This window comes from Nicotiana sylvestris, chromosome 5 (genome assembly GCF_000393655.2).
Source record: "Nicotiana sylvestris chromosome 5, ASM39365v2, whole genome shotgun sequence".
NCBI classification, from domain to species: Eukaryota; Viridiplantae; Streptophyta; class Magnoliopsida; order Solanales; family Solanaceae; genus Nicotiana; species Nicotiana sylvestris.
In genome coordinates, this window is record NC_091061.1 from 31,244,515 (window position 1) to 31,316,603 (window position 72,089).

A 72,089-nucleotide genomic window follows, 5' to 3' on the forward strand; every position below is an offset into this window, starting at 1 on the left:
TACCATCAGTACATTCTCCTCCTCTGGTTCATCAAAGAAAATGTCCAGCTGACACCTCCTCAACTCTGCAAAGATACTTGGGCATTCCACTTGCAAGGCTTGCCGATCAATGTGTACTTCAGGTAATAATTTCTTGGATCCCTTAGCGTTAAACCTGTCCTGAGCTACTTTGGAAACAAACCTAGTATGGTCAAACTGTTCCGCACTAGCTTGGCCCCGAGATCTAGAAGAACTGCCAGGTCCACTAGCGGAGGAACCTGTGGTACGTCGCTTCCTAGACTGATGTATTGTACCTGATAAAACAGAGGCTACTATTAGTAAGGGTTTGAGTTGAGTGAACCAAGGGTGGTTACTCAGACTTCACCACCACCATGGTCACATTAGCCATTACAACTCCATTGGGGCAATTTCACAAACACCTTGTGAGTATGGTCTCTAATCTAACACACCTAGCCCCATGGAAGCATCAACTCTTCCCCCAAATCAGCCATTCTCACTTCACCATTCCACCCCACAACAATTAACTTTATACAACAATACTACACTCTTCTCGACAACATGTTTCACATAACCTACTAAAAAGCAGAAAAGAAAACCAAAAAAATCTAATTATAAATACTACACAATTCAAACATGAAAATTGCAAAATAGAGAATCACAAGAAGGGAGAGGAGAAGCTTGACATACCTAGGCTTGTAGAAATTGAGATTGATGAAAGACGGGGTCTTGTAGAAGTGTGTGTGTGTGTGATAAGAATGGGTTAGGGCTTGGAGAGAAGAAGAAGAAGAAAGAGAGAGATGTTAGTTTTGGGCTTGTAGAGAGAGAGAATAATGGGGAAAGTGAGGGCGGGGCGGGTGGGTTTTAGTGTTTAAGAGGAGATGAAAAGAAAATAAATAAAAAAAATCTTTTTAAAATGTGACTTACCTGGGCAACAGACTTGTCACGAATCACCGTGGTGAGTGTGGGGGGTGGGGTGAAACAGAATGTTTGCATTTCACTGCAGTCACGGTGGATCGAGAAATCCTAAAATAGAATACTCGTTAATTACCACGGTCGCGGTCATGAACTTTTTTGTTTTATTTTTTATAAGGATGTTAGTTTACTACACATCTGATACAACATCAAACAAAAGAAAAGAAAACAACATAAATCATGGATTGCCTCCCACGCAGCACCTGATTTAATGTCGCGGCATGACTCAGATGAGCGCATTTAAGGCTAGCTCGACCTCTAAGGTTCAGTCAGATGGATCACTGACACTTACTTGGATTCATCCATGCCCACATATAGTTTCAATCTTTTCCCATTGACTCTAAATGTATGAGAGTATTTATCTAAGGCAATCTCTACGGCACCTGAAGGGAACACTTCGACCACTCGAAATGGTCTAGACCATCGTGACTTGAGTTACCCGGAAATAGCCTTAATCTTGAGTTATAAAGCAACACCATGTCTCTGGGATTGAAATTTCTCTCAACAATGTTCTTGTCGTGCAACCTCTTCATTCTTTCCTTGTACAACCTCGTGCTCTCAAAAGCAAGAAATCGGAACTCGTCTAGCTCATGCAATTGTGTGACTCTATTTGTTCCCGCAACTTCCATGTCCAGATTTAGTTGTTTCATTGCCCACCAAGCTCTATGTTCTAGTTCCACTGGCAAGTGATAGGCCTTCCCGAATACCAACTTATATGGTGACATGCCAATTGGTGTTTTGAAAGCAGTTCTGTAGGACCAGAGTGCATCATCTAGCTTTTTCACCCAATCAGTTCTTATGGCATTCACAGTCTTGGTCAGCACACTCTTTATCTCTCTATTCGACACTTCAACCTATCCACTGCTCTGAGGATGATATGGGGTGGCCACCTTGTGGCGTACATCGTACTTTGCTAGAACTTTCTCGAAGGCTCGATTGTAGAAGTGAGTGCCTCCGTCACTGATAATAGCTCTCGGGGTCTCAAAACGGGTGAATATATTCTTCTTCAAAAATCCCACCACCACCCTTGCATCATTGGTGGGAAGTTTTGCAGCTTCCACCCATTTGGACACGTAACTACAGCAACAAGTATGTACTTATTGCCAAAGGAGCTGATGAAGGGCCCCATGAAGTCTATCCCCCATACATCGAACACTCCAACCTCTTGAATTGGGTTCATGGGCATCTCATGGTGACGGGAAATGTTCCCAGTTCACTGACATTCATCACAACCCTTTACCCATTGATATGCATCCTTAAACATTGTTGGCCAGTAGAACCCGACTTCTAGCACTTTTGCTGCCATCCTAACTCCTCCAAAATGTCCGCCATATGCCGATGCATGATATGCCTGCAAAATAGACGATTGTTCTATCTCGGGGACACACCTCCGGATCATATCGTCAACATATATTCTAAATAGATAAGGTTCATCCTAGTAATACATGCAGCAGTTATGATAAAACTTTTTCTTTTGCATAGAGTAGAGGTCATAGGGAACTATACTGCTTACCAGGTAATTTGCAAAGTCAGCATACCATGGCACTTCCTCAAGGCTTTTGGCGAGTAGCTGCTCGTCTGGAAAGGTTTCCAGAATATCCTCTACCTCAACTAAGTTTTCAAATCCTTCAAGTCACGATAGATGATCAGCGACTTGGTTTTCTGTGCCCTTACGGTCACGAATCTCCAGGTCAAAATCTTGCAATAACAGCACCCAGTGAATCAAGCATGGTTTGGACTCCTTATTCTCAATCAAGTACCTGAGAGCAGTATGATTAGTATATACAATTACCTTAGAGCCAATCAGGTATGATCTGAACTTTTTGAATGCGAACACCACAGCCAGCATCTCTTTTTCAGTCACAATGTAGTTCAGCTGGGCTCCACTCAACGTTCTACTGGCATAGTAAATTGGATGCATTATCTTGTCTTTCCGCTTTTCTAGCACTGCCCCCACTACATGGTCACTGGCGTCACACATGAGTTCAAATGGTTGCTCCCAGTCGGGGGCAACAATGATGGGTGTTGTGACTAGCCTCTTTTTCAACTCCTCGAATGCTACCCTGCAATCATCAGAAAACATGAAAGGGTGATCTTTTTCTAACAACTTACAAAGAGGGTTGGCAATTTTTGATAAGCCTTTTATGAATCACCGGTAGAAACCGGCATGCCCGAGAAAGCTCCTAATTGCCTTAACTGATGTGGGGGGTGGCAGCTTTGCTATCACATCAACTTTAGCACGATCCACTTTGATTCCCTTGCTTGATACCCGGTGTCCCAAGACTATGCCCTCTTCTACGATGAAATAGCACTTTTCCCAATTAAGTACTAGGTTAGTCTCAATACATCTTTTAACACTCGGGTCAGATTTGTAAGGCACTCATCGAATGAGTTTTCCACCACCGAGAAATCATCCATGAACATCTCCATTATGTCTTCGACCATGTCAGTGAGTATGGCCATCATTCACCTTTGGAATGTGGTAGGCGCATTGTATAAGCCAAAGGGCATCCTCCGAAAAGCGTAAATTCCATATGGACATGTGAAGGAGGTCTTTTCTCTGTCCTCTGGTGCAATGGAGATTTTCTTGTACCCTGAGTACCCATCCAGAAAACAGAAGTGGGCCTCCCTGCCAGTCTGTCAAGCATCTGATCAATGAAGGGAAGTGGGAAGTGGTCTTTTCGGGTGGCCAGATTTAATTTCCTATAGTCCATACAAATTCTCCAGTCTGTGACGGTTCTTGTAGAGATCAACTCATTGTTATCATTTTTTACCACCATCATACCACCCTTCTTAGGGACACATTGCACCGGGCTAACCCAGTTGCTATCAGAGATGGGGAAAATGATTCCCGCATCCAACCACTTAATCACCTCCTTCTTCACCACTTCCTTCTATTTGGGGTTCAGCCTTCTTTGGTGCTCCCTGGAAGGTTTGTGCCCCACTTCCAGCAGAATTTTATGCATACAATATGCCGGGTTGATCCCCTTAATGTCTGCCATGATCCACCTAATGGCAGTTTTGCATTCCTTGATTACCAGCAAAAGCTTTTGTGTCTGCACATCTAACAAACTAGATGAGATAATAACAGGTAACGTGGAGTTAGGTCCTAGGAATGCATACCTGAGATGGGCGGGCAGTGGCTTCAACTCTAGCTTTGGTGGTTCTTCTATGGATGGCCTAGCTAGAGGAGTTTCTCTATTTTCTAAGTGCAAGGGCTCGAATTCAAGTGTTCTATCCCAAAACCCTCTGCCCTCTAGAGCCAGCACCCATTCTACTAATTCTTCCCTATTCACCTTATCTAAATTAACAAGACATGCAGCAAGAGGATCTTCAATAGTCAATGTCTCACCATCCTCTTCCACGATTACATCCACGACATCAATAAGAGAACAATTGGCGAATTCACTTGGTCTCCTCATAGATTTCTGCACATTAAATGTTATCTCCTCATCGTTCAACCTCATCTTGAGCTCCCCAATTTCACAATCAATGAGAGCTCTCCCTGTGGACAAGAATGGCCTTCCCAAAATTATGGGAATTTCTTCATCCACCTTACAATCCAGAATCACAAAATCTGCAGGGAACACAAATTTCTCTACCTGTATCAATATGTCATCCAAAATACCAAAGGATTTTTTCACGGTTCTGTCAATCAATTGCAACAACATAGACGTGGGTCTAGCTCTTCCAATCCCAACCTATTATAGATCGCCAGGGGCATAAGATTTATGCTAGCCCCCAAATCACAAAGTGCCTTGGAAAAGGCAAAGTTACCAATGGTGCAGGGAATTATGAAACTCCTTGGATCACACAACTTCTCAGCAACTAGTCTAGTCACCACAACACTACAGGTATGAGTTAGAGTCATTGTGGCCACTTGGAAGTCGAATTTTCGGGACATCAAGTCCTTTATCATTGTAGCATAACCAGGCATCTCCTTCAAAGCATCAATCAATGGACTATTTACCTGGATTTGTTTCAGCATCTCCAAAAATTTCTTGTATTGTTTCTATTTCGGGTATTTGGTTAGCCTCTATGGGAATGGTTCTAGAGGTCTCTTCTTCCCAGTGATTTGGGTTTTCTCTTTGTTAGACACCACCTCAACTACCGGTTCCTAGGATGTCTCAGCTTTTTTCTCAGCCTCAATCTGTGTGTTGGTTTCTTCCTGGGTAGGTTGTACTGTCACCTCTGTCAGTTTTGTTGAATCATATAGCTCAATAGGCACTGGTATAAGTGTCTCAGCCTGTCTGTTTTCTCGATCCCTCTCATTCTCCAAGTCTAAGTCTCTGCCATTACGTAAACTCTCTTCAATCAGCTACTTCGGGCCTTGATCTTTTGGATTTACCTGAGTGTCTGTAGGCAATGTCCCATGAGGAAGATTATTCAAAGACATTGAAATCTGGCCCATTTTCACTTCAATATGCTTTATAGCTGACTGATAGGTTTTACATATTTTTGCCTTATGTTTTGATGATCTAACAAACTTGCTGTTAAGAACTAGATTGGGAACCTAACCTACTCAGACTATACTGCAAGCTTAACAAATTCCAGCTAAAGGTGAACTGCTACAGCTTCAGGAGCTAGGAACCCAAACAAGGATCTGATACCTTTGTGGTTCCCTCATCACAGTACAAGTCAATTAGTCACAACTGGAAATAAAGTGACTGACTACACTATTTCTGTCGTACTGTACTCTCTCCAGCGCCCACTCATTCTATGACCAACAAAAGTGCTCACATCATTTCAAGTGATATGATCAAGATGTACCTACAATGAGTTTATACAAAACATTACTTGAAGGTTTTAGTTTCTTATTCAAGCTTCTTGCCAAAACCAGACAAAGCTATCCTCACAAGCTTGAAGAACAAAGTTGAACACAACTACGGACAAGTTCCTAAAAGGTAGCTTGTTGTTGTCCTAGGGGAGTTGTAACTTTGTGATTGTACTTATTGTATCTCCTAAACTGCTTAGCTAGAAGCGTTTGATTAGGAATCCTCTTGTAAATCCGTAAACTTCTTGAGTTTATATTGTGACTAGGTTTAGTCATAAGCAAAAGTCTTTGTAATCATAGAGTTACAAAGTGGCTTGTGGTGAGAGCATCACATGTTAGTAAAAGTCTTTGTAACTAGGAAGTCACAAAGTGGCTTGTGGTAAGAGTACCACAACTTAGTTGAGTAAATTCTTTATAATGGAGTCATTGCAAAGTGGCTTGTAATAAGTTTTTACAAGTTAGTGAAGTTGAAAGCCTACAGGTGTAGGTCATGGTTTTTTGATCCCCTTGTGTGGGATTTTTCCACATAAAATTCTCTGTCTTATTTACGTACTGTTTTATTAGCATTCTCAGCAGAATCTTGTAGAGGACCAGGTACTCTACTGTTTGGTGGACTCATACAAACTAACAATTGGTATAAGAGCGGGTTCCTCCTATCAGGATATCACCTAGGAAGGATCCTCATGGCTGCTCCATCAAATTTTGAAGAAGGTCAATCTACATACCGACCACCCAAGTTCAATGGACAATACTATGGGTCGTGGAAAACAAGAATGCACGATTTTGTCATGGCCGAGGATTGTGAGCTATGGGATATCATATACGATGGTCCTTATGTTCCAACCAAGGTACTAGAGGAACTTCCATTTTCAATGGCAAAAACCAACAAAGGGTACACTGAAGTAGACAAGAAAGCTGTGGAGAAGAATTTTCATGCCAAGAAAATTCTAGTATGTGGAATAGGACTTGAAGAGTACAATAGAATCTGCTTCTGCGACACTGCCAAGGAGATATGGAAAGCTTTTCAAATAGCTCATGAGGGAACTACACAAGTAAAACAGTCTAAGATTGATATGCTCACTACCAAGTATGAACTTTTCAAATTGAGGGACGAGAGTCCATTCAAGATATGCACACAAGATTCACTTCCATCATAAATGAGTTACACTCACTTGGTGAAACTATTCCCAGAAATAAGCTAGTAAGGAAAATCCTCAGCTTTCTGCCTAGCTCTTGGGAAAGCAAAGTGAATGCTATTACTAAATTAAAGGATTTACAGGAGCTGACCATAGAAGAGTTGATCGAAAACTTGAAGACCTATGAGTTGAAAAGAAAGACAGACAGTGAAAGAAGAGAACCAAAGAAGGAAAAGAACCTGGTACTTAAAGCTGATAACAATGATTCAAGTGACGAAGATAGTGACATGGCTTACTTAACCAAAAGATTTCAGAAGATGGTCAGAAGAAATGGAGAAATGCTAAAAAGGGGCAGCTCTAACAGACCAAAAAACTGTGATCTTTTTTACAAGTGTGGAAAGTCTGGACACTTCATGAAAGACTATGCTCTCTTGAAGCAAGAATTCTCCAAGAACTACCATGAGAAAACAACTAAGATGAACCCGGTTCCTTTCAAGGACTTCAAGAGAAAAGATGCGCTGACAATATGATAAGACAGGCTCTTGCAGCATGGGGGATTCCTCTAGTGAGTCTGAAGATGAACCTGATACTGCTGATAGTTCCATGATGGCAGTTGAAGGCAAGGAGACTAGATATGACTCAACTTTTGCTTTGATGGCTCAATCAAATGATGATGAAGACAATGGCAACAAAGAGGTAAATTTTAGGGATGTTCAGAGAAATCTGAAATCCTATTCTCCAATAAAACTCATGTCTTTAGCTGATGTATTAATCACTGCTTTTCATAGTCTTGTGGAGGATAGAGATTCTTTGACCTTAGAATAAGGAGAATCTGAACAAACTAGAGACGACTTAGTGGTTGTAGTTACGGACCATAAAAAAACCATTGAAATCCTCAAAAAAGAAAAGAATGATCTGTTGGCAGAAATTACAGACCTAAGGGAAACAATAGTGAAACCATGGACTAAGTCAAAACCTGAAAATTCTGGAAAGGGAAAGGAGATAGCCAGTGAGGAACACATTAGGCTTGAAAATGAGGTAAAAACTATGAGATCTAGGATGTGTGCTGAAATTGAGAAAAACGAGCAACTCCAAACTAATCTAGAAAGAGTAAAGAATGATCTTGAAAAGTCCCTAAAGTGGACCTGGTCCTCAGAAGCTACTACTGCCTTGCATACTAATGATTGTGAAAACAGGCAGGGTATAGGGTTCTAAAGGGATAAAACTCCTCACAACCCTCACAGTAAGTACGTCAATGTCTCTAATAACTGGCCTTGTACCCGATGTGGGAACACTGGGTGCTTCAAGGAAGATTTCCAGGCTAAGAATCAATCGGTTCAGAAAAACAAAGTGTTTGCTGAAAAAGTGACTACAAAAGAGGGACCAGGTTCCACTCACAAAAAAATGCACATTACCTGCATGGACTAAGAGAACTCTTATTCATCCTCTTGCCCACTACAAGGAACCCAAACTTGCTTGGGTTCCTAAAACTAACTCTTAATCTTTTGTGCAAGGAATAGTGAAAGAAAGCGGTCAACAATGGTTTATGGATAGTGGGTGTTCAAAGAACATGACTGGGAACACCACCGACTTTCTTTCACTAAAAGCCCTGTAAAGAGGGAGTGTATCGTTTGGCAATGGTAAAAAGGGGTACATTCTCAGAGTTGGAAAAGTCGGGAAGTCACTCACTCATTCTAATGAAAATGTTTACTATGTAAATGGCCTTAAGTACAGTCTCTTAAGTGTTTCTCAAATCTGTGATAAAGGAAACAAGGTGGAATTCTTGTCCAAAATATGTACAGTCATTGATCTTGTGACCGGTGAAATAGTACCTATGGCCAAAAGATACAAGAACATCTATGTCGTTGATTTCGAGTCCTTACAGAGTGGTGATCTGAGTTGTCTGAAAGTTGTTGGTGATGATGCTGAACTATGATACAGAAGACTGGTCCATACAAGTTTTTTTCTTCTGAATAAACTAGTTCAGAAGCACCTGGTCCATGGTCTGCCTATGTCACATTTCAAGATGCAAAAAGTCTGTGATGCTTGTGCTAGAGGAAAACATGTAAAGTCATCTTTTAAGTCTAAAAGAGATGTGAGCACCTCAAAGCCACTAGAGCTTCTGTATGTGGATTTATGAGAGTGCAAAGCGAAGGAGGAAAAAGATACATTTTTGTGATAGTAGATGACTACTCTAGATTCACATGGACTCTGTTTCTCAGAACCAAAGATGAAACTATTGAGGTGTTTGTGGCCTTTGTGAAGAAAATCCAGGTGAAGATGGAGTCTAGAGTCACATGCATTAGATCAGATCATAGGAGAGAATTTGACAATGTCAAATTTGATGAATTCTGCAATGAAAGCGGAATCACTCACAACTTCTCAGCTCCCAGAACTCCCCAGCAAAATGGAGTAGTAGAAAGAAAGAATAGAACTCTGGAAGAAATAGCAAGAACAATGCTGATCGATAGTGGAATTGCAAAGAACTTCTGGGTTGAAGCTGTTAATACTGTCTGCTACTTGGTGAATAGGTGTATGATCATATCACTTTTGAACAAAACCCTGTATGAATTGTTGAATGGAAAGAAACCCAAGCTAACTCACTTAAGAACATTTGCGTGCAAATGCTATGTTCTCAACAATGGAAAGGATCATCTTGGTATATTCAATGCCAAGAGTGATGAAGGAAAATTTCTGGGCTACTCTTCTCAAAACAAGTCTTACAAGATATATAATAAACGGACTCAATGTGTTGAGGAAAGTGTCCATGTTATTTTTGATGAATCTTATCCATCATGTGAGAATAGTGCTGAGGAAGATCAAGATGGAGAACCCTTACTAGTCCCTGGTGAAGTCATTAACATGACAAACGGAAAAGCAGATATGATAAGTCAAGTAAAGGAGCTAAATGAAATAACGTTTCCTCATCTTCAATAGAACCAAACACCTCAATTACAACCACTGAAGCTGAAGAAAGAGTGGTTGATGCAGTTCAGGGAACTCTACTAGCACCTGAGAGAATGACAGAGGAAAATCAACCAAACATACCCTCTTCCTCTCAGAATGAACCTCAGGCGTCTAACTGGAGACACCAAAGCTCTCATCCAATAGACAACATTATTACTCCTCTAGATTTCGGAGTACAAACCAGGCCAAGAGCCAGAAATTCACTTGCCTTCTTAGCCTTTCTCTCCCAAATAGAACCCAAAAATATCAAAGAAGCCTTGAAAGATGCAGATTGGATTACAGCCATGCAAGACGAACTACATCAGTTTGAGAGAAACAATGTGTGGCACCTGGCACCTAGACCCCCAGATCGAATCATTATAGGAACCAGGTGGGTATTCAGAAACAAGCTCGATGAACATGTAATTACCACAAGAAACAAGGCTAGGCTAGTGGTCCAAGGCTACAATCAGGAGGAAGGGATTGACTATGATGAAACAATTGCTCCAGTGGCTCGCATGGAAGTTGTTAGAATTCTCATCACTTTTGCATCTCATATGGAATTCGCCTTGTTCCAAATGGATGTCAAGAGTGCATTTTTGAATGGACTCCTTAAGGAAAAAGTCTATGTAAAGCAACCCCCAGGGTTTGAATGTCATGAGCACCATGAATATGTGTTTAAATTGGACAAATCTCTGTACGGGCTAAAGCAGGCTCCTCGAGCTTGGTATGAAAGGTTGTCAAAGTTTCTCTTGGAAAATGGCTTTAAAAGAGGAAAAATTGGCAACACTCTTTTCTTAAAGAAACAAGGAAAGAACATGCTCATTGTTCAGGTCTATGTTAATGATATCATTTTTGGAGCAACAGCTGATTCTCTGTGTGAAGAATTTGCAAAACTCATGGGAAGTGAATTTGAAATGAGCATGATGGGGGAACTGAACTTCTTCTTGGGTCTTCAAGTAAAATAGTCCCCAAAGGGTATATCTATTTGTCAGCAAAAATACATCAGAGAGCTCTTGAAGAGGTTTGACATGGAAGCATCAAAGGTGATAGACACTCCCATTTCTACTGCCACTCGACTGGACATGGATGAATCTAGATCTCCTATGAATAAAACCATATATAGAGGCATTATTGGGTTTCTCCTCTATATCACTACCAACAGACCTGATATTGTTTTTAGTGTGGGGTTGTGTGTAAGGTTTCAATCAAATCCCAAGGAATCTCACTTGAAGGATGCCAAAAGAATACTGAGATATCTCAAAGGAACACAGGACTTGGTGCTGTATTATCCGTCAGGTGACAGTTTTAATCTGATTAGGTATACTGATGCATATTATGTAGGTTATCTTGTGGATAGGAAAATCACTTCTAGAATGGCTCACTTCTTAGGTTCATGTCTTATCTCTTAGGGCACAATGAAGCAAAATTCAGTGGCTCTTTCAACAGCTGAAGCTGAATATGTAGCAGCAGTATCCTGTTGTGCTCAGCTTTTATGGATCAAGCAGCAACTGGAGGACTTTGGGGTACTCACTAAGAGTGTGCCCCTTCTATGTGACAACACCAGTGCACTCAACATGGCCAAGAATCTAGTTCAACACAAAAGGACAAAGCATATTGATATGAGGCATCATTTTCTAAGGGACAATATGGAGAAAGGGCTGATATGTATGAAGTTCTGCAACACAGAAGATCAAATTGCAGACATTTTCCCCAGGGCGCTAAGTAGGGAACAGTTTGAAAGAAACAGAGTGAAGCTGGGGCTTTTAAAGCCCAATTGAGATCCTGATTCCTCTTTATCTGGCCTTCACCTTCAATGAAATAACTGGTTAAAAGTGTTTTCTGGCCATGTCTAACTCACTTCAATACCGTTGTAGGTAAACACGCATGATGAGTATAGAAGCTATAGATGCAGTGCATGAATAATAGAAAAGGATTGATTATTTGAAATAAAAAGGTTAAGAACCTGGTTCTTGTACCAAAGGTTAGTAGTTCTGTGCATCCTTTAATACACGTCTTAAAAAGGGTACAAAACACAACTTCCATGTCATCAAATTTTCAGATCATGCTGTCATGTCTCTTCATTTCAATCGTTCTATCTCCCTCTGAAACATTGCAATTCTCCATGCCCAGTTGTCGTTTCAGAACCGGTGCCTATTCCTTTCTCTTCATAATTATCCTCTCCTCTTAAAAACCCTCTTTTCTGCTCTTCCAACCATAAGTCTTACATTAAATTTCTCAAAAGCATCGTCACACCATTTCTTTCAATGGCTGAGACAACTTTCGATCTCCTTGCCTCAGTCATAACTACTATTGATCAATCTATAGAGCCTTCTTCTCCCACTGAGCCTTCTTCACCCACTATTACTCCTGCTATTACAGTCATACCTCACCCAATTTCCCAGTATCTTCCTAATTCAGAAACCCTTAAAATTGCTGCTCCGTTCTCCCCATCGTTTGAGACTCCCACCAGTCAAAAACCAAGTGGAGAACAAGGTTAAAACCTTGAGGTCACAAAGAGTTCTGCCATCATTGCTACCGATTCCATGGTGGTGGTAGCACCATTTGAGGAAGAGAAAAATATTGTAACCGTGTTTGTGGTGTCTACTAATAGTGTACTATCTGAGATCACCTCTTAGAAAAATGAGGCACAAAGTGTGGGGGGAGAAGGGGCCATTGTAACTGTTGAAGGGGATGCACTAGCAGATACTACTTGGGCATCACATGAGGAATTTGATCCCTCTCCGGAGGACCCAGGTCAGGCCTCTCATTCCCATGACAGTGTTGTTCCTGCATTCGATGATGTGCCCTTGGAAATTCAAGCACCATAAATGAGATCTAGTAATGAAGAAGACCTAGATAATGTGGCTATTTATGCATTCATAAGTAAGCGGAGGGTTGTGTCCACCCCTAAGTCTGAAACCAAATGACCTACTACTAGGCTTCAAGTTAAGGTGGCCTACCCTTCAAAAGAGCAAGAAGAGTAGTAGGAAGAAAAGGATAAAGTTGGTGAAAGACGGTGTACCCGTAAGTGATGAGGCTATCCCTATAGTCGAGGTGGAAGAGGAAACCCCAGATGAACCTGGTTCACTTGTTAGACGGTCTCTAAAAAAGATGAAGCCTGCTTCAATAGAAAAGGGGTCAACATCTAGGTCCAAGATGAAGGAGGTGGTGAGTGAGTTTTCGATGTCTGGTAAGGATGTATTAGTCAAATCCAAGGGAAAAAGAAAATTTAGTGGAGAGAAATCTAGCAAATGCAAGTCTAAACCTTTTGAAGAACCTGGTTCTGTGAAGAGAATGAGAAGTGAAGTCAGACTTGGCTCTGAACGCCTGAGGCATCAAAAAGTTCTGTTGGCTTGTACATTTGACCCAGCAATCTCTAAGATGGCTGGAATGCGCTAAATTCTGGAAATGGTCGAGTTTCAATGCTTGGCGCATCTATTTCAAATTGATGCGCCTAAGGTATATGAGGATGAGGTATAAAGCTTCTTTGCTAGCCTCTTTCCAGTTGAGACTGACCACGTTCGTGTCTTGGTCAATGAGGTGGACATCGTGTTCGATGTAAAGTTGCTTGGAGAGATTCTAAAAGTTCCTACAGTTGGTGTGTCCAGTGTAAAAGATGTGTGTCAGTTTAACTTCAGAAATGACGTGGTAAAAGACAATGCAAACAAGAAGGGTGACCATATCCATAAGAAAGCGCTACTCCCTGTCTATCAGTTGTTGTTCGAATTGGTTAACAAAGTTCTATTGCCTCGAGCTGAGAGGAGGTCAGTGAATTCTAAGTCTGACCTATTCTTGATGGAGAAACTGGACAGTTAATCATGGCCTTCCCTATGGGTTCCTGCTTACACAAGTGTTCAAATTCTTTGAAGTCCCTCTGGGGACAGGCAAGGTGGGGACTAGGAAGCAGACTTTCTCACAAACAACTTTGGAAGAGTGCGAGTGCGTGGAAAAGAATGGGGGAGGGGGGTAGGTAGTAAATCAACCGTCTCACAGGTTATTAATGCTCAGAACAGTGCAACTGAGGAAATTCGTCGGTTGAAGGCCAGAAATGCTATCCTAGAAGGTCAGTAAGTCCAAGGGGTTTCGGTGTCAAATGATGAAGTGGCTCGTTTGACAAAGGAGAATGTTAATCTCAGGGCGTAAGTACAGAACCTAAAAGCAGAACTGCTCAATGAGTAAAAGTCGGCAAATGCCTGAATAAACCTCATTCTTCAAACGCTTGTTGTAGCTTCCAAGCCCTTTAATCCTAGTGCCCCCTAAGTACCCCTTCAATGACTAGTTTCTGGAATGTTTGTTAAGTTTTCTTTGATGTTTTGGCGGATATTTTTGTTTTGTTTTCTTTTTTATATGGTTGGGATGAAACACTACTGCTCCCATTTTAACAAGTCCAATGTTGCCTTTCGCTTTTTCAAAGCAAAGGCATATTAAAGTTTTATTAATATCAATCCTTGTTTTATTATGTCAATACTCTCCTTTTGTGTTTCTATTCTCTATCATGATTGTGTGCATATATGTGGCATGAGTTAGCTTAGTTGGACTTCTTTGTGCTGTTATTCTGTCTGTTTTTTAATGATGCCAAAAGGGGGGAAATATGGCCATTAACTTAGGGGGAACACATGTGTTATGAAAGGCATAGAGTCAGGGGGAACCAGTCTGTGTTCTCCTGTTACTTAATCTGGTTCTTACTGCTCTAAATCCACTCTATAAATGTTAAGTTTGTCATCATCAAAAAGGGGGAAATTGATAGGTTTTAAATGTTCTTGCCTTATATTTTGATGATCTAACAAACTTATTGTTAAGAACCAGACTAGGAACCTAACCTACTCGGACTATACTACAAGCTTAACGAGTACCAGATAAAGATGAACTGCTACAACTTCAGGAGCTAGGAACCCAAACAAGGATCTGATACCCTTGTGATTCCCTCATCACAGTACAAGTCAATTGGTCACAACTGGAAATGAAATGACTGACTACATTGTTTCTGCCTCACTGCACTGTCTCTAGTGCCCACTGATTCTCTGACCAACTAAAGTGCTCACATCATTTCAAGTGATATGATTAAGATGTACCTAATATGAGTTTATACAAAACATTAATTGAAGGTTTCAGTTTCTTATTCAAACCTCTTGCCAAAAACAAGGAAATCTATCCTCACAAGTTTGAAGAACAAAGTTGAACGCAACTACGGACCAGTTCCTAAAAGATAGCTTGTTGTTTTCCTAGTTGAGTTGTAACTTTGTGATTGTTTGTATCTCCTAAACTGCTTAGCTAAAAGCGTTTGATTAGGAATCCTCTTGTAAATCCGTAATCTGCTTGAGTTTATGTTGTGACTAGGTTTAGTCATAAGCAAAGGTCTTTGTAATCGTAGAGTTACAAAGTGGCTTGTGGTGAGAGCATCATAAGTTAGTAAAAGTCTTTGTAACTAGGAAGTCACAAAGTGGCTTGTGGTAAGAGTACCACAAGTTAGTTTAGTAAATTCTTTGTAATGGAGTCATTGCAAAGTAGCTTGTAATAGGTTTCTACAAGTTAGTGAAGTTGAAAGCCTACAAGTGTAGGTCGTGGTTTTTTGATCCCCTTGTGTGGAATTTTCCACGTAAAAATCCTCTGCCTTATTGACGTACTGTTTTATTAGCATTCTCAGCAGAAACTTGTAGAGGACGAGGTACTCTAATGTTTGGTGGACTCATACAAACTAACACTGACTCATGTGCATCTACTCTTTCACTCATTTTTGCATTCGACCCAATAACCTGCTGTATCATTGCCTCGAGTCTAGCAAACCCATCTTCCTGTCTCCCACCATGTTGCTGCTGAGGAGGATGATAACCCTGCTGCTGATTTTGATTGATGTATCCTTGTGGCCTTTGGTAGGGCACCACATTATTGTGAGGTTGCATGCCTCCCATATTTCCATTGTTGTGTTGTGGCTGGACTGGCTTGTATGGCTGATTCTGTTGGCCCTAATTCTGACCACCCTGTCTCTGGCCCCCATAATTAGACACATAATTCATGTTCTCAGGGTAATGATGATGATCACTTTCTGCATTCCACTGGCTACCAATTGGCTGACTAATGCAAGATGTGCATAATCCCCCATTGGTTGTATCTGCGATGTGCACATGCTGCTTCTGCCCTAACTCTTCCACCTTTTTGGTGAGTATGCTCATCTGTGTCATTAAGGTGGCCATATTTTCAGCAAGAGTGTTAGATGTATCTAAGGGTACCGAGTGAACTACTAGAGTGATAGGTGCATTCCTGGTTGTCCACCCTGAATTCTGTGCCATCTTGTCATGCAGGCTCTGACTTTCTCTCCATGTTTTGCTTAAGAATTCTCCACCAGCTAAATCATCAACATTAGCCTTCACTCTATCTGTCAGACCCATGTAAAACCACTGCCCCAACATCTGATCTGGAATATCGTGGTACGAATATATAACCAACATCCCTTTGAATCGTTCCCATGTTTCTTGTAGCGTTTCCATTGGTTTCTGTCTGAAGCTCAAAATTTCATTAATTTGCTGAGCAGTTTTGTTGGGTGGATGAAACTTATTCATAAACTGCTTGACTAACTCCTTCGAAGTCATGATGGAATTAATGGGGAGTGAATTTAGCCAAGTCTGGGCAGCTCCTGTCACTGAAAATGGAAACAACAACAGCTTTATTGCTTCCTGAGTTACGTTAGGCTGCCTTTGAGTTTTGAAGATTGACAAGAAATTCTTCAAGTGCTGTTGAGGATCTTCAATGTACGACCCCGAAAATAGTCCCTTATTTTGCAACAAGTGTAGTATGTTGTTTGTGATTTGAAAAGATTCGGCATGTATCTGCGGGACTAATATCATTGTGGCCAAATTCTCTATTGTGGGTTGCGCCTAGTCATATAGAGGAGCCTCCGGCACTAGAGGTGCCACTACCTGCGCAGCTGGGTCTACCACGTTATCCTCATTGTTGTCTCTGTTTTTACCTCGTCTGCCATGTCTGGTTCAGGTTGTTCAGTTGATTGTTGTTGTTTGTTTTTCGGGTTGGCCCGATTCAAGGCCTTGAAAACATTCTCGGGGTCTGACAATGCTTCAAACACTTCACCAGTTCTCGATGAGTTTCTAGGAATGCATCTATACAACCAAGTCAACAAACATTAAAATTTCAATGTATGGATTGAAAATAGAGAAAACTGACTACACTAAGAACTTTTTGTATTTCTTTCAACTGTAAGTGATCACACCGTTAATTCCCCGGCAAAGACACTAAAATTTAATCATGCCCAACTATGCCTTATAAAAAGGACACGCGGTCGTTGCAAATATAATCCGAGTATTTAGCCCTGAGTCGAATCCACAGGGAATTAACCTACCAATTACTTTTGTCGGACTCACTGAATTCTTCATAATCAACTTCCCAGATATTTTGAATAACAATTGGTGATATTTTTACTAACTATAACTGAATGAATTTAAGTAACTAAAAGCTAACTATGACTGAGTTATAAACAAATAAGAGAAGGATCTAAGGTTGCGATTTCCCCTATTAATGGAATCCCTTCCTGTTATGTTTCGCATAGACTTGCCTAATATTACTTATCAATCATGAGCACTCTTACTACTATAAATCTCTCCCAAGTAATTACGACAACTTACTAGACGCACTCTCCCGAGTTACGCTAGCTGACTTTTCTTACAGCTCACTTAGATCGCACCCAAGGTTTCGTTATCCCTAATCCCACCTTTAAACCCTAGGTTATTGATTCCTCATATACTTTGGCAGTGGTGTTGTTCAACAACTACCTAAATATGCACTCTCTCTCGAGTAATACATATTAAAAAGGCATAGCTAATTGAGGATCCTGTCAATTAACTACAACAAGAACATAGTTAAATATATGGAGATTAAACTGGGCAAACTATATTAACACAACAAGAAGTTCATCCCTCAACAGGTTCCATCAAACCCTAGACTAATTAATTAGCTACTCATAGCAAAGCAAGATAAAACCTAGAAGTATTCATAATTCACAACTAATGATAACAAGAAGATGATTGAAAAACTCTAATAGTGGCTTGATCTTCTCACACTTGTTCTTGCCTCTAATTCAGTCTAAAAACAAGCTTAACCTTTGCTTGGGCTAGTTTGTTGAGTTTATAAAGGGTTAGGATAAGTTTCCCCTGATTTACACTTTAGTCCCCAAATTTCTGGGCGATTACACAGTCGACCGCAACCGCGGCAGAACGCGGTGTGATCGCGGTGAAATGCATCCATTCTGACTCACTCATTTGGCCTACCGCGTTCCAGCCGCGGTCACGGTGGCCCCTTATCCAGTCATCCTTTGCCTCTTTCTTGCTTATTTTCATTTGGGTTCTTCTTGATTGGCCTTATATCCACATTATTGACTCCAAAACACTCCATAGTCTCTTCCTAACTTGGATTAGTTCCTGTAAAGCAAAAGAACACCAATTAGAGTATCATTTTGCATTTAAAACAACAATAAAGTATGGTTCATTTATAGTGTAAATAGCATCTATATAGCCTACTATCACCTGTCAACCAAATCACCTCAGAAACTACTACTATCATGCTTCTATACTCAGCCTCTACTAAGCTTCTACTCACAGTATGTTATTTATTTGATTTCCAAGAAACAAGTAAATCTCCTTATTTCATAACATACCTAGTGACAGATCTCCTAGTGTTTGGATAGGATGCCCAATCACTATCACAAAATGCAGTCAATTGTGTACATGAGGTGCTTCCTGGTAGAATTCCTTATCCTGGTGAGCCTTTGAGATACCTTACCAATCTAAGGGCAGCCTCCTAGTGTGAAGTCTTGGGTTTCTGCATATATTGGCTAAGAACCTACACAACAAAGCTGATATCTGGCCTGGTGATAGTGAGATAAAGCAGCTTCCTAATCTGTTTTTGATAAGGAGTGATATCTATAAGCAAAGGATCATTAACACCTCCCACATGTTCATCATAGTCGACAATATTGAGCTTTGTATTCACCTCTAGTGGTATGTTAACTGGTTTAGCACTACTTAAGCCAACATCTGAGATCAATTCAAGTGTGTACTTCCTTTTATTGAGAATTATACCATCATTTGATCTCAACACCTCAATTCCCAGGAAATACCTTAGCTCACCTAGGTCCTTCACTTTAAAATTTTTATGCATTGTACCCTTGGCTTGCTCAATCAGTCTTCCATTGTTACCACTGATGAGAAGATCATCTACATATACTAAGACAATGACAATTTCATCATTTTCTTTTCTGGTGAATAGATAATGATCATAGGGACTCTGAAGATAACCTGCTTGTTGGAGAGCATCTGTGATCTTTATATTCCATTACCTTGAAGCTTGCTTCAAACCATACAATGATTTGAGTAGTTTGCAGACTTTATACTTCCCCTGACTTTGAAAACCCTAAGGCAGATCCATATAAACATCCTCTTTTAGGTCTCCTTGTAGGAAACATTATTGACATCCATATAAAATAGAGTCCAATTCTTGGAATCTCTAACACCGATTATTATCCTCATAGTCACCATCTTAGCAACAGGTAAGAAGGTTTCATGGTAATCTAATCCTTCCTGTTAAGTGTAGCCTTTTGCAACTAGCCTAGCTTTTTATTTGTCCACTTTTCCATTTGGCTTATACTTGACTTTATATACCCACTTTGAGACTACAACCTGCTTCCCTTTAGGCAAGTCAATAAGCTCCCAAATGTGGTTTTGCTCTAAAGCATCAACTTCCTGTTGCATTGCTTCAATCCATTTCTGATTTTGAGATGCCTCTTTGAAGTTTCTAGGCTTTGTGGGTGTTGAAAATAGGCTCAAATACTTCTAATAGTCAGTAGATAAATGATCACATCCCACATAATTTGCAATGGAATATGAGACCCCCCTTTTGTAGTGACATAGTCCTTTAACCAAATTGGTGGCTAGGTAAATCTTTTGCCTTTATCATTCTCTGATATTTCTTCAGCTAGATTCTATACTTCTACTGGTTCCTCACTAGTCATCTCTAAATTAGACTCTGCTGGTTGACAATCATGTGATATTTTTATTGGAGAATTAGATGCAATGTGTTGTGTATCTAATTGATGATCAGCAATGTCATATGTGTGTAGTTTCTGTAAAATCATTTCCATCTTGGTGTGTTGGGCCAGGGAACTGCTGTAGTATAGGTTAAACATGATAATTCTCTTCATTGTGTGTGTGTGTCCCTCCTAAATTGGTCATTGGCATGAGTAATACATCATCTTCATTTTCAATAGGCATAGATCTGAAAGGGAAAGTTCTTTCCCTAAAGTTGACATCCCTACTGATAAAAAATATTTTAGTGTCTAAGTCGAATAGCCTGTACCCTTTTTGAGTTTTAGAATAGCCCATTAACGCTGCCTTTCTTATTCTAGGAGCTAGTTTATCAGGCCTAGGTAAGCTACATGCATAGCATAAACAACCAAAACTCTAAAATGATCCATCATTGGTTCCTTCCCACAGAGCATCTCATATGGTTTTTTTCCCTTCTAGTACTGGTGTAGGCAATTTATTTATTAGATAAAGTGATGTTTTAACACATTCACCCCAAAACTTGACTGGGATGACACCTTGAATTTTCAATGTTCTTGCCACTTCTAAAATATGTCTATATTTTCTTTCTATTGTTCTATTTTATTGTGGTGTGTAAGCACAACTGCTTTGAAGAATGATCCCAAGAGAAGTGATGAGTTCATTACATTGAGAATTGAAGAATTCTATGCCATTATCTAACCTTAATACTTTCACACATACACCAAATTGATTTCTTATCATAGTCAAGAAATCCTTAAGCACAACTGACACTTCACATTTAGATTGAAGTAAACAGACCCAAGTGTACCTACTATAGTCATCCACCACGGTAACAAAGAATTATTTTCCATTAAAAGTTGGCTTTCTATAAGGTCCCCACACGTCTACATGCATCAGCTGGAAAATACCCCTAGTGTTACTTTTACTAATAAGAAACTGTAACCTGACTTGTTTTGCTATTGGGCATACTGAACACTGCTCATGCACTGTGTTATTTAGTTTGTTCTTCAGTCTTGGTATGGGATGCATTGCTATAGCTGAGGGATGTCCTTGCCTTAAGTGACATAATTCTGCTTCATCTTCACCTTCATTACAGATGCTCCTACTGTAGGCTTTATTTCTCTTTGCAGTCTATAGAGGCCATTATTTTCTCTACCAATCCCCATTACCTTGCCATTATGGAGACCCTGAAACATATAAAAATTAGGATACAAGGTGACTGAACATAGCAATTCGTTAGTTAGCTTTACATTGAAAGCAAATTAAATTTGAAGTCTGCCACGTGCAACACATTCATGATCTTATTACTTCCTAACACCACTGTACTTCCTGCACTAGATATAGATGATATATTTTTAGTTGGTACTTGTACTCTACTATTGTGACTTTTTTCTATGCTTCTTATGTCTTCTAGCAACTCCTTGCAGGGTATAATATGGTGTGATGCCCTTGAGTCTATTATCCATTCACACAGACATAAGTCTCAGAGAGCAATGTAACAGTACTTGCAATCATGTTTGAGTTGCAATCACTTGGTGGAGGTTTGTTAAGTGATCACGCCCAACTCTAGTCCTAAAAAGGATAAGCAGTCGCTGCAAATATAATCCGATCTAAAAGTCCGGAGTCGAATCCCACAGAGAACTAAGGCTTAGCTATAGCTGTTTAATATCACTAAGAAGACAAGTTTGTACAATTATCTAAATTATAAAGATTGAGATTTATATTTCTAACTAATTAACTAGCAAATACTAGAAAGCGGTAAAATTATCAACTAACGAGACAAAGGGTTGGAGACTAAGTTAAGGAGGTCTAGAGTAATGATTTTCCTAATTGTCGGAATCCTTCCAGCTGTGTTCCCTACAATTTTGCCAATGTATTCTCTACTGATCGTGAGCACTTTAGGTGCCGTAATTTTCTCTCGAGCAACTACAATAATTTAATAGACATATTCTCTCGAACTACGCTAGTTGTCTTCACTAACCGCTCATTATGACCACATCAAGGCTTTGTTATTTCTATACCTACCTTTAAACCCACTATATTAATTTCTCACATACGTTAGGAGTGACGTTGTTCAACAGCCACCTAAATATATATCCTTTCTCAAGCAACACATAATAAATATGCACAGTCAATTGATGGACATTCAATCAAGTGAAATAAACATGTAGTTGAACAAATAGATAAATTCAAAGGCTAAATTATATTAAAACATAACAAGAATTCATCCTACAGAAGGTTCTATCAAAACTCAAGATAACAAATTAGCTATACATAATAGTATGCATAACTACAATACTAGAATTCATAACCAATAATGGAAATAGGAAGAAGAAAGTGAAAAACTCATGGAAGAATTCTCCGCCTTGCTCCTAGTGTGTTCTTGCCTCCTTAGGTCCAAAGTGTGTCAAAAGTCCTCAAAATACCATTTTTTCCATATATATATACACCAAGTAGGGTCAGGCCCAAACAATTACACCTTCTCCTATGTAAAAAAGGACACTTTTCCCGAACAGGACATGCACGGCCGTGCACCTGGAAAGGAGCCCGCGCACTTGGCCGCACACATTTCACACTTTCTACCCCATTTGTGCGGTTAGTGTGTGGCCGCGCACTTGCCGTGCACTTTTCACCCTGTTCTGTTGGGAATTTTGAAAAACAAAAAAACATGAAATTTGTAGACCTTTGAATTATCTTTGCAACCATATATTGTGAGCGCAAATGGAGTTCTGAGCGAAAAGTTATATCCATTTTACTAGACAGTGTGTAATATGCCTACTCGATTCTTCGTTCGTTCTAACTATCATCCGCTGATCCCCGAACACGATCACGGCTTAATTCCTTGGGCTTTTTCGCAGATTTCAAAGCTCCAAATCACTTGAATTCATTCCATAACATCTACATAGCTCAGAATCACTCCTACAAGGCATAAAACACACAATTAGTGCTAAACACTAGCGATTAAAGCTCAAACTCAATTAAAGTGCAGTAAATTAGAGTGTAATAAGCGACTAAAATACGTAATTATAGCCTTCCTCAACACCCTACACTTTATATAGAGACACATTTTTAAACAATTCTCCTAACTTATCATACCAAAAATATTTAAAATAGACTAAGCACAAAAGTGTAACATCTTCACCTCAATATTTGACTCATAAGTACCACGGATTATTCACAACTCGCCCACTTACTCTAACATAGAGATCACTGACATTATCTTTCCTTCATGAATCAAGTTCCCTCACACAACAAAAGAGAGTAGTTCCACACAATAAAATTTAAGAGCACTTAGGAATTCAAGATAGAAAGAATTCACTCACTCTCAAAAATAACATTCATATGCCATAAAAGATGCACCATAGGCTTGCCCGTAGTGTACTACTCTACTAATCGAGCTCATTCAGTCTAGGATCAAGTAGGACTTTATTTGGTTGTAATGTAGGTTGTGGGACAGGTAGGATACATTTAGATATAATAGTGACTACACCTCCCTAAGCATTTTAATACATATACTTTAACATTCAAACCTCATACTTATGTCAAACCAGACTCCACGTTCACATTAATGTATATTACTCCATACTTCTTTAAGCACAATTACATCAAGAGTCACCACTTATCAAGGAATTTTTTTTTCACAGCAATACAACTATTTTTTTTCTTTTTTTAATTCAAGCAGCTCTTACTTTTTCAAAATAGTGCACCTTTCTCCTTATTTCATTAGTTCCACTCAAAAGCCAAATCAACTACCCCACACTTTAACTTTTACAAAGTTCATAACAATTCAAGTGCTCGTGAGGTTAAAAGGTTCAAATAGATGGTTAATTCAAACAAATGGTAAGGCTTGTAATGTGGTTGCCAAAGAAATATGATTATAGGCTCAAAGGGGTTAACTATGATACATAACAATTAGGCAGATAAAATATACATTTTTGTTTCAACAAAGAAATGCCTATATCATTTTCAAGACTGAACAAAATTACTATTTCGCTTTGTAAACACACGGGGCAAGTTCTAGGCATCAAATACAATGCATAGAATAACACTCAAACCTCACACACACATGGCACATAACTCACTAGTCAAAGCAGTTAAGCAAATTTAAAATCATACAATTTAAGGTACTTATACAAGAGAAAAAAATTGAGCCTAAGCGTGACAACCAAAGTACTCACTATTCTCAAGGCATAACAAAGTCAAGAGATATTGATTCAATTCAAAAAACAGCACAATGGCTCCTATTCCTAAAAAAAATTAACTAGACCCGGTTCAAATAAAACCCTTGGAAAAGAATCGCGGCACAAAGAAAAACCAAGTGGGTTGCTACATTACCTATAAAGAAAATCTTTTTGTACTTTTTCTTTAGACTTAAATCCCTCGAGAAAATTGTCTAATAGATCCATCGTCGGGAAAAATCCAATCTTTTAAAAATGTATTATTCAATTAAACTAACACAGCTAAAGTAGCATAGAAAGTCACCCAGACAATTTCCTCACCCCACACTTAAAATTGTGCATTGTCCCCAATGCACATCATAACTATAAGAGGGTAAAAGAAACTCCCTGGTAAGACAAAGGCTGAAGCACTAGCAGCTCATGGGGTACTCTGACTTCTCCCAGGCATACTTAGTTCCAACCATCTGGCTTGTTGTTGCATCCTTCCAATAGCTTTGCTTTCCATGCTCCTGAAAAATCAAAATCGACACTACAAACATAATACAATTAAAGAAATAAAAAATAAAAGAAAGCAATAAAGCTGGGTTGCCTCCCAACAAGCGCTTGATCCAAGTCGCGGCACGACGCAAATCACTTTTTGCCCTCACCTCGAGCTTATGAATTGAACTCCCAATTTGGATCCAAGTTTTCGGCTATGCTCCAGGGGTGGAGGAACAAATCTAATTGGTCCAAGCAACCATTATACTATTCTACACTTCTTGTCTTTTAGATGAGGTATGTAGTCCTGTCTTTTCGGCAAGAAAAATTCCAGAATGTAGACACCTTGTTCCTCATTCCTTGACTTATCAATCGGCTCGGATGACTCTATTTCCATATCGTCATCCAAGAACAATGTAGAAAAATATTTGGAGTGAGGACCAATGCGCTCACACACATAAACTTCAGGACTTTCAGCATCCTCAACATCAATGATACTAGAGTCAACAAAATTTATATCCCCAATGTCCTTGGCTGACTCTAGTCTCACTTCTACAACATCGACAACCTCAAATTGTTGTTGGCTAGGTTGTTGATGTTCTACTCTGACCTCCTCAATTAGCACCTCAAATTCACGCTCTTCTTGCCTCTTATCCCCAAAATTGGCTTGTTGCGCATTAAAAGCTTCAACCACTTGACTCACTTGAGCCTCCAAGTTGCGAATAGTTGCCTCTTGCCTTTCTATCTGCAATTGTTTCTCATTATTTTGTTTCAGAAGGCACTTTAATATGTCCTTCATCTCCTTCAGGTCTGCATCCCCAGGTTTTTTGTTCCTGTTAACTTCACAAAAAAAGGTAGAACCATCATAATAAGGGGTTGGGCGAAGATAAGAAATATAAGCACAACCATGAAAGTGACCATTTTTACCATCACACACATTCCACAAATAAGATTGATTTGGTGCACATAACTTGCTCTCAAAAATATTTTAATAATTTTGACACTGGTGGTTTCTTTCACAATATGTATGAGGGTCAATAGTAGAATTATCTACACCTAAATTCCCATAATTTCAGGATGTCATGTTTCTCAAATCAACAGTTATAATATAAAAAAATATGGAAAATAAAATAAAATAAAAGTTCAAACTTGAAACCTAGCAATATATACAACTACACCGTTAGTTCCCCAGCAATGGCGCCAAAATTTGATCACGCCCAACTCTAGTCCTAAAAAGGATAAGCGGTCGTTGCAAATATAATCCGGTCCAAAAGTCCAGAGTGGAATCTCATAGATAACTAAGGCTTAGCTACAACAGTTTAATATCACTAAGAAGACAAGTTTGAGCAATTTTCTAAATTTTAAAGATTGAGATTTATATTTCTAACTAATTAACTAGCAAATACTAGAAAGCGATAAAATTATCAACTAACGAGACAAAGGGTTGGAGACTAAGTTAAGGAGGTCTAGAGTTATGATTTTCCCAATTGTCAGAATCATTCCAGCTATGTTCCATACAATTTCGCCAATGTATTCTCAACTAATCGTGAGCACTTTAGGTATCGTAATTCTCTCTTGAGAAACTAAAAAAAATTACTAGACATATTCGCTCGAACTATGCTAGTTGGCTTCATCTAACCGCTCACTATGACCACGTCAAGGCTTTGTTATTTCTAAACCTACCTTTAAACCCACTGTATTAATTTCTCACATACGTTAGGAGTGACGTTATTCAACACGCACCTAAATATGTATCCTTTCTCAAGCAACACATAATAAATAAGTGCCTTTCAATCAACAGAACTAAACACGTAGTTGAATAAATAGATAAATTCAAAGGCTAAATTATATTAAAACATAACAAGAATTTATCCTACAAAAGTTTCTATCAAAATTCTAGATAACAAATTAGTTATTCATAATAGTATGCATAACTACAATACTAGAATTCATAACCAATAATGGAAATAGGAAGAAGGAAGTGAAAAACTCGTGGAAGAATTCTCCGCCTTGTTCCTAGTGTGTTCTTGCCTCCTTAGATCCAAAGTGTGTCAAAAGTCCTCAAAATACCGTTTTTTCATGTATATATACCAAGTAGTCAGGCCCAAATAATTACACCTTCTCCTATGCGAAAAAGGACACTTTTCTCGGACAGTACATGCGTGGCCGCGCAACTGGAAGGGCGCCCGCACACTTGGCCGCACATATTTCACAATTCTGCCCCATTTGCGCGGCCGCACACTTGTCGTACACTTTTCACCCTGTTCTGTTGAGAATTTGGAAACACTTAAAACATAAAATTTGTATACTTTTGAATGATATTTCCAACCATATATTGTCCAGTCCAAATGGAGTTTTTAGAGAAAAGTTATGTGCATTTTACTAGACAGTGCGCAATATACCTACTTGATTCTTCGTTCGTTCTTAACTATCATCCATTGATCTCCGAATACGATCCCGACTTAATTCTTTGGGATTTTACTCAGACTTCAAAGCTCCAAATCACTTGAATTCATTCTATAACATCTACATAGCTCGAAATCACTCCTACAAGGCATAAAACACACAATTAGTGCAAAACACTAGCGATTAAAGCTCAAACTCAATTAAAGTAAACTAAATTAGAATGTAATAAGCAACTAAGATATGTAATTATAGCCTATTATTATTAATCAAGCTCATGAGTTGTGAATACTCTTCGTCAGTAAAAAAAAATGCCCCTGCATCTAATTCTCACCTGCTACATTGTTGATGCAAGCCTTATAACCTCCTCCTGTCTGTGTTCTGCTACTAGACTGCCCAAGAGTTCCACCAAATTGACCATTTTTCTTCTTACTTTTGAAGTTTGGGGGTGACCTACAATCTTATAGCATTTTTTCTTCAAATGACCTTTATAACTACAGTATTCACATATCATGCCTGGTCTTCTTGGTTTGAACCCTTGTGTTTTTCTTGGTTTGAACCCTTGTGGTGTCCACAACACCAAGCTACCTCTCGCACTTTTCCTGTGTGACAATTGCATAAGCTTCATTTACTGTCACCACTGGCTTCCTTCAAGTATGTTGCTTCTTACGTTGTTGTAACTTTCATTCAATCCTATAAGGAATTATAGAAAACGTTGCGACTTCAAGAGTTCAATAGATGGCCTCGCTTCCTCACAATCACAGTATGATAAAGGAGCCAACACATCCAAATCACCCCACAGATCCTTCATCTTAGTGTAGTAACTTGTTACTGTGTTCGTTCCTTGCCTCATTATTGCTATTTCAGCCCAGAGGTGATAAATTCTCGTCAAGTTTGAGCGATAAAATCTCTCTTGGAAATCGTTGCATACTTTCCTCGCATCTGACGCATAGACAATACTTGGCATTGATTCATTTGAAACTGTACTTCCTATCCATGACAACACTATTGCATTGCATTTTTTCCATTGCTCAACCAATTCCCCTATGTACCTAGCCTTTACACACGATCCATCCACAAAAAACCTAGTTTGCCCGCTGCTCGCGAGGCCAATTTCATTGCTCAGCTCCACAGGGCATAATTTTCTGGCCCTATGAGCTTAATTGGAATTAAAACTAGCCCCAAAGTATCTCTAGCTTGAAGGTATAGTGGATGATTGTGATCAAGTGAGGCCACTTCATTTTCTGTCATGTCTGCCTCCCGAGCTTGAATTTGTTCTTATTCGGTAGGAGCTTTACACCGGAGTTCACACCTCACGGTCGCCTCTCTGATACCATATTAAATTGAGGTTGAACTTTGTGAATCTCAGCTCAATTGACAGAAATGGAAGAGCTAGGGTTCATCTACGAAGAGGAATATTCTGGAATCTAGAGGAGAAACTGAGAGGAAGAATATCTAATTTTCATTACACAAAATGCACAAGACAGAGACTTTTATACAGCTACATTTGGCCGGATCAGATGCAGAGGCGGATGTAGTGTACTGTCTACGGGTTCAATTGAACCCATAACTTTTGACACAGAGTAAAAATTTATATGCAAAAATTGCAAAAATAATAGATATGAAACCATAACTTTAAAAATATAATGGTTTCAATGTTAAAAACATTAAAATTGAACCCATAGAATTTAATCCTAGATCCGCCTCTGATCACGTCCACTTCATGTGCCACTCACTAACCGACTATCAACAGTGTTAATTAACGGATATAACTTACTACTTAATCTTCTCACTATTTTAATATATACTTAACCATATGATGTCTTTTAAGAAATTGTGCGAGTTTAATTCAAATATGATAATACCACACCATATTGTGAAGAATATCTTTTGTCTAACTTAACGTATCATCGAAAGTCCACTTTTTTTTTTTTTTTTGGTTAATTCCCGGTAGATATCGTTAGAGAATAAAATCGATACTTTGATTCGAAGAGAAATGAAAGCACGTCCAAGTTGATCACTTTTGGAAAACAACTTTAGGTGTCTCCTTTTTGTGTTTTGATATTTCTGTGTCTATAGGCAATGCATAAAAGCATAACTTCTTTACTTGGATAAAATACACGTAGACTTGCCACTCATTTATCGGCTACCCCTACCTAAATCCTTATCATAAATACCCCATTCCAAGTCATACACATGCATTTAACATGCATCTTCTTGATTAAAAAGAAAAAAAAGCATATATTTCATTATAAGAAAAGCAAAAAAGAAAAAGAGAGAGTACACATTGCAATTTGCAAGAGTATATGCATGAAAAAATTTATAATATTAAAATTAAGGGGTTGATGAGGCAATTTTACCCGATAACGAAAGCAGGATTTTCACGAAAGAGATTCAAAAAATAAAAAAGGTGAACACGCAAAGAAACTAAGGGAATTCAACATCTGCTATATATATATATATATATATATATATAAAGATTTAACCTTATATACACAATGTAAGTTTCGACAAAGTGGATTCAATCCTCTTCCGTTCACCGAGCTCCACCCCTCATTGTACCTACACAAGAGTTTAACGTAGGAAGTTAATGGAAGAGTTAAGGAAGAGCTTTGAGTTTAAATATATTGTATGCACTAACAATACATACAAAGTATTTTTACCTTATTAGGTTAAGTTGATCTACAATTTAATAGGTATATAATTTTTTTTATAACAAACTCAATATGATAATCTAGAAAAATGATAAATAGCCTGCAATTATAACATGTTAAATTACATGCACAAACATTGTGAATATTTATCTCAAGATGAAAGATTTTTGTTGTAGTGTGTATGGGTTCATCTCGGAATATATATAAATCCAATATGTTAGCACTTCAACTTTGTGATTTTCATTTTCCGTTTTAAATGAAAAAATTGATATAAAAGAGTTTTCTTATGCAATTTAGCGAGGTAGTAAATTAACAGCCCTACATGTTTGTCTTGAAACAGAAAATTTCTATATTTGCTGACAAGGATCCCATATATCCTACCTGGCTTTCTTCTTTTGACTTCAAAAACTACTAAAAAGTTGTTTTTAAAACCAAGCGATAAAAGGGGCTCCCAAAAAAGCACAAGTAACATGTGAAGATAGAATATATAGCTTTGTAATTATTGATAATAAAATAATAATAATAATACTTTAATACATATATTACTTCTATGATGATTTATAATTTATATTCGGTGACAAAATAATAAATTTCTTATAATATGAGAACGTATTTAAATATGGTGAAGAAGCTTACTTACATTATTTCCAGGTTACTTATTTAATTTATTATGATCAGCAGTTATATGTAATAACCTTGTAAATGATATGTATGTTAAAATAAACTTTACAGTATCATTAAATAAAAGTTAACTTTTTGCGGGGAAAAAAACATGCACGAAAAATGAAGAAAATTGTATATCATGTCAGCAAAACATTAAAAGAAAAGAAAAGAAGAAGAAAAAGAGCCAAAAAGTCAAGCCACCGTCGAGCATAAGAATAAGAAGCTAAAAAGGTAATCCACTCGGTCACTGATGTTGATTGTGGAGTTTGACAGCATTGTATATTAGTAATTTAGTATTAGCAAATAGTTGTTTTTTTTAAAATGTACTATTAGATTTTTTTTTATAAAAAAAATAGCAAATAGTGCGTTTTCTTTTCTGTTCTTGCCCAGTTGTTTTATGCATTAGCTTCTACTCGTAGTAGTTGTCGAGAAGTTCCTCTTAAAAAGATTAAAAGAGGCAGGGCTATAAATTAACATATTGATGAAACAACAAAAAATAGGTCACTTACAAACATAAGTTGTTTGAATTATACTTTAACCTTTCTACTCCTACTTAAAATTCTTAACAATACAAAGACAAAATTAAGTTGAAATACTTGAAACTGTTGTCCACCATAATCGAGAAGATGTGGAGTTCGAGTTCAACTTCGCAGTGGAATACCAAAATTTTTTGTAAGCGGTATATATCTAAAAGAGTGAAAAAATGAATTCTCATTGAATTATCGGCTAATGTGTCTCCATACTGTTAAATTTGCAATTATATGATTTGCTTATTATTGACACATGTGTGTATATTTATTAGTTGTACAAGTGAGTTGGTAGTTATGTACAGTTGTAGGTGTATGTAGTAGGTGTACATAGTATAAATACTGTACTGTATTCATTTTTCTCCTGTATCATTTTACATTTTGAGCCAAGCTCATTCTTTAGTGAAATAGAAAATAAGCTGCCAGAAGTCCCTTGTCTATGGCATCTCTCGATCGCCATTAGAGCTCACTCGAGGTGAGCTCATCCTCTTCATTTCCTCTACTGCTTTGTCATGGTATCAGAGCGAGACTCTCGATCTTAAACTCAGTTGGTCAATTTTCCTTCCTGTTGGAAGCGTATCCCTACGGAGTGTTTATGTACGAATATAAAAAAAATTCCAACTTTTCCTTTCAAATCGATCCTTGATAATTATGGCTCTTGATGAAAACACAATGGATTCGACAAATCCGGCCTTGGATTCGACAAATCCGCTCTACATGCATCCATCTGAAAGCGTTGGTTCTATGCTTGTACCGGGACTTTTCGACGGATCAGGATATAGATCGTGGAGAAGAGGAGTTCTAAGAGCTCTCTCAGTGAAGAATAAAGTAGGATTCATAAACGGGAAGTGCAGAAAGCTAGATCCACAGGATCCTAGCTATGATCAATGGGAACATTGCGATGACATGGTCACATCGTGGATCCTAAATTCTATCTCAAAGGACTTGGCGGATAGTCTACAGTATGTTAATGATGCTCAAGAATTTTGGAAAGAACTTGAAAACAGATATGATCAACAAACAAATGGGGAAAATTGTATCAATTGCAGAGGGAGATAAATGATTTGAGTCAAGGAACCCTAGACATCACTATGTACTATACTAAAATGAAGAAATTTTGGGAAGAACTAAACACATTGAATACACACACTCAATGCAAATGCAATTGCACATGTGGTGCTAAGGCGAACATGCAGAAAGCTGAGCAAGATAGAAGGCTGATTCAATTTTTAATAAGACTAAACGAAGTCTACACTATAGTCAAGAGAAGTATTTTAATGATGAATCCATTACCCTCACTCGCACAAGCTTTTTCAATTCTCATCCAAGAGGAGAAATAAAGAGAGGTCAAGACAAACAATCAATTGGTGATTGAATCTACTGCCTTGAGTGCTAAGAGATCAGGAGGAAATCACTTTAGGACAAACTTTGGTCAACAGACAAACGTTGCAGACAACACTGGATATATGAACTACAATCAATAGGGAAACAGAATTGGAAACAACAACTACAGGGGAGGACACTTTGGGAATAGGCCACGACCTTTTTGTGACTATAGTAAGAAGTCAGGTCACACTAAGGAAAGATGCTACAAGTTGCATGGTTATCCTCAAGATTCAAGGTTTAACAAGGGAAAGAGAATTGTTGCCAATGTACATGGAACTCAAGGAGAGAATGTCATTGAAAGTGGACATGGAAACAATGGACATGCACATGAATAAGACAAAACTATGCAGAATCTTACTAAGGAACAATATAATCAGCTAGTGAGCATCCTGTAGAACTTTCATGCTGGAAATGCAGGAAATGAAATGAAAGCATGAGCTGTGAATTTTGCAGGTATCTCAGCTTATTCAACTCATTTTGATTCGGGTTCTAACTCATATGAATGTTCTAGGTCTGTTACTGATTCTTGGATACTTGACTCTGGGGCATTAAACCATATGACCTATAATAGATCCATATTAATCAATGTGAAAACCTTAGTTTACCCTTTCCTGGTTACTTTACCTAATGGTTATAAGGTGAAGGTGACATTGATGGGAGATATAGTAATGAGCCCTAAGTTCACTCTGAAAAGAGTTCTCTTTGTTCCAGTTTCAAATTCAACCTAATCTCAGTACATTGCTTGACAGTTCAATTTGATTGCTTTCACCAAATTTGTTTGCATTCTTCTGCAGGCCCCTTCACTGAAGAGGTCTCTGGTAATTGGTGAAAGTAAGTATGGTCTGTATCTCTACAAATCAGATTCTTGTAAGTCCAACACTTCAGATTTCTGCAAGTCTAATTCCCTAGTCTTTGATAATTCATCTAGTGCATCAAATAATGGTAATGTAATCACTCAATCTACTCCATCTAGTATAACCAGTAGCAGTAGTGTTAGTCCACACTCTGTTTCACACATTGCATCTAGTTTACATAATTCTTCTTTCCCTACTACATCTAGATCACACACTTCCTCTTCTGAATGTAATAAGATTGTCACCAATTCTCATGTGCAATATGAAGGAAATATTAGTCCTACTTGCAATGCATCTATGAATAATAAATATATGATTAATCTCTTGTGGCACAATAGATTGGGATGTATACCCTTTGCCAAAATGAGAGGTATTGAGTCAATACCCTTTCAATTTTCACCAAACAGTCCTTTATCTGTCCAATATGCCCAATGGCTAGACAAATAGACTGCCATTCCCAGAAAGAACTACAGTAAAAACCAAGATCTTTGAAATCTTATATGTAGACTTGTAGGGGACCTATTATGTGCCAACACATGATAGGAATAAGTACTTTATCACCCTAGTAGATGACTACAGCAGGTGCACTTGGACATACCTTCTTAACTGCAAGAGCAATGCCCTACAAGTAATCAAGGCTTTCTCTACCATGGTGAAAAACCAATTCAACTGTTCCATTAAGATCATTAGAACAGATAATGGCCTTGAGTTCATAAATTCTGAGATTGCTTCTTTCTTGCAGTCTGAGGGAATTATACACCACAAAACATGTCCCTATACACCTCAACAAAATGGCATAGTCGAAAGAAAATACAAGTAACTTTTGGAGACAGCCAGGGCACTGTTGTATCAGTCCAAAGTCCCCATGCAATACTGGGGAGAATGTATCCTCACCTCAGCATACTTGATTAACATACTCCCTTCTACCACTCTCAAAAATAAATGTCCACTGGAGCTACTATACAAAAGAAAACCCAAATACTCTCACCTCAAAACCTTTGGATGCATCTGCTTTCCTACAAACCTAAAACCTCACAAAGATAAATTTGAATCTATTCCTTATCTCATGTCTTTGTGGGATATCCTTTTGGGACAAAGGGCTACAAGGTACTCAATCTAGTCACAAAGAAAATTTATGTTTCAAGGGATGTTGTATTTCATGAAGGTGGTATTTCCTTTTTCTTTTCACTCTAGTTCTGATAGAGTCTTTCCTTCATTTCCACAAGTAAATGCAGAATTAGCACAAGAACTATTCCCTTCTCATAGGTCAACATCTATTCCTACTTTTTCTAGTACATCTCTAACAACAATGTCAACTGATCCTTCATCACCAGGGGCAAGAGAACCTAACCCTCATGTGACTTCAAGTTCAGAAGAACAATTTTCCTTATCTGATAACAATGAAACTCGTGAAACTCTGCCTAACAATACTCCTAACTCAATAATACATGAATCTAGTGAAGATTTAGGAAGGCCATCCAGAACCCTCAAAGTCCCCACTTACTTGAAAGATTACAACTATTTACTACCCAAATTACAAACAAATCATCCTGACTCTCCCTCTAGTAATAACCAAAGAACCACCTCTCTTTCCTTCAATGTATCCATACCCAACGCCCAATATGGCTCACTCAATGTCTTGAATTTTGATAGTCAGCAACTGATCAAAACTATCTCCCATGAGACTGAACCCAGTTCATATGAGGAGGTAGCTGCTAATCCTGTTTGGCAGGCAGCTATGAATCAAGAGTTTGAAGCCCTTTATGCCAATCATACTTGGAGTCTTGTACCTCTTCCAAGTGGAAAAAGGGCAATAGGATGTAAATGGGTATACAAGGTGAAGCACAAGGCAGATGGGAGCATAGAGATTGAAAGCAAGGCTAGCAGTGAAGGGATACACTCAAGAGGTCGGGGTAGACTACATAGAAAATTTTTCACCAATAGTTAAAATGACAACTGTTAGGGCTCTAGTTGGGATAGCAATAAAGAAAGGCTGGGACATTTTTCAATTGGATGTGAATAATGCATTTCTTCATGGAGATCTTCATGAAGAGGTATACATGGAATTACCTCCAGGTCTTGTTGTAGAGAGGTCAGACTTAGTATGCAAATTGAACAAGTCCTTATATGGATTAAAGCAAGCAAGCAGACAATGGTATGAGAAGTTGACTAAAACACTTTGTTCCAGGGGATACACACATTCTTTATTAACTATTCCTTGTTTTAAAAAAAGCATGGAGATTCAGTAGTGTTTGTGGCTGTCTATGTAGATGATGTCCTGATAATAGGGACTGATTTGCAAGAAATAGAAGCATTAAAGGTCTACTTACATAAGACCTTCAGAATAAAGGACTTAGGAAGACTACATTATTTTCTGGGACTAGAAATTCTGTATAAAAGTGATGGAGTATGGGTATCACAAAGGAAATTCACAATGGATTTACTATCAAAATTTGATTGTATGAAGTATTCTGCCTTGACCTCTCCACTAGATCCCACAGTCAAACTAAGTGCAGAGGAGAGTCTTTGTTGCCTGATCCTTTACACTTCAGAAAACTGGTGGGAAATTGAATTACCTGACTAACACAAGACCTGATATATCCTATAGTGTGCAGCGTTTGATTCAGTATATGCAAAGTCCTAGGGAGCCTCACTTGAAGGTTGCATATCATGTGCTGAGATATCTCAAAGGTGATCCGAATCTAGGGATCTTTTTATCCAACAATAAAGATTACAGAGTTCGAGCCTTTTGTGATTCAGATTGGGCAGCTTGCCCTAACTCAAGAAAGTCAGTTAGTGGTTATGTTGAATTGCTAGGTGATGGACCTATCAGTTGGAAATCAAAGAAGCAACACACTATCTCATTGTCCTCAACAGAAGCAGAATATAGAGCTGCCAGACAGGTTGTGGGAGAATTAGTATGGTTACTGAGGTTACTAGCAGAATTGACAGCCCCCTTGACATTTCCTGTGACAGTCAAGCAGCACTGCATATAGCCACAATCCTTTGTTCCATGAATGCACAAAACATATAGAGGTGGATTGCCATTTTGTGAGAGATCAAGTACACGAGGAGCTCATTACACTGCACCACATTTCCACGAATGAACAGCTGGCTGATATCTTCACTAAGCCCTCACAAGGGTGAAACACTACAATTTACTCAGCAAGTTGGTTGTGAGTTTCTCTCTTCCAACTTGGGGGGGGGGGGGGTTATTGACACACTTGTGTATATTTATTAGTTGTACAAGTGAGTTGGTAGTTATGTACAACTGTAGGTGTATGTAGTATAAATACTGTACTGTATTCATTTTTCTCCTGTATCATTTTACATTTTGAGCCAAGCTCATTCTCTAGTGAAATAGAAAAGAAGCTTCCAGAAGTCCCTCGTCTATGGCATCTCTTGTTCGCCATTAGAGCTCACTCGAGGTGAGCTCATCCTTTTCATTTCCTCTACTGCTTTGTGATTTGCTTATATCATAAAATTAATAAAGACTGTATCCCATCTGATACATATATTATTCTGATGTTGAAGCATATTTTGGCTCTGGTAAGCTTTTAATGATGGATGTACTAGATGTCATTATTAAGCTTCCAATTGGGAATCTAATTTCTAGTCTTTCCCTCCTTTTCGTCCAGTTTCCACCAAAAGATAAAAAGTTGGGTATCTAAAAAATATCGAGATCCTTTCACCTAATGCATTAAGATTTTACTTATGGTGAATAAACGTAATTTAACTTACTATAATAAGTTGTCCGTCTTATTTTTCAAGCAACTCATTTCACAACTAGATCAATCGGTTTTGTGGCCATTCTAATTATTTTAGTTTTATAATTTGCGGAGTTATTTTTTTCCATTCAAATTGTAGGGGTTATGTTGAACCATTTTCTCTACGCACCTATTAGGAGAAATTATTTGTAGCCAGGGGTGGAGCTAGATGGACGGAAAAGGATTCTTTCGATCGAAAATTATACTTTGTATATAAGATTAACTTTTTTCGATGATATATATTAGATGTTAAATCCTTTCGCTTATTCACAGTTTTTGAATTACTTTGGTGAAAAATCTGTTTCCACTACTGCTTGTAGTTATATTTTAGGAGACGTGAAACGTGTAAAAATTCTTTTTATATGTTTTGAAAATTGAATTTATTGTTATTATGACCTTGAGAAAAGGGTAAACAGTTGATACTGTATTACATAGAATTTATGAAATCTTAACTTTCACACCGTTTTAGACTTTACTTGAAAAGTAGCAGGAAAAAGGTTCTTGTCCTGATCCAGAGATGTTAACTACCATAATCTATCTCCATTTCAGCAAAGAATCTCAATCCCAAAAGTAGCCATAACACTTTTGACTTTTTCAACCTTAACCGCCAATTCCAGCCGGAACCAACCTTAACCGCCAACTCCACACGTAGAGTGTGGTCAAATACCAAAATTTAGTGATTTTTTAACATAAACATCTATTTCGTCGGAAATATTGAGATCTGATGAACCCGTTGTTGAGAGTTGCATCTGGCACTGAATAAAGGGTCTATGTTTAATATTTGTAGAAAATTTAGTTGTTTTTGACATAAAGATCTATTTCGTCTAGAATATGGAGCACTGATGAAGAGTTGCATCCGGCACTGAATATGATGGAATGGACGGGAACTCTCCACCCTTAATCAAGGTCTTGAGTTCAAGTCTCTAGAATAAGAAAATTTCTAGTATGAAACGTTTCTCCTTTTACCGGCTCTATGCGACCTGATCTTACGTAATGCAAATCTAAATTAGTCGGATCAATGAATTTCAGACGACAAATACATTTTTAAATACCCACTAGGAGGGGAAGGAGTTGTTTGTACATTTTGTATAAGCCGTTTTCTTGGATAAAAATCCAAACTTTTCTTTCTTAATTAATAACTCCTAGAATAATTAAGATGCAAGACAGGAATGTAAGAAACTGAAGGAGGCTGCAATTTGCAAAGGAGAATACAAAGAACAAAAAAAGCTACTCTATCCTCTATTTTCCTCTTCAATTTCCCTTCTATGGGAATTGGATTTTGGCTGGTTTCAATATCACAGCCACCATTTCTAAAATTACTTCCTTCATCAAATATACCCCTATGAAATCCAAGACCCTAGTATAAAGCCAAATATTCTTTTTATAATTAATCACTTTTCGACTTTATTATATCTACTATATAAAAGACATTATAATTTTGCCCAAATTTGCTACTTTCTTAGCTGAGCATTCAAAAACAAGAATCAGAACATAAGTACAATAACAAGAATACAACTCATCATCACCATTTTTCCTCCTTTCAAAGAATGCTTTCTAATACTTGCATTCTCTTTTTCTTCTTCTTCTTAATCTCCTTATCTCCTGTTATTATAGCTACCTTTAATCGTACTCTTCCTTATCAACACCCCTTTCCTGAAGCTGTTGTTCAAGAAGTAAAGAGGTAAAATGGTTTTTTTTTTTTTAATTCCTCACCTGTATTTTGCTCATAACTGCCTTTTCTCTTCTGAATGTCTCTTTTTTTTTCCGCATATTATTCAAAATTTTAATCTTGGTTTTGTTCATATTGCATACACAGCTTTCTTGAATTCACAGGCAGATACACCTTGCACTAAGCGGTGTCACGTGACATTGCTTCATCGAAATTTTTAATAAATATTTATATATAAATAGCATACAAAATGAAGATATTGGATATAAATATAAAAAAACAACACCGTTTTTCATTATAATGATTTATTCATTTGTTTTAAATTTTGACATCGCTTACCAAAATTTTGCGTATGCCCGTGCTTGAATTGGTCTTTTTGCTAATAATTTTTGTTGTTGCAGAATTAATACACAGTATATCTTATATTTTTCCTTTTTTTTTGGTGATAGGAGGGTGAATGAATCCGTTGCAAGAAGACAAATACTCGATACCACAGTAACAAATTTCCAATGTTTTACAGGCAATCCAATAGACGATTGCTGGAAGTGCGACCCAAACTGGGCCAACAACCGCCAGCATCTCGCCGATTGTGCCATTGGGTTCGGTCACGGTGCAGTCGGAGGAAAAGGCGGTCGGTATTACCTAGTCTCCGATCCCTCCGACTTAGACACCGTGAACCCAACCCCAGGAACTCTCCGGCATGCGGTGATCCAAGACGAACCTCTGTGGATCACCTTTGCCGGAGACATGATCATAACACTAAAACATGAACTCATGATAAATAATTACAAAACCATCGACGGCCGCGGAGCTAACGTGCATGTTACAGGGGGTGGATGTATAACGTTACAATATGTATCAAATGTGATCATACATAATATACATATATACAATTGTGTTCCATCTGGAAATAGTAATATAAGGCAAAGTCAAACTGAAGTTGGATGGAGAGGCATGTCAGATGGTGATGGAATTTCCATATATAGCTCGAGGAATATTTGGATTGATCATTGTGCTTTGTCTCATTGTACTGATGGCTTAATTGATGCTATTATGGGATCTACTGCTATTACTATATCTAATAGCTATTTCACTCACCATGATAAAGTTATGCTTTTGGGACACGATGATCGTTACTTGCCTGATTTCGGCATGCAGGTTAGATTCTTAATTACCTTTTTAATTGTTTTGTAAATTGGGTTTTAAAGAAATTTTGAGTTTGTTAAGATGTCACAGTTTGAATTTAGTTCGTCTAGAAGATAGTTCAGAGTCAAAATATCACAATTATTTATTGTTGTCTAGGTAGACCTTTCATGTTATTTTAAAGTATGTGCCGGGAAAAAATTTAAATCTCAGTAGCCTCTTGATCACTGTTATTTATATGAATCTTTTGGTACCAATATGGAAAATTAATAATATTTGTAATTCTCCCTTTCTTCTTTTTGTCTAAAGATGAACTTTGAGGTTTATATTTTCAAATAACATGAAAGGTCAACTTAGAGATGCCCACGTGGTCGCTAGGTCATGGTAGTGACAATTAAATTCGTCTATAAGATGTTCTGACGTTTAAAGTAAGATTATTTGATTTGATATAAACACTGAATGGGTTAAGTCCGAGGGTCTATTGGAAACAACCTCTCTATTCTCACAAGGTAGGGGTAAGGTCTGCGTACATACTATCCTCCCCGGACCCCACAGTGTGGGATAATACTGGGCATGTTATTGTTGTTGTAGTATTGAATAGGGTAAGCATTTTCCCTTCCTCTATACACTAATAGTTATGTGAACAAAAAGAATTGTTTGTGTGTCACATTGTTTTTTCATTTTTTATAAAAGATGAAAATTTTGAATCTTGATATGTAATCATCAGGTGACAATAGCTTTTAATCATTTTGGACAAGGGCTGGTACAGAGAATGCCAAGGTGTAGAAGAGGGTATATACATGTAGTCAACAACGATTTTACAGAATGGCAAATGTATGCAATTGGTGGTAGCGCTAGTCCCACCATTAACAGTCAGGGCAACCGTTTTACTGCACCTGAGGACCCTAATGCCAAGGAGGTAATTTATTTTTCCATAGTACTAGCAATGTGGATATTTTCCATTAACGAGAGCGATCAGTGTCACTGAAATTTGAACTCGTACTCTTTGAATCTTATGAATGTAAGTAGGTGACGAAGCGAGTTGACACAAACGAGAAAGATTGGACTCAGTGGAACTGGAGGACGGAAGGGGATGAAATGGTAAATGGAGCATACTTTGTTCCTTCAGGCGATGGACTTAGTAACCAATATGCATTGGCATCAAGTATGGAGCCTAAATCTGCTTTTCTCATTGATCAACTCACCATGAATGCTGGTGTCCTTGGTGTTCCCAGGTAAAATGAATATGAAATAATGTGTTGTTTATGAAATGTACACTTTTAAAGTTATTTTGCATATAGCTATATGTTCTTAAACTTGTCTAAAGTCATCAATAAAACCTTGTAATACCAATCTATGTTTCTCGGACTCTCCGAAAATGTTGTCGGTATGTGTCGAATCCTCCAAAAATACATTATTTTTAGAGAATCCGACACGGGTGCGATATCATTTTGGAGAGTCCATTGAATCAGAAACCTCATAAAGGTTTTGAACCCCTTGACCACTGAGAATTGACAAGTATTTTGGGACGGAGGGAGTTTAATTTATAGAGTTGACCTATCTAGGGTGAAACTGAGACAAAGTTAACATGTTGATTTATACAGTGGAGAGAGTATATGATTCGAGGAAAAAATAGTGGAGGTAAATGCATCCATTACATCTTTCCTTTCCGTTGCCTATGGACAAAAACAAGGATAAATTTGGAAATGAACGAAACAAAGAATATAGGAAAATGATAGGAACAGAGAATAGATTACCAAGTTATGCTGCATAGGTCCATGTGATAGTGCTGGCTTTCGCCTTTCAGAATCTAGAAGCTGACCACAACCCCAAAGTAGCCTAGTTGGAGTTCTCTTTTAGGCCTTTTTTCAAAAAATAAAAATAAAAATCAATAAATCCTTAGAGGTGAGTGGCACACGGTTTGAAACTTGGCTGATAATAAGTCAATTCGTCTGCGTTTTTTTTTTACTTAAATAACATGTTTTTATGTGCAGCGGTGTTTGAAGCGATATATGCCTAACCCACACATCTCACGATATACTTTTACCACTAGATCAATAACCTGAAGGCCTTTTAGGCTACTTTTTTTAAATTACCTTTTTTTTTTTTTATAAAAGTAGTATCTAGACAAGCTTACACCACACTTGAGTATTTCGGTGAGTATCGAGCAATCTTGCCTGCCAAAACTTAAGCATATGAGAAAAAGTCAGCTAACATTTTTTAAATTTTGCTAGGATAAGACTAGTCTTTTTTAGGCCTTTCTGGTGCAACTCTCAGTCATTTAAGAAGTCACTTTTAATAGTACTCCTTGCTTTATCCCTACTTCTCATTACCTATTCTTTTAAGCTATTCTTTTAAGGCTTGTTTGATACAAGGGATAAGGGATAATTAATTCCGAAAATAAATTTGAGATGCATTTATCCCATGTTTGATTGGAAAAAGATCATGGTATAACTATTCATGGGATTAGTTATTCCGGGATTGTAGTATTTTTTTTATCCCCATGAAAGAGTGGGATAACTAATCCCGAGATAATTAATAGGATAATTTGTTTCCAAACCAAACGACCCCTTAGCTATTCACAGGCCTATCTCCAGTTAAAAGGCTTCAACGAGAAGAAATAAAAAACTGTTTGTTTCTTATAACAAATTTCTAGTTAGTTCTGACCACTCTTTATTATGATTGTACCATTTCCCCATATGCACTTTCTCATCATCTATTTGATAAATCTGTCAGACCAATAGTTGGAATAACATATTGATAAACTAGCCCCCCACCCAAAGGAAAAATCGAAATTTTGTTCGTGTCTTCTGTTAGCATAACAAACCATCTGCCTCTACTCATTTACTAAATGCAAGTATAGCATGGTAATGGACTCTTCTATTATACAACAGGGATACCAGTGTGGCCATGTCATATGGTGGGAGAACCAGAACCACCGTCGGAACCAACCAGGGTGGCGGAGCTAGGTCTAACGACGGTGATGGCGACTTCTTAGAAAAGGTATTTGGGAGCGTTGCAGCGGCAGGATCATCATCACCACCTTCAACCACAACTATCCTGTTGTCTCTTCTAATTTTGTATGTTACCACCAACAATGGTGGCCTATTGACATTGCCATTAATACTATTACTATAGTAAACTTAGGATGTGAAAGATTGTAATACTATTCTATAAAGAATGTATCTAAAGAAAATTTTCTACTTTATAATATCAGTAAGAGGGGTTCCCACTTCTTGTACATAACATAACTAATTGATAGTAAATCAAGAGGGATTATAGGTTCTGAGGTTACTAACTATAGCTTCACCAGCAATTATGGTCTCTAACGTTTATCTTAAAACATTATCTTATATATGAATCTTGCAACATAAGTATGATTATTGCAATGTTAGTTTCTTGAAGATCAAATCAAACCCAAGGCCAACTCTTGGGGGTAAATACAATGTTGCCCGGACTCTAAGAAATGTTGTCGCACACATGTCGGATCCTCCAAAAATGCACTACGGAGGATCCGACACGCACCCAGCAATATTTTCAGAGAATTCAAGCAACATATTTAGGAGATTCTCTCAACTGAAATGAAGCCAAACATAATCAAGAAGATCCCCAAAAAGTTTGTGTGTGGTAGTTTAAGCAAGCTAACTTCTGAACAACCCATTTCCTTCTATAGTTGGAAAATACTCTATCTAATCACCTAGCTGTCATGTTCAAAGTCCTACTCTTTAACCTCTCCATCTCCAACTTCCAGTCCCCCCCCCCCTCACCCCCAAAAAAAAGGCGCAAACGAAGAGTGAGATGCAACTTGTTTATATAGACGCTATCTCCCCAACAATAAGACATACCATTCACTTTTCTCCTTCTATTGTTTTTTTCCTTTTAAGACGGTGGTGTCCAGGCCAGTTCTCTCTTTTTATTTTTATTGTTTCCGGGATACCCCCGCTGGAATATAGAGGGGGAGGGGGCGTTGGAGGGCCAGTAGACACCTTGAAGATTTGTTTGCTTTGAAAAACTTTCAAGAGAACTGCTACAAGTAAGTTGCTTATAGAACCAGAAGAAAAAAACAACAGTCAATTAGCAGATTCTCACTATCAAAACGTACTTCCAACAAAATTCAAGGGCAATAAAGAAACCACGGAATAATAAATTTCTTTTCCCATTTCCATGTCCTAGAATAAGGTAGTGGGAGGAGGGGTGGGGTGGGGTGGAGGTGATCATAAAAACCAGAAGTTTGATTATTGGTTAGTCCTAAAATGCTAAAGAATAATCGTCTTTGAATAGCTAAAATAAACAAAACTTCCACATTATATCTGCCAAGGAACGATAACACAATGTCCATACCTTCAGCCTGCCTCGCTCAAATTATAGAAAAGCAGTTGGAAGCATGGAAAAACAACTCGGAGCAAATCAGCTTCAGTTTGCAAAGTCAAAAACCATCACCGTGCATTGTTTGACGTTCTAAGCATTCTGGTTAATGAGAGAGAGGAGTACTACTCGCACAGAGCTCAGCTGGAATTGATAAGCTGTTCCAACATGTTCTACCTGATCAGTTCCGCAGCTTCTTCCAATTTCTTCCAAGTCAGCTCGCGCTGCTCCACAACTCCGCTGGCACCGGCTGCTCTTTCATTGTGTTGCTTTTCACACTCTTCAAAAAGTTCGGAATCCATCTCCAAGAACATTCTCCGGACATTGGAGGTCAGACCGTGAACTGCCTGATTCCAGTGACCAAACATATTCCTTTCTAATGGCTCAAAGATGATTGGCAAAATTGCACGTCGATTCTGTGCGATCAAGTCTACTATATGCTCATTGTTCCATAAGAAAAGAGCTCGCTCAGCAACCTGCCATGCATAAAATCTTTGGATCATGATTTCATTTTTCATGCAACCTTCTGAAGCACCAACACAAGAAACATTCAGAAAAACAAACTATTACAGACCAAAATGCCATAACAAGATGAGACGCCATACTAAATAAGTAATGATATCAGCTCTTCAAATTCAGCAACTATTTTCAAAAAATAGTACATTTTCCTATGGCCTTCAGTAGTAAGTACCCTGTCTAAGCCTACCATTTTGGTTACATTTCACCTTAGTTCTCATGGCATAAAATTCAAATAAATAGGAACTCTGTGTATTCCGGAATAACAGAAGTCACCCATTACATACATTGTATGTAGTTCGACTATGCATAAACTCAAGCGCAAAAAATGGTAACAATACTCATGTGTGGATGAAGTATCAATAGGATATAGTGTGAACTCAAAATCAGTGAGATAAGCAACAGTAGTATACTCTAAATGCTAGAATTTCAAGTTCATCAAGAACAGAACACTGCATAATTCTAGAAATACATCAAAACAAAATAGCTTAGCTTGTAAATTTTATATTAGAAGCTCCAACATATAGCTCTCAGGTAGCATAACGTGAAACAATAAATGTGCCAGAAACAGTCTTTGACGCAGTCCCATTCATCAAGCCTGGCCACTTTGGAACATATCTTATAATACAATAATACCTTTTAAGTTGAAACAACTCAATCATAGTACGTACATACAATGGACTAAAACAGAGTATTCTTAAAAAGTTTGAATAAGGGACAAACTTTTGACAAGTAAACTGGTTCATTTTAGAATATTGTCTGCTGAGTGCTTAAAATTCGGATTCTTGCATTGCATTAAGTGCTCGAAAGTAAAGGCACTCAGACATCAGTGTATGGATATAATAAATTGCTAAAGAAAATTGGAGTTTCACTAACATAAATCTGTTATAGTCTTATGGTTGTCAACTTTACAATTAAAAGGAAGATAGAAGCGCTTCACTAGCTTAAACTAGGCATGGTCAACCCAATACGTGAGCACAAAGGGGGCTAAAGGTAAAACATATAATCCTTATACTTATCGTCTTATCCCATCAAAAGATGCTATAAGTATATCTACGCTGCAGAATAAAGTCATTCCTCGTTCCAAATTGAAACACCTCGACTATCCACAATGCTTTAGTGTCTCAGTATCAAGCATAACATTTTGAATGGAAATAATATGTTTAACCTTTGCGGAAACGTGCCACAAAAGTAAGTGTCCTTGGATCATAACACCCTAAAAAGAGCAATAAGTCATAGTTTATTCAAAAATGATATCCAGTAAAAGTTATGCTGCCTCATATGGCAAACCCCTTCTATTATTTTGTTATGGTGATAGCAACTGTGAACGTGATTAGTCCAATACGGTGATTGGAAGGTTATAATTCAAGGAAATACTTCTTTATGTGTTACTTCAAAGAGAAACAAAATCAGTCAAATCGTCAACTTCTCAAAAAGAACTCCAATCATCTGGTTACTAGTTTCACGCTAGGCGATTGATGTAACTTTTTTTAAATAATGGCAAACCCCTTCTATTATTATGTTATGGTGATAGCAACTGTGAACGTGATTAGTCCAATACGGTGATTGGAAGGTTATAATTCAAGGAAATACTTCTTTATGTGTTACTTCAAAGAGAAACAAAATCAGTCAAATCGTCAACTTCTCAAAAAGAACTGCAATCATCTGGTTACTAGTTTCACGCTAGGCGATTGATGTAACTTTTATTTACATAACAACGGATAGGTAAAACTTGAGGGGATTTTTTGACTTAGGTTAAAGAAACTGCATTTCAGAAGCTAGAAGAGAAGACAAGCTGAAGCCTTCAATCTCAATTCCAGCCCATTTGGGCTGTCAAAATACTTAGTCCCTTTGAGCCTTAATTGATTGTCAACTAGTCAAGATATCTCCTAAATGTCATTTCATGAATTAATGCATATTAACTCGTGCATCAAAATATTATCAGCATTCAAACTTAACATTTAACCTTCTGCTTTGAAAGCCGACGACCAGTCTGAGGCACAGTGTTTAAGAAGAGGCAAAAAATATTTTGATTTAGAGAAAACAAGCTTTTCCCCGCCATCAAACTGGAAAAATAGTTCACCTTAGTTGCAAAAACTAGTACCCTATTACATTGTGCAAACTTCGGTTTATTTCAAGTTAAGCTCCATGCTTGCAGATTGTCATGCAAAAAACTTTTGAGTTTTTTCCTTTGCAATTATCTTGCATTAGATTTCTAAATTGTAAGTCCAGAAAGTACAATTAATATCTTAGGAATCACCAGCCGACCAGCAAATGGAGTAAAGGAAAGCTGTATGCAACGAACAAGCATCAATAAGCACACTCAATGTTTTCACAAACAAGTTGGCAATAAACTAAATTCACATGTACAAGTACACTCACCTCCATATTCCATATTCATAATTTTTCCCAGCAGAAAGTTGGGGGCCTAGGGGCACTAGGTTAATTGGATATAAGATTCATTGCTCCAATTAATTGCTTGATTCTGGGAGAAATAGTAAATTATGCATCTTCAAAGCAAAGGACTTCTAAACTACTGACTACTGCGGCTGTTTGTACATGAAGAACATAAGAATGAGATGCGGATTCAGTTTCCCCTTAATGTCTTACAATTAAGAAAAAGATTTAATAATTCTTAAATGTCATAATCATTTTCTCACGATTAGACAAAAACAACTACAGCTTGTTTCAGTATTGTGCCATTCGTCAACATATTTGACTAATATGAAATCAAGTTCCAAATGATTAGCTGGCATCTCGGATAGTCAAATGTGATAATTTTACGTCAAAGGTGGAAACTATCTCAAGTATCACTTCGCTCTAATGCTTTTATCAGCTTTAGGAGCATATTATTTCCGCATTGCAACCTATTATACGGGTGCATCAGCTATTATATAGTTATATCGCATTGATTTAAATGTATCATCAAACGCATAGATATCATCACTAGGATCACTCGGTAAGTAAATGATTTTTTTTTTTGGACTCATGTTTTTACATAGAGAAAATGACACAAAATCATTGAACTGCAATTTCCTCTATTAAGATTTCCAGATAGGGCTTCTCAACTTCTTCTTCTTTTCTTTTCATAAAATAGTCAATTTTCTGATAGTTACAAAATATAATATTTCTTAAGTAATCAAGTCATGAATTTTATACTTAAAAACATAGTTCCTTCAAACAACTACGCCTCAGTCCCACAAAAGAAATCATGAAGATACAAGACCGAAGAAGATCCACAATGATTAGTTCAGCCCGTACTCGACAAATATGCATAAGAGATAGAAATGTGGTGAGCATAGGAATACTATTATTCACAGACCTGAAAATGGGGACTATTGATGCTTCGTCCAAGTTGCTTGAAAAGAGGAACCAAACAATGCTGAAATTCAGCTGGCTGTGTACCTTCCAGTACTTCTTCTAATTCATTAAGAAAGAGAACCTCCTTTCCACAATTAGTAATTGGCCAGTATTTTAGCAGCCCTCTGATGACGATATCTGCCAATCTGTAATCTTTCTCAACAAATTGAGCAATGCAGTAGGACAGCTGATGGTGATATGCAGAAACACATTTAGGCTTGTGGAGAGGAATAAGCGCCCGAACAAGAAACAACTTATGCTCTTCTTTCATTGGCAGGGCAAACCCATTTATTACACTTCCCAGAATCTCTAGCAACTCACCGATACCATTATGCCTCTCCGTCTCAAATATAAACCTGTAGAATACATTGTTTATTGCGTTCCTTATAAATGGGCGATGAACCATGAATTTCCCATATATGCGGTGAAGAATAGTCTTCAAATACTCCCGCTCTCTAGGATCCTCTGAATCAAACAAGTCGAGCAGTTTCAGCACAAACGAGTGATCAAGATATCGCTTGGCAACCTTGGTATCCATTTCGGACGACATCACGTACCTTAACAGTAACTCATACACTAGTTGCAAATGAGGCCATGACGGATCAAGATACATTTCATCCTCATCCTCAACACCTTCTAACCCAGTATTCTCGTGCGAAGCAGGAGGCAGACATCGGAAAAGATTGGCAGATATCATCCTAACTAACTCTTCCTGCATTATTTCGTTCATTTTACACGAGCCCGATTGAACTAAATCAATAAGCTCAGTGAGTGTTTGCCTCTTGATCTCCTTTTGTCTAGCACACTTCACCGTATCCGAGAAGTCAAATTGCACACAGCAAATTTGGAGCTTCCGGATGAACAAAACATGGCGTTCGGAAAGTGCAACCTCCTTCAATAAGGGCAAGACTTCAACCACACTAGGATCTGCTGTGGCATTTGCCAAGGTAACAGGCTGTGATGTCACAGCGGATGTTGCTATCCGTGAAGCGTGATCAGCAGTCACATTAGGCAATGAGGTCGGTATTGGAGGCTCCACAGCATCACCTTTCGAGCTTTTCTTCCCTCTTTTTATTATCTTAAACATAACTCTAACCTATTTCAACAGAATACTAAATGGGGTTCTGCTAATTCACAATTATTCTCTACACCTCTTTCACAAGAATTATTAAATCAAACAAATCCCTACCAAATCAATAAAAAGGAATCATCTTTTTTAACTTTAATACAAATTCCTCAAAAGGGTATTCAAGAAATCTAATTTACTGCAAGAATCTGAAATCTCAGATCAAAATTAAATCTTTTTAACAATACATGCCAGAGTGGGGGCTAAAAAGCAAGAACCAATCAGCAAAATGTAAAATGGTATATGAAAAAACACATTTTAAAAGTGTAAGTGGGGGAAAGATTTGATTTTGATATCAGGGAATAAAGAGGGGAGTGGAAAGAGGTACCTGCATAGTATTGGGTTGAGGAAACTGAGAGATCCGAGAAGAGAGGGATGAAGAAGGAGAGAACATTTGTGCCTTTTGAGTTCTGAGTATGTGAATGTGCTGGTATATTTTGAGGTTATTAAATATTTTGATTATTTAGTAAGACGTTGAAAAATAAAACATAAACAAAAATGAAAAAATTGTGTGTTGTTATAAAATAAAGACTATAAAGTAAAGACAAGTACAGAGAGAAACTGATATATTATTCAACTTCAAATTGATGTACATAATGAACTGAAATCTCTTCTATTTATAGAAGAAAGGAAGCTGTTGTGTAAGCTGCTACACAAGCTGTTGTGTAAACTGCTACTTCAAGTTGCTGTGTAAGCTGCTATTGCAAGTTGCTATGTAAGCTGCTACTATACCAGATATGGATAATCTTCTACCTAGGGTAATGTTTATCCATAACCGTGTACCGAAGTGATAAGCTTCTTCAGGAAGCTTATTTCCAATAGAGTACTAAATAGATAAACATATTTACGGTAGAGTCCCATATGGATAAGCTTCTTCAGGAAGATTATTTACAACGGAGTACTAAATGAACATCCATAATATAATATATTTATAACACTCCCCTTGGATGTTCATTAAAAGATAATGCGTCTCATTAAAACCTTACTAGGAAAAACCACGTGGGAAAAAAACCTAGTGAAGGAAAAAGAGTACACATATTTAGTAATACGCATTGCTAGGTGCCTCATTAAAAACCTTATAAGGAAAACCTCATGGGAAAAAACCTTAGTAAGGGAAAAAGAGTGCATTGCGTATTTTACTTCCCCTGATGAAAACCTTGTTTCAAATATTTGAGTATCCGCATTCCAATCTTGTATACCATCTTCTCAAAAGTTGAATTTGGCAAAGATTTAGTGAATAAATTTGCTGGATTATCACTTGAACGGATTTGTTGCACATCAATGTCACCACTTTTTTTAAGATCGTATGTGTAGAATAATTTTGGTGAAATGTGTTTCGTTCTATCTCCTTTTATAAATCCTCCCTTCAATTAGGCTATGCATGCAGCATTGTCTTCGTATAAAATTGTGGGTCTTTTCTCACATTTCAAACCACATTTTTCTCGAATAAAATGAATTATTGATCTCAATCATACGCATTCCCTACTTGCTTCATGAATAGCTATTATCTCAGCGTGATTTGAAGAAGTAACAACAATAGATTGCTTTGTGGAGCGTCATGATATGATAGTACCTCCATATGTAAATACGTAGCCGGTTTGAGATCGAGCTTTATGGGGATCAGATAAATAACATGCATCTGCATTACCAATACGATCTGCACCACTTTTGTTAGCATTAGCAAGATAAATAAGTGCACCATCTACACCGAGATAGAGTATTTCAGGACCAAGGAGCTTCTCATTCTCTTCTAGAGGTTGGAACGGATCCTTATTCACTTCAAGTGATTGAATATTCATTGGTGTACTTAATGGGTACACTTTGTCCATGTAAAAGTATTTTTAAGACCCTCTTGGAGCTCTTCCGGAGTTCCAATAAGATTTATGTCACCAACATAAATAGCAAGTGTAACAAATTTTGATGACATTTTCTTTATAAAAATACATGGACAAATAACATAATTTATGTAACTTTCTTTCAGCAAATATTTACTGAGGCGATTATACCACACGCGCACAGATTGCTTTAAACCGTACAAAGATCTTTATAATTTGATCGAGTACATTTCTCAAGACTTTGAATTATATGCTTCGGGCATTTTCAATCCTTCAAGGATCTTCATATAGATTTAGCCAAATAAGTCATATAGGTTAAGACTTGTATCTAAATGGTATGACATCTTCAAGTGTCTGGACTGCTAGTCCGATCCTCACAATCGTTTACAATATTGTGCACTATATTGTATTAAATATATCGTCGACGATCATTTTGTGTCAGTTCCGAAGCGACATAACTTGTGGAGATCTCATCACTTTCTTTATTTTCAGGTACCTGAACTTTTTCGGGAGTTTCATGAAATGTTATGTCGTGGGCTCTTCTAGAGCTTATTTCCTCCTCATTATGATCATTTTGATCATTAGCTCCTACTATTTGTCAAGGATTGTTACCGTTGGAACCGATTGGTCTATCATGCTTCATGCGTACAGTAAACTCTATCCTTCAGGGACTTTAATTTTAATAGGAGCATTTGCAGCTGAAATATGATATTTAATTTTGGATCAACAAATGCTTCTGGCATTCGACTTGAATTATCTTCTAAGTGAGGATCATGATAATTCGATTCATATAGCATATTTTTCAACTGTTTATTCCATCCCCCAAATGTTAGAAAAACTAACATATATCCCCAATCATCTTTGGGAAACATATCTTTGTGTATTATGGTAGAGAAATTAATCATATACCACGCAACAAAAGATAGTAAAAATATTTGGTTTCTGATCCTAAACCAATTGTGAAGGGAGGACTTATCATATATTGTTGATCTGATGCATACAAGTGCTGCTATATGCAATTTAGAAAATCTTAGACCAACACATGAAGCTTTGTTCTCATAAGCAATGGTTTAGCCATTAATAGGAGGTATTCAATGCTAAACCAGCTTGGATATAAACCAGCATTATCAAGATGAACTGTCTTGATTTCATAATCTGAAAATTATGCTCTTAATCGAGAAAAGCAATTCCAAATGCCAAACTGCAGGTTGACAATAATTACACATGTAACCATCTCATATATGCACCTATAAGTGGTTCACATGATAGGTGAACGGGCCCATATTCACCTTTTATATATTTCAGAATCAGGGGTCTTAGTCCCAACTTTAGCTGGTATAATCAATTCATTATGAGAACAAGCAACACATGAGAATTCCTGAAGAATCTTCTAGTTCTTTAGTATATGCTTATCTGAATTCTCAAATAGCTCATTTAAAAATGGCAAATGAAAACTTCAAGTTTATCATGTCATGTGCTATCTCTTAGTAAACTTCTGGTTTACTATGGCATAAACTTTTGCTTTAGTAAACTTCTGGTTTACTGTGATACATGATATAGTACAAATTAAAGAATAAGGCGGGTAACTTCTCACATACATATTATTTTACCCCCTATGATTGTGGAAACATGAAGATTATCAATCTTCCAATCATTTGTAGTCTCAATATGATGGCCATTTGTATTAGTAAACTTCAGGTTTACTACAACATATGTTTTGACCATAATCATATAATATGAATGACATATTTGTATATAAGCTCTTCGAGAGCCTTCATTTATTATCCACAATCTAATATTTATCTGGCACTACTGGTGTCATGTATTCTTTAGGCAAACATTTAGCTCTTCAGGAGTTGTTGATACATTTTGTACTATCAAATATTGCTCAGACACTGCTGGTGTCATGAGAGAAAATCACAATCAAATAAACAATGTAAAACAATTGTTTAAGCACACGAAAACTCTTCTTCATAATATTTTTCCACTTCAGGAGGCAATTTCAACTGTGTTACTTCTTCAGGAGCAAATTTAAAATACGAAATATTGAGTATATATTCTCTCAATTATATTAACTCTTCTGGAGGTGAATTGTAATGTATTCACATCAAGAGCGCGTTCATATTTACCCGACTTATTAGTATTGTCACATTCACTTCAGGGAATGGATTAATATTATCAAAAGTTCTCATCCTTCAGGAAATCGAACATAATTATCTGAATGCGCATTAATCACATCAAATTGTGATGCCTCAACCTCTTTTAAAATATTTACTACTTCAGGAGCAAATCGAGGCGTGCATTTAATATAGAGAATATTTATGTAGCTTATCTTCAATTGTAACCATAGAAAGCCTAAATTATCACTTCTGGTGATCATAGGCATATACCACTTCTGGTAGTTAACAAAATATAATTACAATGAGATATACGAAATATAACCACTTCTTGTGGTTGTATATTTCTTGCAAACTCTGCTAGAGTTTAAGTTGATCTAATAATGTTATCCATATTCTTCAAAATGACATAAACAAGATATATTATAGTAAACATCATTATCAAATCATAATTTTTCTTTATGTACAACAATTACATAACCATACTATCTATTACAAATAACAAAAATTAAAATATTTACATTTCTACAGATTCACCACCGATTACATGACTTGTTTCTCCTTCTGGGAGTGCAAGGTAATCAGTTACATTCAAATGCATAAAGTCTAAATTATCTTCAGAAATAAAATTTGCTTCAGCGTTTTTCTCTGTCTTCTTTAGGGAGGCTTGATAAAGCTCAACCAGGTGCTTTGGCGTACGACAGGTACGTGACCAGTGCCCTTTTTCTCTACATCTATAGCATGTTCCTTCCTTTTCCACTGCTGGTGGTGAGGAGTGTTCTTTGGTGCATTATTATTACCATGATTAGAGTTTCTTTCCCGACCACGACCATGACCACGACTGGGGCCACGACCTTTTCCACGTTTAGCCTGGTGGAAGTTCGTCTCATTCACTTCAGGGAATGGACAAGAACCAGTAGGTCGGCTTTCATGATTTTTCATTAATAGCGCATTATGTTGCTCGGTTATAAAAAGATGTGAGATAAGTTCAGAATACTTTTTAAATCCCATCTCTCGATATTGCTGCTGCAGGAGCATATTCGAGGCATGAAAAGTGGTGAAAGTTTTCTCCAACATATCATGATTAGTATTATTATCACCACATAATTTCAATTGGGAAATAATTCTAAACATAGCAGAATTATACTCACTGATAGATTTAAAATCTTGTAGCCTTAGATGAGTCCAATCATATCGTGCCTGTGGAAGAACGACCATCTTCAGGTGATCATATCTATCTTTCAAATTATTCCACAGTATGACTGGATCTTTAACAATAAGATATTCTATTTTCAAGCCCTCATCAAAGTGATGACGTAGGAATATCATTGCTTTGGCACGGTCTTGGTTTGATGCCTGATTTTTGTCTTTGATGGTGTCTGCCAGACCCATCGTATCAAGATGAATTTCAGCATCAAGCACCCAAGACATGTAGCTTTTGCCCAATATATCCAGGGCTACAAAGTTTAGAAAGATTTGACATTATTTAGGAAAAGAAAGTTCTTACCTCAGATACTTTCAAAATATTTGCTCGAGATGGCAGAGTCTCGTGTTGATAACGTGTTATTAAATAAAGACTATAAAGTAAAGACAAGTATAGAGAGAAACTGATATATTATTCAACTTCAAACTGATGTACATAATGAACTGAAATCTCTTCTATTTATAGAAGAAAGGAAGCTGCTGTGTAAGCTGCTACGCAAGTTGTTGTGTAAGCTGCTACTACAAGCTGCTGTGTAAGCTGCTATTACAAGCTGCTGTGCAAGCTGCTACTGCAAGCTGCTGTGTAAGCTGCTATTATACCAGATATGGATAATCTTCTACCTACGGTAATGTTTATCCATAACCGGGTACCGAAGTGATAAGCTTCTTTAGGAAGCTTATTTCCAATAGAGTACTAAATAGATAAACATATTTACGGTGGAGTCCCATATGGATAAGCTTCTTCAGAAAGATTATTTACAACGGAGTACTAAATGAACATTCATAATATAATATATTTATAACATGTGTCTCTTTTGGCCTTGTCTTTTTTGTTTTTGTTTTTTTTTGAGTGTTTTTTTTGCCCTTGACTACTTCAAAATTGGATATTTGGATTCCAAAAACTAGTTTTAGTTTCTTAAATATTTTGCATTATTTTTAAACTTTCTTATATACAGAAACTTCAAACACACACACACAAAAGAGCCAAATTAAAATTTAGACATATTTAAGAAATTATATTAAAAAAATGCTTATGAAAACATGGAAAATAAGAAAATAACATGTGATAACATATTCTCTTCATAAGAATATTTCGTTGAGATAATTTCACATATACTCTGTTGCACCTTTTATTTAAGAGATCTTTTAACACAAATTATGAATAAATTGCACAAAAGTCCTTTACTCTATTTGCAACCCCTAGCTTTCATAATAAACTAATGCACTCCTTTGATCATAATTTCAGACGTTTTTATGTCTCATAGTTAACAGAGAAGTAAGAAAAACAACATAACATCATTCAAATTTATCTCTATATGAAATTATAATTCCTAAATAACATTAGCAAGTGAGAAAGTAATGCTAGAAGAGAAGTCCTTCTTTTCCCTAGATTCTCTTCAAGAATATTTTCACTACCAATCCAAGCATTCCATATTCAGTTTTTTCTTTTTTGAAGGAAAATGTGGGGAGAGTGCTACACTGCTATATCAATATGTGCTAATAAAACAAAGCATATAAGGATTAAGGAGAACAAAAACCATTTGATTCGATCTTTTAAAAATAATAATAATAATAATAATAATAATAATAATAGAAGTCAGGCCCTCATCTTGGTTTGGTTCGGGTTCCGTTTCCAAATCGATCTCTCATGGGCCAGGCCAAGCTTAGCTGATCGTAAAAATAGCACGGTATAGCCAGTTTTCGGACTGGTCATTTAAAAATAGCCAACGTTTACGAAGTCAATGAAAAATAACCACTATTTTGCTACAACAGAGACCGGTCAAGCATAATATACTGGAGTTTGGTGCACATGTGTATGAACTCCACCATATTATACTGGACCGGTATACTTTGCTGACTCCGGTATAATATACTGGAGACTGGAGCACCGGTACTCCAAACTCCAGTATATTATACTGGACAATTATACTTGCTAGAACTCCAGTAGATTATACTGGAGTTCTAGTGTACTTATGCTGGAACTCCATCACATTATGCTGGAGTTCCAGCATACTTATCCCGGAACTCCAGTATAATATGCTAGAGTTCAAGCATACTTATGCTGCAACTCCAGCATAATATACTGGCGTATTTTCCGGGTTTTGAACAGTGTTTTCGCTCAAATTTATCTTTACATGAAAAATGGCTAAATTTCGATTACTTTTGAAACTGAGCTATTTTTGAACGATCCGTTGTAAATCTGACTATTTTTGAATTTCTCCCTAGCCGACCTCTATTTTGGTTATTGGGCAGGGGCCCAACCTCTTTTTGAGTTGGGATTTTTTCATTATTATACACTATTTGAAACTTTATTATCTTCAATGTTCATATTTAGTTAATTACCCGACATAAATAAATTTTGTTTACAAAAATATATACAATCCACCTTAAAAGACTTTCAATTCATTATTTATGCATTCAATCAAGAATGTATTTACACCATTTTCCTTATTATCTTCTATTTAAGTCATTTTGGACATTTTGGATAGATCACAGCACCTGCACAGGAATAGTTTGGAAGGAGTCAGCACCAAATAGCAAATGGAGTTTTTTCGTACACTAATAAATAGAAAGTCCTCTAAAAGGATAAACACTTTCTGACGTGAATAATAAATGGATAGCCACAAGCCTTAAATCAATGAGCTCAATTTAATGACATATGAGACAAAAGAAAAGGCGCAGAATCGGATCTAAAGAATTTGGTTAATAGACTGTAATTCAAAGTAATTTTTTTTGTTAGGTTTGAATTTATAAAATCAATTTTATCTGTTTCTAACTCTCTATCCGTACAGAGGCGGCTCAAAAGCATTGGAGCCTAAAGCCAAACTTTATTAGGAGGCCTCAAACTATAAAAAAAAATCATATTGAGTAATTTGATTAATGCTATTGTCACGACCCTAACCCCGAACCCGGTCGTGATGGCGCCTCTCGTGAAGACAAGGCCAGCCAGACCAAAACAGAACACCTCATTTAAACAGTTAAATACCATAAATAGTTCTCAAACATGACATAATAACCATAATTTGCAAAAATAACGATAACGACAGTAGAAACCATCCCGACACAGCCCAAACCAGGGTGTCACAAGTCATGAGCAACTAAGAAATCCGGATACAAGTCTACTGAACACTAAATCCGCTATAATAGTTCTGAAAACATGAAAATGATAAGATAAGGGAGGCACGGGGCTGCGGACGCCAACAACTACCTCGTAGTCTCCGAATCACTGCCTGGACTGGGAGAATTAGCACTAAGGAGCGGACTCTACGATGCCTGAATCTGCACACATGGTGCAGGGAGTAATGTGAGTACTCCGACTCAGTGAGTAATAATTATAAATAGTGGCTGAAAGTATGAAAACACGTAAAGGCACAAAGCAATTCCATATCAAGCAGTAAAATCACTTAAGGCAGTAAATCAGTGAAGAAATCAAATGAATACCTTTTTAAAACAAGTAAAACAGGAAATTTTAACAGGTAAATATCAAGTAGAAATCCGCCCCTCGAGCACAGTATCAATCGCTCAGAACAGTATCATCCCCTCGGGCTCACTCTCAGTATAGTATCAGCCCCTCGGGCTCACTCTCAGTACAGTATCAGCCCCTCGGGATCACTCTCAGTACAGTATCAACCTCTCGGGATCACTCTCAGATCATAATGGGTGTCCGCGCTCACTGTGAGTGTGCAGACTCCGGAGGGGCCCCTTACGGTCCAAGCGCTATATCAAGCCACCTCGTGGCATCATCACTCGGCCTCACATCACTCAGCACTCGGCCTCACATCACTCAAGCCACCTCGTGGCGTATAAAGTATCTCAGGCCCTCGGCCTCATATCACTCAGCATATCCTCATATATGGCCCTCGGCCTCACTCAGTGAGCTTCCAAAAGCTCTCCTCACACTCATTCGACCATACAAATGAAACACCCTTCTGAGTCACCTTGGTCAAGGGCGATGCGATAGATGAGAATTCCTGAACAAACCAGTGATAATAGCCTGCCAAGCCAAGAAAACTGCGAATCTCTGTGGCTGAGGACGGTCTGGGCCAACTGTGAACCGCCTCTATCTTCCTCGGATCAAGCTGAATTCCCTCGTTGGACACCACGTGCCCCAAGAAAGCCACTGAACTGAGCCAAAACTCACACTTGGAGAACTTTGCATAAAGCTTCTCCTCCCTCAATTTCTACAACACAACTCTCAAGTGCTCTGCGTGCTGCTCCTGACTATGAGAATACACTAGGATATCATCAATGAATACTATAACAAACAAATCAAGATAAGGCCGGAACACGCTGTTCATCAAATGCATGAATGCTGTTGGGGCATTGGTTAGCCCGAAAGACATAACTAGAAACTCATAATGACCATATCTGGTCCTGAAAGCAGTCTTAAGAATATCTGAATCCCTGATTTTCAACTGGTGATAGCCCGAACGGAGATCAATCTTAGAGAACACTCTCGCTCCCTGAAGCTGGTCAAATAAATCATCAATGGGAGGCAAATGATACTTGTTCTTAATTGTTACTTTGTTCAATTGCCTATAATCAATGCATATTCTCATGGTGCCATCCTTCTTTTTCACAACTGGCGCACCCCAAGGTGACACACTAGGCCGGATGAACCCCTTATCTAGGAGTTCCTAAAGTTGTTCTTTCAATTCCTTCAACTCTGTTGGTGCCATACGATACGGTGGAATAGAGATGGGCTGAGTGCCCGGCACCAGGTCAATATCAAAATCAATATCCCTGTCCGGTGGCATGCCCGGCAGGTCTGCAAGAAACATATCGGGAAAATCCCTCACAACTGGGACAGAATCAATACTGGGAGCCTCAACTCCGACATCCCTCACAAACGCTAGATATGAAAGACAACCCTTCCCAACCATACGTTGGGCCTTCAAGAAAGAGCACTCTACTAAGAACATAATCAGTCACACCACGCCACTCGATCTGAGGTACACCCAGCATAGGCAAAGTGACTGTCTTAGCATGACAGTCTAGAATAGCACGACACGGAGATAGCCAATCCATGCCCAAAATGACATCAAAATCCACCATGCTCAATAGCAATAGATCCACTCGTGTCTCCAGACCCCCAATAGTTACCACACATGACCGGTACACACGGTCTACAACAATAGTATCGCCCGCTGGGGTAGATACATGAACAGGTAAAACGAGAAACTCACGGGGCATACCCAAATAACAAGCAAAGTATGATGACACATAAGAAAAGGTGGAACCAGGGTCAAATAATACAGATGAATCTTTGTGCCAGACTGAAACAATACCTGTAATGACAACATCTGAGGCAATGGCCTCTGGCCTACCTGGAAGTGCATAGAAACGGGCCTGACCGCCCCCTGATCGACCTCCCCCTCTGGGGCGACCCCTGGCTGCCTGACCTCCACCCCTAGCTGGTTGGGTGGGTGGTGAAGTAACTGGAGCAGAAATTGAGGGCTGACCCCTTTGTTGAGACGAACTAGCAACACGACGAGGACACTACCTCCACACATGCCCAAACTCTCAACACTCAAAACAACTCCCAGGTGCTGGAGAAAGGGACTAAAGGGAACCCCTTGCACCGAAGTGACTAGCTAATGCACTCGGCATAGAAGAACCCTAAGCCGACGGGGCACGAGATGAACTTTGAGCTGGGAGAGCGCTGAGTGAAGGATGGCCCTTCTGAGACCCATGATAACCACGACCTGAGCAGGCTTAAAAGAACGAACCCTACCATGCTGAAATTGTCCCCTCGAAGGAGCACCACTGTAACTGCCTGCTCCTCGAGGCCTCTTGGCCTCCCTCTCCTCTCGATCCTGACGGCGAACCGTCTCAATCTCGCGAGCGATATCAACCACCTCCTCGAACATAGCACCTAACACTCTCTCTATGGTCTTAAGAATACGGAGATGGTAGTTAAGGCCATCAACAAATCTCCTGATCCTCTCACGATCTGTCGGAACCATCCAGACGACATGACGAGCCAACTCAGAAAACCTCGACTCATACTGTGACACAGTCATATCCCCTTGTCGCAACCACTCAAACTGTCTACGTAGCTCCTCTTTGCAAGACTGCGGTACATACTTCTCCAAGAAGAGGGTGGAGAACTCTTACCAAGTGAGGGGCGTTGCACCAACTGGCCTACGCCTCTCATACTCCTACCACCAAGTGAAGGCAGCCCCACTAAAATGAAAGGTGGTAAATGCCACACCACTAGTCTCAAGAATCCCTGCTGTACAGAGCATCCACTAACACTTATCAAGAAAACCCCGGGCATCCTCGCCCTCAGCACCACTGAATGACGGAGGCTGGAGTCTACCAAACCTCTCAAGCCGATGCTGCTCATCATCCGGCATAACTGGCACAACAAACTCCTGAGCTGGTGCAACCGGCTGAGCTGGAGGTGCCCCCGATGTCTGTAGTCCCTGCACTACCTGCTCAGGTGTGCGAGCAGCGGGGGTCGGATTGCCTCCCCCGGCCTGTGAAGTAGCTGCTGCTGTAGTGACTGAAACTGCCTGAGCCAGGCCAGTGCAAACTGATAAGATCTATGCCAAGGCCTCCTGAAGACCCGGAATCACGATGGGCACAGCTGGTGCCTGATCTGGTGCAGCTGGAGCATCCATAGCTGGAGTCTGATCTGGAGATAGGGCAGCTGGTGGATCTACAGGTGCTGCCCTCGCTGCTCTGCCTCTGTCGCGACCACGACCGCGTCCACAGCCTTTGGTGGTCTCAACTGGTGGCACTGGTGGTCGTCCACCTCGTCCGGTAGCTCGCGTCCTCACCATCTGTGAGAGAATAGGATAATAGAAGTTTAGTACTCGGGCCACAAGTTCGCATGACAAGAATTTCAAGAATATGAAGTTTTTCCAAAAGGTTCTGCAGCCTCTCGAGGATAAATACAGACGTCTCTGTACCTATCCACGAGACTCTACTAAACCTGCTCATGACTCGTGAGACCTATGTAACATAGGCTCTGATACCAACTTGTCACGACCCTAACCCCAAACCCGGTCGTGATGGCGCCTCTCGTGAAGACAAGGCCATCCAGACCAAAACAGAACACCTCATTTAAATAGTTAAATACCATAAATAGTTCTCAAACATGATATAATAACCATAATTTGCAAAAATAATGATAACGACAGTAGAAACCATCCCGACACAGCCCAAACCAGGGTGTCACAAGTCATGAGCAACTAAGAAATTAGGATACAAGTCTACTGAACACTAAATCTGCTATAATAGTTCTGAAAACATGAAAATGATAAGATAGGGGAGGCACGGGGCTGCGGACGCCAACAGCTACCTCGTAGTCTCTGAATCACTGCCTGGACTGGGAGAATCAGCACTAAGGAGCGGACTCTACAATGCCTGAATCTGTAGACATAGTGCAGAGAGTAATGTGAGTACTCCGACTCAGTGAGTAATAATTATAAATAGTGGCTGAAAGTATGAAAACACGTAAAGGCACAAAGCAATTCCATATCAAGCAGTAAAATCACTTAAGGCAGTAAATCAGTGAAGAAATCAAATGAATACCTTTTTAAAACAAGTAAAATAGGAAATTTTAACAGGTAAATATCAAGTAGAAATCCGCCCCTCGGGTACAATATCAATCGCTTAGAACAGTATCAGCCCCTTGGGCTCACTCTCAGTACAGTATCAGCCCCTCAGGCTCACTCTCAGTACAGTATCAGCCCCTCGGGCTCACTCTCAGATCATAATGGGTACCTGCGCTCACTGTGGGTGTGCAGACTCAGGAGGGGCCCCTTACGGCCCAAGCGCTATATTAAGCCACCTCGTGGCATCATCACTCGACACTTGGCCTCACATCACTTGGAACTCGGCCTCACATCACTCAAGCCACCTCGTGGAGTATAAAGTATCTCAGGCCCTCGGCCTCATATCACTCAGCATATCCTCATATATGGCCCTCAGCCTCACTCAGTCCGAAAATCATCACAAGCCCCTCAGGTATTAGTAAAATAGTAATTCTCAGCCCAAAACATCTTTTAGAAATATCATTTAAGTTTCAAATATGAGTAAAAGTGGCTGAGTTTGTAAAACAGTAAATATCAAAAGGACTGAGTTCAAGTAATAAGTCAAAACAGTGAGGAAATAGTGATAAAAATCTCCGAAGGATTCAAATAGTTGGCACGAACCCAAATATGGCAATCAGCCTAAATCGTGATGATAACAAATAAATTTCAGTCAAATACGCGGTAAAATCATCAATCGGGATGGACCAAGTCACAATCCCCAGTAGTAAAAGACCCCACGCTCATCATCCAGCGCGCGTCTCACCTCAATATAGCACTACGATGTGTAATCCAGGGTTTCAAACCCTCAGGACATCATTTACAATCATTACTCACCTCGAACCGGCTACAACTCTAGCTCGCGATGCCTTTGCCCCTCGAATTGGCCTCCACGCACGTCGAATCTAACCAAAACCATCACGAATACGTCACAATATGCTAAGGGAACAAAACCCAAGCAAAAACAATCGAAAATATCAAAAATTCCAAAATTAGCAAAACCCGAGCCCCGTGCCCACTTCTCAAAACTTAGAAATTTTCACATCATTAGATTCCTCGTCTCCCCACGAGTTCATACATACCAAAATCACAAGAATCGGAGTTCAAATGACCCCTCGAATCCTCAATTTAAGCCCTCTTAAACTCAAGCCCTAAACCTCCATTTTTCACCCTTAATTTCCATGATTTCTAGCTCTAATCCATGATATAATAGCATAGGAACAAGTTTTAGGTCCACAATCCTTACCTCAATGAAGTTTTCTTGAAATCCCTCTCACAAATCGCCCAAGAAGCACCCAAGCCGAGGTAAAAAATGGTGAAATGACCCAAAATCTCGCGAATGCTCTTTTAATTCTACTGCCCAGTTGTTCCGCATCTGCGGCCTCCATCGTCGCTTCTGCGGCACCATTCTACGGTAATACCTCTGCGGAAATCACTTAGGGGACAGGTTCCGCATCTGCGTTCCACAAGCCGCATTTGCGACCCCGTAGGTGCGGTCCATATGCCGCATCTGCGGTCCCTGGTAACTTCTTCCCAAATCGCTTCTGCAGCTCTTCTTCCGCATGTGCGGCACCGCACCTGCGGTCCTAAATCCGCAGGTTAGGAAATACCAGAAGCAGCAATCTTCTAAATTCTCTTAAGTCCAAAATCTTCCTGTTAACCACCCGAATTGACCCCGAGGCCCCCGGGACCTCAACCAAAATCACCAACATGACCCAATACCTTATTCAAACTTGTTCCAATCATCAAAGCACCTCAAACAACATCAAATTACTCAAAACACATCGGATTCAAGCCTAATTTTTCTAAAAACTTCCGAAATACGTTTTCGATCAAAAGCTCAACCACACCACATCCAAATGATCTAAAATTTTGCACACACATCCCAAATGACATAACGAAGCTATAGCAACTCTCGGAATTCCATTCCGACCCCTGAATCAAAATCTCACCTATCAAGCGGAAATCACCAAAATACTAACTTCGCCAATTCAAGCCTAATTCTACACAGGACCTCCAAAATCACTTCCGATCACACTCCTAAGTCACAAATCACCTCCCGAAGCTAACCGAACCATCGAAATTCACATCCGAGCCCTCTAACTCATAAGTCAACATCCGGTTGACTTTTCCAACTTAAGCCTTCTTAAAAGAGACTAAGTGTCTCATTTCTTACCAAAACCACACCAAACGCAAACCAATCAACTCGACCACATAAAACACGGATAAAGAAGCATAAAGAAGCAAAAATGGGGGAAACAGAGCGGTAATTCATGAGACGACTGGCCGGGTCGTCACATCTATATAGTTGATATATGTGCATTCTGATAAATAATAAAAAGTAATATGCTACTATGAGATAAGAAAATAAATATTAAGTGTAAATAGAAAGTTAGAATAGTAGAATATGATCTTATAATTCGATATTAGAACAAAATTCTATTATTTTAATTTGTTTGTTGTAATGCTTGAGGACTTAAAAATAATGGATTTTTTTAAATTCATCCCTTGTTTTTAAGAGAAAGACAGCTTAGTAATAAGAAGGAAAAAAGTGAATATAAAATATGAGTTTTATAAAATATTAATATTAGAATATAAATTAACTATTAGTCAACATCTATCACATTGACAAAATAATTCTTTTCCTATTTTATGCATCTCTTATAATCTTTTACCATAGATATTTAATATTTCTTAAAGGAAATTACCATAGAATTAATATATTAATTCTAAATTGGGGCCCCAAAAATTTGTTGGCCTAAAGCCATTGCTTCATTTGCTTGGCCCTTGAGCTGGCACTGTATCTGTACAATTTATTCCATTGTCAGTTTGTTAACATATTATGAATTCGTTTATATGCACACAATTTATTCATGGGAATTTTTTCGTATACTATCCAATTAAATACAACTACAATAACATACAACTTAAATACAAATTTTATACAAAAACTATGCAATATGTCTTTTGTATATTTTGTATCTGATTTATACATAGTAAAAATAAATTTCATACAACTAATTATATATTATACAATTTATCTACAATCTACAACTTTCACACATTATTTCTACCCAGTTAAATACAACTACGATAACATATAACTTAAATACAAATTTTATACAATATGTCTTTTGTATATTTTGTATCTGATTTATGCATAGTAAAAATAAATTTCATCCAATTAATTACAACTTATCTATAACTTATTTATAATTTTCATACATTATTTCTACCCAGTTATATACAACTACAATATCATACAACTTAAATATAATTTTTATACAATATTGTTCAACTTTCATACAATATTTAAATAAAAAAATATATACAAACAACATAATACAATTTTTCTACAACTTGACTACAATTTCTGTAGTATAATGTATGTCATGTCTTCTTCTTCTTCTTCTTCTTCTTCTTCTTCTTCTTCTTCTTCTTCTTCTTCTTCTTCTTCTTCTTCGAGTTTCAATATGAAATTCAGCCAAAATCAAGTCTAATCTTTACCAAAACACCCTCAAAATTAAAGTATAAACTCCAAACCATATTCTCAATTGTTTGCAACAACACTCAATCCAAACAAATAATGATTTTTCAATACCCAAATTCGAATTCAAAGCTTCAAAACTTTTTAATGGCTGTCAATGGTGGAATTGTTGTTCTCTTTTCCTTTGCTTTACATTGCTGGAATTAGGGATTGAGAGATAGAGAGAAACGTAGAGAGAATTCCTAATTGTTTGCAACAACACCCAATTCAAACAAATAGTATTTTTTGAAAACCCAAATTCGAATTCAAAGCTTCAAAGCTTTTTAATTGTTGTCAATAGTGGAATTGCTGCTCTCTTTTCCTTTGCTCTACATTACTGGAATTAGGGATTGAGAGATAGAGAAAGAGCGCAGGAAAGAGAGAGAGAGAGAGAGAGAGAGAGAGAGTATGAGGGAGAGAGAATAAGGATGAAAAATAATTGATTCCTAATATAAAGGGATATTCATTTAATTCCTAAAGTGTATATAATTGATAAATTTGTATATAGGAGGTAATTAAACGGAAACTTGAGTGGGGGGAGGGTAATAAGATTTCTAATAGTGTATAGGTATGTAAAAATCCCTTTTGAGCTGGTCTAGTTCGGTTCGTGGGTCAGACTAACATGTGGAAATAGCGGTCACTTTTCCGCCTTGTCTTTGAAAATAAAGAAATATATTTTTAGCTGTTTTCAAAAATAATAGCCAATAAAAAATATATATTTATATATGTATATATATTATATACATATAACATACATCTTTTATACATTTTTTAACTGATAGATGTCATTAGTTTCGGTCCAGCTGCCAATTTTATATTTTTCCCTTGAAAATGGTCACTATAATGGAATTTCAAATTTCAGAGGTGAAACTCCATGATAATGTTTTGGAGTTTTATATGTGAATGTGAAAATATATCGCAATGGCTATTTTCAATTAGAGGGGTTGAAAAGAGGCTTCTTTGTGAATTTTACCCAACTAACCCACTTGTTAGTGATAGCACAGGCTAATCAACTTTCGGATTGATAATTAAAAAATAGCCAGCGTTTGTAAAGTTATTGAAAAATAGCCAGCGTTTGCTGCACACAGAAAGTTCTGGCAAAATATACTGGAGATTGGTGCACCTGTATATGAACTTTCAACATATTATGCTGGAACTCCAACACACCGAAAGTTCCAGCATAATATACCGAAGATTGGAGCACATGTGTATGAACTTTCAGCATAGTATATTGGAACTCCATTATATTATGCTGGAACTTCAATATATTATGCTGGAATATTTTTCGGATTTTGAACAGTGTTTTCGCTCAGATTTATCTTTACATAAAAGGTGGCTAAATTTCGATTACTTTTAAAACTATAGCTATTTTTCATTTACCACTTATAAATCTGGCTATTTTTGAATTTCACCCACTTGTCATGCACCTCTCTTATGCGTAACACTTATTTTGCACCTTTGCTACATTGATTCCTTCTAGTTGCAATGCATACACCAGTAACACGTCATGCGTCTAGCTGGTTTTTATGTCAAAATATTCATTTTATTTATGACATTTTATTTTTGCTATTATTATGTGAGTAAATGATTTATTGTTATATTTCATCGTTCTCAAAACGGCAAGGGGTCAAATATATTCTTGTACTATGAGAAAAGATTTAACTACCCTTTATTATATTTTGGGTCCAAATATATTCCTGCCGTAATACTATTGGTTCAAATATACCCATCTTATGTTAAGTTTGTTCAAGGTGGATATCCAATCCCATGTGGCACTGATATTTGATGAGGTAGATGCCACATGACATGCCACCTCAGTGCCCCTAATCAATATATAAAAGACTAAAATTTGAAATACAATATTTTTTCATGGTAACGGTAATGGTGGCAATAGTGATGGAGGGGAAGAAAATTTTAATGGTAGAAGGGAGGGGTAAAATATATTACGGACGCTGAGGTGGCATGTCATGTGGCATCCACCTCATCAAATGTCAGTGCTACATAATATTGAATGTCCATTTTGGACAAACTTAATGAAAAAGGGGTATATTTGAACCAATAGTATAACGACAAAGGTATATTTCGACTCAAAGTATAACGAATGTTACATTTAAACTTTTTTCTGATAGTACACGATATATTTGGCCCTTTTCCATTCTCAAGATCACAGTAAAATAAGACCACAATGCATAACACATTATGCTTATTTTCGTGGAAGTGATATCCAATATTGTGAACTAGAGTTAATTTAAATCTTGATATGAACCAAATGTGATGACCCGAAAGTTCATATTATATTTTAGAACTCAATTCCGCACCTTTAAGCCTTAAAATCTCATTTTTACCCTTCTGGATTTGAGTGCGCAGTCCGAACGTGTTTCTAGAAAGCTTTTATGTTGAAGGTTGATAAAAATAAGGAATTTTGCTTTAAATTCCTCATTTGAGTTACCTTTGGTCAATATTTTTGGTTAACGGACCCGCACTCGTATTTTGACAGTCCCGATGAGTCCGTATCGAAATATGAGACCTAGTATACCCGGAATCGAATTCGGAGGTCCCTAACCCGATTATGAATTTTTATAGAAAATTGAAAGTTTTAAAATTTATTTGTTTTTAAGAAATTATTGATGTTTGATCTCGTTGGTATCGGGTCCGTATTTTAATTTCGGAGCACGGTACAAGTTCATTTTAATATTTAAGATATGTCTGTGAAATTTGGTGAGAAACGGAGTTGGTTTGACATGATTCGGACGTCCGGTTGTGAAAATAGAGATTTCAAAGCTTTCTTGAAAATTTAATTTGATTTGGTGTTCAATTCTTAGTTCTAGATGTTGTTTTGGCAATTTGATCTCGGGTGAGTAAGTTCGTATGATATTTTTAGACTGGTGTGCAGTTTTGGTTTGGAGTCCCGAGGGGCTTGGGTGTATTTTTGGATCTTTGGTTGAGAGACTAGTAAAGTTAAGAAATTTGGGAGTTTGACCATGGTCAATATTGGGTAAAGACGACCTCTTTTCAGTGTTTTGAGTGTGCGAGCAGGTCCGTAACGTGTTTTATGATTGAAATTCATATATAGTTTGTGTCCAGGAGATTCCGGATGAGTTTCGGGGTGATTTCGGTTCATTGCGGAGAAGTTTGTACGTAAATACTGTTCATTCGCAACTGCGAACCATTTATGGCAATTGCAAAAACAGTATTCATTCGCAAATGCAAAGTTTTGTTCGCAAATGCGATAGCTGCAGCTGAACAAAAGATGACTTAGACGGGATTTTTGATTCATTTCTCAAATTTTCAAAACCTAAATCACAAGAGGCGATTTTTCAAAGAACTTTTCTTCCCCAAATCATTGGTAAGTGATCTTAAACTAATTTCTTTCAATCTTTCACTACTTTTTCATAAGATTCAACCAAAAATCTAAGGTTTTCATGATGAAATTGGGGGTTTTGGGTAGAAACTAAGGATTTGATAAATTGGAGATTTAGGCCTCAAATTGAGGTCGGATTCCAAAACTAATTATATAACCGGGCTTGGGGGTGAATGAGTAATCTATTTTTGGTCCAAATTTCGGGTTTGGACCAAGCGGGTCCGGGTGTTGACTTTTGTTGACTTTTTCAAAAATGGCCAAAATTGAATTATTTACAATCGTGGGTAGTTCCTAAGGCTTTATTTGAATTGCTTGGTTGGTAATTTGCTAGATTCTATTGGTCCGAAGGCTTATTTGAAGGAAAAGTTGTGATTGAGCTTTGAGTTGGCCGTTAGAGCGAGGTAAGTGTCGTGGTTAACCTTGGCTTGAGGGATTAGGTATTATTTGCCTATTTGCTACGTGTTTGGATGTTGAGTACAACGTATAGGTGAGGTGACGAGTACGTATGCGTTGTTGTCGAGTTATAGCATGCGAGTAAGTCATATTCTTGTAACTGTTGTATTCTCTGATCATATTGTTCATGTTTAGACTAGTCGACTGCTATGTTGATCCTTCTTATCATGTTTACGAATTTTGGTATTGATTGAGTATTGACTCAAGGTTGAGGTTGACATGGTGGAACAAAATGTTGAAGAAAGACTTGTTATTGACATTTCTATCTCTGTGTTGTTATTGTTCATTATTTTGGTGAGGGAGAGTGTTAATGCACGAAGGGTGATATCGTGTCGTTTCTGTTAATTATATGGTGAGGATGAGAGTTAATGCACGAAGGGTGATGTCGTGACATGATATGTGAGTGTTAATGTACGAAGGGTGATCCCGTACCATGTTTTGTGAGTGTTAATGCACGAAGGGTGATGCTGTGTCATTTCTTTTGTTTATATGGTGAGGATGAGAGTTAATGCACGAAGGGTGATGCCGTGTTATTTATATTAATTATTATGGTGAGGTTGATAGTAAAAGCACAAAGGGTGATGTCGTGCACTTGTTTTTACTGTGTTTAATACTTTCATTGGTGCAAAACATATTGTCTGCTATGGTTTTTTGTGACGACCCGGCCGGTCTTCTTAAGAATTAACGCCCCGCTCCCCTATTAACTGCTTTCGTTGAGTTTATTTCTGCTATTTTGATTTGCCAGGATGTTCGGTTTTAAGTTTTGGAGAGTTTTGGGACACTTAGTCCCTAAATGAGAGCTTAAGTGTTGGAAAGTTGACAATAGTCGGGACAGTATGAAGACGGCCTCGGAATGGAAATTCGATGGTTCCGTTAGCTCCGTTGGATGATTTTGGGGTTAGGAGCGTGTTCGGACTGTGTTTTGGAGGTCTGTAGCCAATTTAGGCTTGAAATTCCAAAGGTTGAATTTTTGAAGTTTCCGGTTCAATAGCGAGATTTTTATCCCAGGGCTGGAATGGAATTCTGAGAGTTGCAGTAGTTCCGTTGTGTCATTTGGGATGTGTGCACACAATTTCAGGTCACTCGGACGTGGTTTGGTTGGGTTTTTGATCAAAAGAAGAATTCGGAAGATTTTAGAAACTTAGGCTTGAATCCGATGTGTTTTGGTTGTTTGGATGTTGTTTGAGGTGTTTTAAAGATTGATATAAGTTTGAATAAGGTTTTAGGATATGTTGATGCCTTTGGTTGAGGTCCCGGGGGCCTCGGGGTGATTTCGGATGGTTAACGAGAAAATTTAGAAAATGTTGCAGCTGCTGTATTTTTGCTGTTTCTGGTATTTTCGCATCTGCGGTTTGGGGACCGCAGATGCGGCACCGCAGAAGCGGCTAAGGGACCACAGAAGCAGATTTTGGCCTTTCCTTCAGGTTCCATAGATGCGGAAGGGACACTGTAGAAGCGGTGTCACATCTGCGAAAATCTAATCGCAGACGCGGTTTCTGGTATTTAAATGAAAGTCGCAGATGCGACGAAGTTTCCGCAGATGCGGTCCCAGGGTCGCAAATGCGGGAATCGCTAGGCAGAACATATAAATAATTGGCTTCGCAAATTTGAGCTACTCTTTCTCTATTTTCATCCGGGTTTGAAGCTTTTGAGAGAGATTTATGTGATAAAAGACCTAATTAGTGGTGAGAAATTGGGAAAAAATGGTTAATTAGGGTTTGAGTTTAAGAGGCCTTTAAATGAGGATTTGAGGGGTCATTTTGACTCCGATTTTAGTGTTCTTGTTATGTATAGATTTATGAGAGTACGAGGTTTTCGAAAATGTAAATTTCACCCAATTCCGAGATGTGGGCCCGAGGGGTATTTTGGTCATTTTACATAATTTCACGTATTAGCTTAGACTTTAATTGTAAAATCAGTTACTTGAAGTGTTATTTACATTATGCAATTGAATTGAATAGATTTGAGCCATTTGGTGTTGAGTACTCGTAGCAAAAGCGTGGTTTCAGGTTGACTTTGAGCCGGTTCGAGGTAAATGGCTTGTGTAACCTTGTGTGGGGGACTTTCCCCTTAAGATATGATATATTTGATAATTGAAATACCTTGTACGTGAGGTGACGAGCGCATACTTGAGCTAATTGTTGAAAATACGGTTTTTCCTTAAGTATTTCAATTGAGTTCTTTTTCCTGTTTTATTCTACTTGTGAATTTAGCATGTTGCTAGTTTAGAAAAGCATGCTTAGTTGACTTAATTGCATTTTTTGCTTAAACTGCCTTAATTGCATTATGTGAAGCATGTTAGTCTAGAATTAACTATTTACTTGGTACAAAATTTAGCTTAATCGGGTATTGTTGTGTTGTTGCTGTGTGTTTTTACTTTGGGACTACGGGATGGCATCCCGGGAGATCCCTTGTATGTATTTATGATCTGAACTGAGGTGCGGGATACCAAGAGATCCCTGGCAAGTATATTGAGGATACCAAGAGATCCTCGGGATACCGAGAGATCCGTAGCATATATTGAGGATACCAAGAGATCCTCGGGATACCAAGAGATCCTTAGCCTATATTGAGGATACCAAGAGATCCCTAGCATATATTGAGGATACCAAGAGATCCCTAACATATATTGAGGATACCAAGAGATTCTCGGGATACCAAGAGATCCCCGGTTATCATCCTTGTTATGAGCGGTACTTCCTTATGGTTTGCCTTCATCTCTGTTTCCATTATTGTACTCTTATTATCCTGTGTAGATTCTTACTTTAGATTCTCAATTGTACTGCTTATCTTATCCTGACATATTTATATTTATTTAATCTCAATAAGGCCCTGACCTTCCTTGTCACTACCCAACCGAGGTTAGGCTTGGCACTTACTAAGTACCGTTGTGGTGTACTCATGCCCCTTCTGTGCATATTTTTCATATGCAGATCCAGGTACCGCTACTCAGGCCTACCATCCTTGAGAGTGGCAACTGCTTAGAGACTTAGAGGTACATCTCCCACATCCACAGACCGAGAAGTCCCTTTCTATTCATGTTTTTAGTATTTGGCCCTTCTGTACC

The 72,089-nt window shown here is 38.0% G+C and overlaps 5 protein-coding genes across 5 annotated transcripts; 4 read left to right on the plus strand and 1 right to left on the minus strand.

Annotated features, from left to right (window-relative positions):
- The first annotated feature begins 6,429 nt into the window (after positions 1-6,429).
- Positions 6,430-7,412, plus strand: LOC138868454 (uncharacterized). The gene is made up of 2 exons (XM_070146008.1): positions 6,430-6,833; positions 6,938-7,412. The coding sequence occupies exons 1-2, from the start codon at positions 6,430-6,432 to the stop codon at positions 7,410-7,412; spliced, it is 879 nt and encodes a 292-aa protein (XP_070002109.1).
- Positions 7,413-31,451: 24,039 nt separating this feature from the next.
- On the plus strand, positions 31,452-34,988 carry LOC138868455 (uncharacterized). The gene is made up of 4 exons (XM_070146009.1): positions 31,452-31,836; positions 32,640-32,896; positions 32,981-33,410; positions 34,276-34,988. The coding sequence occupies exons 1-4, from the start codon at positions 31,452-31,454 to the stop codon at positions 34,986-34,988; spliced, it is 1,785 nt and encodes a 594-aa protein (XP_070002110.1).
- A 1-nt stretch (position 34,989) lies between these two features.
- Positions 34,990-36,036, plus strand: LOC138868456 (secreted RxLR effector protein 161-like). Its single transcript, XM_070146010.1, has 3 exons — positions 34,990-35,094; positions 35,274-35,360; positions 35,593-36,036. Exons 1-3 carry the CDS (start codon positions 34,990-34,992, stop codon positions 36,034-36,036), a joined length of 636 nt encoding a protein of 211 aa, XP_070002111.1.
- Positions 36,037-38,257: 2,221 nt separating this feature from the next.
- On the plus strand, positions 38,258-42,851 carry LOC104219334 (probable pectate lyase 5). The gene is made up of 5 exons (XM_009770000.2): positions 38,258-38,488; positions 38,926-39,634; positions 40,347-40,538; positions 40,649-40,854; positions 42,514-42,851. Exons 1-5 carry the CDS (start codon positions 38,355-38,357, stop codon positions 42,755-42,757), a joined length of 1,485 nt encoding a protein of 494 aa, XP_009768302.1. The 5' UTR covers positions 38,258-38,354; the 3' UTR covers positions 42,758-42,851.
- An 824-nt stretch (positions 42,852-43,675) lies between these two features.
- On the minus strand, positions 43,676-49,406 carry LOC104219333 (serine/threonine protein phosphatase 2A 57 kDa regulatory subunit B' beta isoform-like). The gene is made up of 2 exons (XM_009769997.2): positions 47,823-49,406; positions 43,676-44,460 (listed from the first exon to the last, which is right to left on the minus strand). Exons 1-2 carry the CDS (start codon positions 48,945-48,947, stop codon positions 44,158-44,160), a joined length of 1,428 nt encoding a protein of 475 aa, XP_009768299.1. The 5' UTR covers positions 48,948-49,406; the 3' UTR covers positions 43,676-44,157.
- Between the last annotated feature and the right edge of the window lie 22,683 nt (positions 49,407-72,089).

What these genes read in the sequence shown, in the direction of transcription:
- LOC138868456 (XM_070146010.1), top strand. Translation starts at nt 34,990, where the DNA reads ATGACAACTGTTAGGGCTCTAGTTGGGATAGCAATAAAGAAAGGCTGG. An exon ending in ATGGAGATCTTCATGAAGAG is followed by an intron (nt 35,095 to 35,273) that starts GTATACATGGAA and finishes TTTTAAAAAAAG; the next exon opens with CATGGAGATTCAGTAGTGTT. An exon ending in AAGAAATAGAAGCATTAAAG is followed by an intron (nt 35,361 to 35,592) that starts GTCTACTTACAT and finishes TTTACACTTCAG; the next exon opens with AAAACTGGTGGGAAATTGAA.
- LOC138868454 (XM_070146008.1), top strand. Translation starts at nt 6,430, where the DNA reads ATGGCTGCTCCATCAAATTTTGAAGAAGGTCAATCTACATACCGACCA. An exon ending in ATTGATATGCTCACTACCAA is followed by an intron (nt 6,834 to 6,937) that starts GTATGAACTTTT and finishes AACTATTCCCAG; the next exon opens with AAATAAGCTAGTAAGGAAAA.
- LOC104219333 (XM_009769997.2), bottom strand. Translation starts at nt 48,947, where the DNA reads ATGTTTAAGATAATAAAAAGAGGGAAGAAAAGCTCGAAAGGTGATGCT. An exon ending in TCAATAGTCCCCATTTTCAG is followed by an intron (nt 44,461 to 47,822) that starts GTCTGTGAATAA and finishes TATGCATGGCAG; the next exon opens with GTTGCTGAGCGAGCTCTTTT.
- LOC138868455 (XM_070146009.1), top strand. Translation starts at nt 31,452, where the DNA reads ATGGCTCTTGATGAAAACACAATGGATTCGACAAATCCGGCCTTGGAT. An exon ending in AAAGAGTTCTCTTTGTTCCA is followed by an intron (nt 32,897 to 32,980) that starts GTTTCAAATTCA and finishes ATTCTTCTGCAG; the next exon opens with GCCCCTTCACTGAAGAGGTC. An exon ending in ACCCTTTGCCAAAATGAGAG is followed by an intron (nt 33,411 to 34,275) that starts GTATTGAGTCAA and finishes AAGTAAATGCAG; the next exon opens with AATTAGCACAAGAACTATTC.
- LOC104219334 (XM_009770000.2), top strand. Translation starts at nt 38,355, where the DNA reads ATGCTTTCTAATACTTGCATTCTCTTTTTCTTCTTCTTCTTAATCTCC. An exon ending in TGCCTGATTTCGGCATGCAG is followed by an intron (nt 39,635 to 40,346) that starts GTTAGATTCTTA and finishes TGTAATCATCAG; the next exon opens with GTGACAATAGCTTTTAATCA. An exon ending in AGGACCCTAATGCCAAGGAG is followed by an intron (nt 40,539 to 40,648) that starts GTAATTTATTTT and finishes GAATGTAAGTAG; the next exon opens with GTGACGAAGCGAGTTGACAC.